The sequence below is a fragment of the Phacochoerus africanus genome, chromosome 3 (genome assembly GCF_016906955.1).
Source record: "Phacochoerus africanus isolate WHEZ1 chromosome 3, ROS_Pafr_v1, whole genome shotgun sequence".
Classification (NCBI taxonomy): domain Eukaryota; kingdom Metazoa; phylum Chordata; class Mammalia; order Artiodactyla; family Suidae; genus Phacochoerus; species Phacochoerus africanus.
This window is the reverse complement of record NC_062546.1, coordinates 66,896,718-66,968,806: the sequence shown is the minus strand read 5'-3', so window position 1 is coordinate 66,968,806 and position 72,089 is coordinate 66,896,718. Positions and strand designations below refer to the sequence as shown.

Below are 72,089 nucleotides of genomic sequence, written 5' to 3'. Positions count from 1 at the left end.
GTATTGTGGGGTTAGTTGCTAAATGAAATTATTCAGTCAAATGGTGATACTGATGTTGAGTAGAAGAGGACAGTATTCAAATGAGATGGCTTGTGAGCTGGGTCTTTCTTGTTCAAGAAAATGCATATAGGATATGCAGAGGAGGATGCTCCTGGAGAGAAACAGCATATCAAAAGCTAGAAAATTAACCCCAACATGTTGTTTGGGGATCTAGTAAGAAGATTGTCCAGCCTGCAGGTAGAGATTCATATAGACAAATGGCAGATTACAAAGTGGGATGGAAAGCATAGTCGGTGAATTCTGAGGGCTCTAGTTTGAATTATGAATGCCAGAGTTAAGGAATGTTGTTTTGTTCAATTTTTTGGGCCATGCCCACAGCATGTGGAAATTCCCAGGCTGGGGATAAAACCTGTGCCAGAGTAGTGACCCAAGCCGCTGCAGCGACAACACCAGATCCTTAACTCACTACACCGCAAGGGAACTCTTTGTTTTGTCAATTTTTGTAAAGATTTTCAATTTTTCTCTAGCAAAAGTAAAATGTGTTATTTTTATTGAGAAATTTCAGAAAGGTTCTTGGCTTTGATAAATCACACACACACATGCACAAACCACATAAAACTATACACTATTCAAAGAACAACCAAAGTAAAATTGTACATTATATGTATTTTTTAAGTACCTACAGAATTGAGAAATGAGAAGTAGGGATATATATATTATATAATTACCCTCTGAGATAGCTCCACCCTTGCCTCTTCAATTCATGGAATCAATAACTCTGGAGCCTTCCTTTGTATTGAGTGTTGTACTAATGGAAGGGGGATTGTTGGGTCAGGAAAAGTTATTTGGGGGTGATGATGATTTGTGAATGCAAAATATGCATAATGGACAAGGTAGGAGAAGCATTCCATCTAAAACGGAGCAGACAAGCCAAGGAAAAGCTTTGAGTTATAAATCATGGAATTTGTGATGCCAACATGAGGGTGCCTGAAGGCTATTAGAAGATTAAGCTGAAAAGGTAGGCAGGAGGCAGATGATAGGGGGGTTCTTTATGCCCTGCTGATAACTTTGGATGTTACCATTTGGGGCAGTTGTTTCTAAATGGGTTCTATGGAGCTCTGAAGTTCCTCTGCCAAGGGGGCACTGTGCGGGGTTATGAGGGGATAGAAGAGGCTTCTCTCATTGTTCAACCAAGGCTTAATATAAAAATTATATTTGATCTATTTATGCCTCTATGTAAGTATGCAAATGAAAATTCGCAAGGCTAAAACAATTAAATGCAAGTTACTAAATGCAAAAGGAAGCTACAGTAGGATTTTTTTTTGTTTTTGCTTTTTAGGGCCGCACCTGCTGCATATGGAAGTTCCCAGGCTAGGGGCCACAGCCACAGCAACTTGGGATCAGAGCTGTGTCTGTGACCTACACTACAGTTCATGGCGACATCAGATCCCTGACCCACTGAGTGAGGCCAGGGATTGAACCCGCATCCTCGTGGATACTAGGCAGATTTGTTTCCACTGCACCATGATGGGGACTCCTACAGCAGGATTTTGAGTAAGACAAAATCAGGTGCATTTTAGAAAAATCCCTCTGAATCCAGACTAGAGCATTAGTCTCCTAGTGACTGTATTCCAAGTATGCAAAGTTGGCTTGGTGGTTGTCAGTGGGCACCACACATCTGGTCTCTCCCAAAGCTTGGAAATGGGTTTCCCTTTAACTGCCTTTCCAGTAGTTATGCGTTAGTTTCTAATGAGGAGAACTTGTAGAGAATTAGCAGGCCAAGGTGAAGCACATCCCATTATACTCTAAAGCTGTGGGGGTAATGGGATGGTCTCACAGCAGTTTCCTGGGACCCCACAGGAAAACTGAGTTCCCATTTCTCAGTCCTCTTTTGTGATGAAAATTTTTTGCTTCTCAGACTTCTGCAAACTCCAGCTTTTCCCCTTCAAATTTAAGTGGTGACTATTTCTCCAATCTGCCAACTACCCCCTTTCCCCTGTTTGCAGACAGACCTTTGCCTCCTAGCTTCTCCCTCCTTCAGGTAAGTTGACATTCTTGTTTAACAAGAATGTAATTCTTGTAGCATCCCCTACCCTGACAGACCCAGACTGATATGTGATTATTCCTGAGTATCAAATAATCCATGGCATGGGGGAGACCATCTTAGAACTTCTATTTATATTCGTTGTTTCTTTTCATCCCATGCCCATTTTACAACATCCATAACGGTGAAAGAATGAGAATACATCTTATAAATGAATCAATGTGAATGTATTGAGGGGTATGCTCAAGTTTTTTGCTTATAGTGGTGTGATGTTTTAAAAGTTTGAGGATGTTGGTAAAGAAAATGGCCTTGGGAGAGAGACAAAACAGGAGGCTATTACAGAAGTGGGGGCAGGGGGGAGATTTAAGAGGATCTGTGGTGAGGCAGGAGCCGGGGTGGGGGTGGTCCTGGTTTAAGTGGTATTTAGGATGTAAAATAAATAGGAAGCATTTATGGATAGATCACCTTTGAGGAGGAAAGAGAAGGATGCTTCAAAGATGGCTCCCACTTTTGCAGCTTAAGTGCTTCCTTTCACAGAGCAAGAGCTGCTGGTTAGTTGGTCAGTTTGTGTTTGCTTTTTCTCTCACCCTGCTCAACAATTTTGGAAAAAGCAAAAACAAACAAACAAAAAAAACGCATGCCAACACCAAGTAGAATCCACCTCAAAAACATGAAGGATGACAGGAAAACTGTCTCCAAAATATATTGTATGAAAGCTCATAAGAAAGAACATGATTGTGGTAGATGTGTGAACGGTCCACCCACACTCATGTTTCTCATCTCTCTCTAAGTGCTGTTACCAGGAAGCAGGGCCCAGAGGGGGCCATGTGACTAGTTCTTGCCAAAGGAATGTGGGTGGTGGTGTGTGCCACCCCTGGGCCAAGGCTTTTTGCAAGGATGGCATGCTTCTGCCATACTCTCTTCCCCTTCCATCAATAGAATTTAGATAATGCCAAGGCCCTAGGAGCTGATGCAGCCACAGATGGAAGGAGTCTGTTTCCTGAATTACCTTATGGAGGAGAGCCACCTGCCTTAGTGTTTTATGACCAAGAAATAAGACTTTAATTGTGTTAAACCCAAAAATGTATGTTAGCTCACTTTTCCATAGCAGTTTAAGTCTACCTTAAATATTACAACGATTATTATAGGAACCCCAAAGCATGAAATAACAGTAAATGATAATTGCTGATATGAACAGATTAGTTATAGGCATTTTAATGTTGGGTCCACGTGTAGAATAAATTTGGTTGGAAAAAATTTTTATTTTCATTAATACTCAATGAATTTTATCATTTCTTTTCATTATGAATTAATTGTTATGAGCAGTTCCCCTGACTTGTTACCAATAGAAAACACAGATCTTTCACCAATGTTTAAAGTGATGGTGGTTGAAGATGGCGGAATAAAAGGACTGGAGCTCAACTTCTCTCCTAAAAACAACAAAATTCACAACTAAAGACTGAGCACTCTTCACCCAAATGGACCAGAAACCTTCAAAAAGATATCTTACTCCAGAAGAAAAAGAGGAGCACACATCAAGAGGTAGGAGGGGTGATTTCACGATATAAACAACCCCATACCTCCTGGGTGGGAAGCCCCACAGACTGAAAACTAACTGGTTCACAGAGACTCACCTACAGGAGTGAGAGTTCTGAGTCACACATCAAATTCTCACATGTGGGGATCTGGCATGGGGAGAAAGAGCCCCGGAGCATCTGGCACTGAAGGCCAGTGGGGCTTGTGTGCAGGAACTCTACAGGACTGGGGGAAACAGAGACCCCATTCTTAAAAGGTGCACACAGACTTTCACGTCAACTGAGTCCCAGAGCAAAGCAAAGCCTCCATGGGAATCTGGGTCAAACCTGACTGCAGTCCTTGGAGGACATCCTAAGAAAACAGGGGTCAATGTGGCTTGTTTTGAGGGAAGGACATTGAAAGCAAAGCTCTGGGGAATATTCAGCAGCAGTGCCTTTCTCTGGGGGTGGCCATTTTGGGAAAATCTGGCCCTACCTGTCAGTCAGCTGCTGAGAAGCCCCAGGGCAAACAACAATCCAGGTGGGATCACAGCCCCACCCCTCAGGCACACAGCTGCCTCTAATACCGGCCAGAGACTAAGCCCACCATCAGAGGGATTAGAATCAGCTCCACCTACAGTATGTAGGCATCAGCCCCTCCCATCAGGGAGCCTACATCAAGCCCCCCATACTGACTTCAGCCACAGGCGGGCAGACACCAGAAGTAAGAGAGGCTACAACTCTACTATCTATAAAAAGGTCACCACACCAAAAACCTATAAAAATGAAAAGACAGAGAAGTATAAGTCAGATGAGGGAGAAAGGAAAAATCCCAGAAAAACAGCTAAGTGATGAGGAGATTCTTAGCCTCCAGGAAAAAGACTTTAGAATGTGATGCTGAAGACGATGCAAGACATTGGAAATAAACTAGAGGCAAAGATGGATAACTTACAGGAAACACTGACCAAAGAGATACAAGATATACAACTTAAACAAGAAGAGATGAAAAATACAACAAGTGAAATAAAAAATTCTCTAGAAGGAGACAACAGCAGAATACAGGAGGCAGAAGAACGAATAAGTGAGGTGGAGGACAGATTAGTGGAAATTACGGATGTGGAACAGAAAAGAGAAAAAAGATTGAAAACAATTGAAGAGAGTCTCAGAGAACTCTGGGACAATGTTAAACGCACCAACATCCATATTATAGGGGTGCCAGAAAAAGAAGAGAGAGAGAAGGAGACAAAAAAAAATATTCCAAGAGATAATAGCTGAAAACTTCCCTAACATGGGGAAGGAACCACTCACTCAAATCCAGGAAGCATGATGAGTACCATATAAAATAAACCCAAGGAGGAACACCCTGAGTCATATTAATCAAACTGACCAAAATTAAAGACAAAGGGCAAATCCTGAAAGCAGCTAGGGAAAAGAAACAAATACCATACAAGGGAACCCCAATAAGGTTATAGGCAGATTTTTTTTTTTTTCAGATTTTTCAACAGAAACTCTGCAGGCCAGAAGGGAGTGGAATGATATACTTAACGTGATGAAAGGAAAAAAGCTCCAACCAAGATTACTCTACCCAACAAGGCTCTCATTCAGATTTGAAGGAGAAATCAAAACCTTCACAGATAAGCAAAAGTTGAGAGAATTCAGCAACACTAAACCAGCCTTACAACAAATACTAAAGCAACTTCTATAGGCAGAAAAGAACAAGAGAAGAAGGAAAGAAAAAAAGCAACAAAAAAAATCCAAAGCAATTAATAAAATGGCAATAAGAACATACATATCAATAATTACCTTAAATGTTAATGGAATAAATGCCCCAACCAAAAGACACAGACTGGCTGAATGGATACAAAAACAAGATCTATATATATGCTGTCTTCAAGAGACTCACTTCACTTCTAGGAACACAGACAAATTGAAAGTGAGAGGATGGAAGAAAATATTTCATGCAAATGGGGATCAAAAGAAAGCTGGAGTAGCAATACTCATATCAGACAAAATAGACTTTAAAATGAAGAATTTTTTAAGGGACAAAGAAGGACATTACATAATGATCAAAGGATCAACCCAAGAAGATGATATAAAAATTTAAAATATCTATGCACCCAACACAGGTTCACCACAATATATAAGGCAACTGCTAACAACCTTAAAAGGACAAATCAACAATAACACAATAACAGTGGGGGACTTTAACACCCCACTTACAGCAATGGACAGATCAACCAGACAGAAAATCAATAAGGAAACACAGGCCCTGAATGACGCATTAAACCAGATGGACATAATAGATATTTATAGGACATTTCATCCAAAAGCAACAGAATACACACTCTTCTCAACTGCACATGGAACATTCTCTAAGATTGATCATATCCTGGGCTACAAATCCAACCTTGGTAACGTTAAGAAAATTGAAATCATATCAAGCATCTTTTCTGACCACAATGCTATATGACTGGACATCAACAACAAGGAAAAAACTGTAAAAACACAAACACGTGGAGACTCAACAACATGCTACTAAACAACCAATGGATCACTGAAGAAGTCAAAGAGGAAATTAAAAAATACCTAGCAGCAAATGACAACAAAGATACAATACTCCAAAACCTATGGGATGCAGCAAAAGCCATTCTAAGAGGAAAGTTTATAGCAAGACAAGCCCACTTCAGGAAACAAGAAAAAGCTCAAATAAACAAGCTAACTTTACATCTAAAGCAGCTTGAGAGAGAAGAACAGACAAGGCCTGAAATTAGTAGAAGGAAAGAAATCATAAAGATGAGAGCAGAAATCAAGGAAATAGAAACAAAGAAAACCATAGAAAAGATCAATGAAACGAAAAGCTGGTTCTTTGAAAAGTTCAACAAAATGGACAAACCCTTAGCCAGACTAATCAAGAAAAAAAGAGAGAGAACTCAAATCAATAAAATTAGAAATGAAAAAGGAGAAGTAACAACGGACATCACAGAAATACAAAGGACCATAAGGGACTACTATATGTAACTATACGCCAATAAAATGAAAAACCTAGAGGAAATGGACAATTTCTTAGAAAAGTGCAATCTTCCAAGACTAAACCAAGATGAAATAGAAAAGATGAATGGACCAGTCACAAGTACTGAAGTTGAAACTGTGATTAAAAAACTTCCAACAAACAAAAGTCCAGGACCAGATGGCTTCAAAGGCAAATTCTATCCAACATTTAGAGAAGAGTTAACACCTATCCTTCTGAAACTATTTCAAAAAAATCACAGAGGAAGGGATACTCCCAAACTCATTTTATGAGGCCACCATCACCCTGATGCCAAAACCAGACAAAGATACCACAAAAAGAGGAAACTACAGGCCAATTTCACTGATGAACATCGATGCAAAAATCCTCAACAAAATACTAGCACACCACATCCAACAATACATTAAAAGGATTGTACATCATGAACAAGTGGGATTTATCCCAGGGATGCAACGGTTCTTCAACATCCACAAATCCATCAGTGTGACACACCACATTAACAAACTGAAAAATAAAAACCATATGATCCTCTCAATAGATGCAGAAAAAGCCTTTGACAAGATCCAATTCCCACTTATGATAAAAACCCTTCAGAAAGTGGGCATAACGGGAACCTACCTCAACATGATAAAGGCCATATGTGACAAACCCACAGTGAACATCATTCTCAATGGTGAAAAGCTGAAAGAATTCCCGCTGAGATCAGGAATAAGACAAGGATGTCCGCTCTTGCCACTACTCTTCAACATAGTTCTGGAAGTCCTAGCCACAGCAAGCAGAGAAGTAAAAAAAGAAATAAAAGGAATCCAAATTGGAAAGGAAGAAGTAAAACTATCCCTATTTGTAGATGACACGATATTATGCCTAGAGAATCCTAAAGACTCTACCAGAAAACTGTTAGAGCTCATCCATGAATTTGGCAAAGTCGCAGGATAAAAAATTAATACACAGAAATCAATGGCATTTCTATACACTAACAATGAAAGAGCAGAAAAAGAAATTAGGGAAGCCATCCTGTTTACCATCGCATCCAAAAGAATAAAATACCTAGGAGTAAACCTACCTAAAGAGACAATAGACTTGTACTCTGAAAATTATAAGACACTTATGAAAGAAATCAAAGATGATACAAATAGATGGAAAGATATACCATACTGGTGGATTGGAAGAGTCAATATTATCAAAATGACTATACTACCTAAGGCAATCTACAGATTCAATGCAATCCCTATCAAATTACCAAGGACATTTTTCACAGAACTTGAACAAAATATTTTAAAGTTTGTTTGGAAGCACAAAAGACCCAGAATAGCCAAAGACATCCTGAAAAGGAAAAATGGAACTGGAGGAATCAGGGTCCCTGACTTCAGACTATACTACAAAGCAACAGTCATCAAAATTATATGGTACTGGCACAATGACAGAAATATAGATCAGTGGAACAGGATAGAAAGCCCAGAATTCAACCCACGCACCTACAGCCAACTCATCTATGACAAAGGAGGCAAGAATATACAATGGAGAAAGGACAGCTTGTTCAATAATTGGTGCTGGGAAAACTGGACAGCCACGTGGAATAGAATGAAATTAGAACACTCCCTAACACCATACACAAAAATAAACTCAAAATGGATTAAAGACTTAGATATAAGACCAGACACTATAAAACTCCTAGAGGAAAACATAGGCCAAACACTCTCTGACATAAATGACAAAAACATCTTCTCAGATCCACCTCTCAGAGTATTGACAACAAAAATAAAAATAAACAAATGGGACCTACTCAAACTTCAAAGTTTCTGCACAGCAAAGGAAACCCTAAACAACACAAAAAGACAACTCACACATTGGGAGAAAATCTTTGCAAGTGTATCGACTGACAAGGGATTAATCTCCAATATTTATAAACACCTTCTGCAGCTCCATACCAAAAAAAGATACAACCCCATCAAAAAATGGGCAGAAGATCTAAACAGACAGTTCTCCAAAGAAGACATACAGATGGCCGAGAAAGACATGAAAAGATGTTCAACATCACTCATTATTAGAGAAATGCAAATCAAAACCTCTCTGAGGTACCACCTTACACCAGCCAGAATGGCCATCATCAAAAAGTCTGCAAACAATAAGTGCTGGAGAGGGTGTGGAGAAAAAGGAACACTAGTATACTGTTGGTGAGATTGTAAATTGGTGCAACCACTGTGGAAAGCAGTATGGAGATTCCTCAGAAAACTGAACATAGAACTACCATTTGACCCAGCAATCCCACTCCTGGGCATCTACCCAGAGAAAACCATGACTTGCAAAGACACATGTACTCCAATGTTCATTGCAGCACTGTTTACAATAGCCAAGACATGGAAACAACCTAAATGTCCATCGACAGAGCAGTGGATCAAGAAGATGTGGTACATATACACAATGGAATATTACTCAGCCATTAAAAAGAACGGAATACTGGCATTTTTAGCAACATGGATGGACCTAGAAACTATCATGCTAAGTGAAGTCAGCCATACAATGAGACACCAACATCAAATGCTTTCACTGACATGTGGAATCTGAAAAAAGGACAGACTGAACTTCTTTGCAGAACAGATGCTGACTCACAGACATTGAAAAACTTATGGTCTCTGGAGGAGACAGTTTGGGGGGTGGGGGGATGTGCTTGGGCTGTGGGATGGAAATCCTGTGAAATCAGATTGTTATAATCATTATACAACTACAGATGTGATAAATTCATGTGAGTAATAAAAAAAATTAAGAAAAAAATAAAGTGATGTAATTGTTAAAAAAAGGAAAAGATCTTTTCCTATCAGATAATAGTTGTTGCATATATCTCATAATTCTATTTATAGTTATCACTAATTCAAAATAACAGTAGCTGCTAGAGCTGCTGCTACATCTTTTAATTTAAAGCACTAATAAAAGGCACATGCAGTCCATCACAAATTAAAAAATATTTTGATAAGTGTATTTTAGAATAATTGATTTTTAATAACATATATTTGATGTATTTAAAAATATTATTTTGGGAAAGGGCCCATGGCATGAAAAGAGACTAAGAACCCCTAAAATTATATATCCTCAATATAGCAGCCAATATCTAATTTAAAACGAAAGGGCTACTGCTTCCAAACTTTATATTTCTAGTTTGAATACCAACTAAGATATTAAAAAATAGAATTATAATAGTTAAATCTTATAGTAACCTTAGGCATCAGAATATTATTAAGTAATGTGATTAAAACAGTTTCATGAATAAAACAAACCTGTGCACATTTGCACATGTGTGGACACATGCGTGTAAATGTCTGTCATCCTTTTTATTGAGGGTAACCATAGCCATTTATACATATTAAGGCTTCTTTTAGGATATTTGTTTCCTATTAATTCATGCAATCATTTTATAAATAGTAAAATTCTTGTTAAGGTATTTACAATAATCTTTTTTTTTTGTCTTTTTGTCTTATTAGGGCCACACCCGTGGCATGTGGAGGTTCCCAGGACAGGTGTCCAATGAGAGCTGTAGCTGCCAGCCTATGCCACAGCCATAGCCATGCCAGATCCGAGCCACATCTGTGACCTACAGCACAGCTCACGGCAATGCTGGATCCTTAACCCACTGAGCGAGGCCAGGGATTGAACCCGCAACCTCATGGTTCCTAGTCGGATTTGTTTCCACTGAGCCACGACGGGAACTCTGGTATTTACAATGTTCTTAATCTTCATTTAACCACATAAGCAGGTGTTTATATTGAATAATATGTGAATTATATATGAGTAAAAACATTCCGTTTTATTCACGAGTCATGCTGGGGATTGCAATCTTAAGAACTTTAATTTCATCTAAATTTTATTAATCAGTTTAAAAAATTGTTCCTTTTCCCCTCCTAATACCAGAACTCAAAGGCTTCTTGAACTTTATTTCCCAAAGGCAGCAGAATGTGCTCTGAACCCCTGCCATGTAATCTTGTATTATGAACCCTTTCCATTTATGACTTCTAGGCAGCTAAAAAAATCACTCCTCAAATCACTTTAAATCATATATAAATCACTCCCTTATAATCAAGAGCCCTTCCTTCTAGTAAGCTATTCAAAAGATATTTCCAAAAGTGAGAAGGCTGACCAATGATTTTCACAAAATAACGCAGTGTGAAAAATTGGGACATTCATCTGAGAAAGACCTGAGTTTGGGTTCCTGGTCCCTTACTTACAAGCTTTGTGACCTTAAATATTTTTTATTTTTTTAAGAGTTTCAATTTCCTTCTCATGAATTGGAGATGCCCACACTTACCCCATACTGTTTTTGTGAATATTAAATAAGATACTTATGTAAATTTCAACAGATTAATGTCTATACAGAAAAATTGTTAATTCTAATCCCTACTTATAAATAGAGTCATCACAATAGATGTGAACAAACAGTTTGACCTTTACAATAACTTTGCAAAATCTCTGAGTAGAAAACTTTTTTGTACCAGGGTAGAATGTTTAAAAACTTGGCTTTACAAACAAATAGCATCTGCCACTATAAATATTGATACTTTAAAATGTCTATGTTTCTCACAGTGTGTGTGTGTATGTGTCTTTCTAAATTTTTGAGATGGAGTTCTGTTGGATTCAGTTTTTTGTGTGTTGGGTTTTGAGGTGCTGCCCACTCAACTAAAGGGAAATTATTTAAAATGCCAAGTTTCTGAGCATATGACTGATTAAATCTAAAGCAGTGAATTCCATGATTACCTAAGTTTACACACTATCTATGTGTTAACAGCTAGTGGGAGTATCCCATTTGTTTGCTTTGGATGTTATGAATTGTTTGTGATGATATTATTTTTCCTTCTCCAAAGTTGTGGTTAGATTAAGTACTGAAGTATTTTGCCAAGCACACATCCTTTTGAAGTGGTTTGTATTACATTTTTAGGGAAATATATTTTGGGGTTAATTTTTATTGTTTAGATGATCATAAAATTTTTTACACAGAGATCAGATAATAATAGCAGCTAAAATTACCAACCTTTACCCTAGAAAATGATAACAAATGATTTGCACATGTCATTTCCCCTAAACCACACAGTCTGTCCATTAGATGGGTGTTATCAGTGAAAGTAAGTAACTTGTCCAGGGTTGGAAAACTTGTAAGTGGCAGAACTAAGATCCAAACCCAGGTGTCTTCCAAAGCCCATTTTTTTTTAAGAGCCATGATGCTATAAAGCTCTTTGTCTATGTATCTGAATTCAATGATAATTTATGGTATGTTGTAATGCTAAGAATTTCAGAAGCCTAAAACAGGTTGGAACTTTTAAAATGAGTGTGAAAATATAAGCCATCTGATTTCCTAGAAACAAATAGAAATGAATACAAGATCAAATATCAAATTATTAGACTACATGAGAGAATAAAAGATAAGCAAAGCATCACTCCCCAGAGCTCTGGTGAGGAAGTCTGTCAGCATTATTTTCCAATAGGGCTGAAAAATATTTGTTTTGATCTCACATACAGCTGCATCCCCTCCCCTGGACTATGGAAGGTCAGTGGGTTAAATTCTAATCTCATATTCAGTAATGGAATGTTTTGAATACTCAAGTTGAGTGAGGTACACATACTATTCATTTCTGTATCTTTAATACTGACTATTCTGTGAATTCTGGATTCCCACATTCAAGTACCTGCTAGATATTCCCATTTGGACATTTACCACAATTTCAGCTTCAATGTATCTAAATGTAAGAGGGCCAGCTATATGCACAAACAAGTATTTATTACCAAGACCATCAGGACAGGCATTAGACTCCAGGGCCTGACTTCTTGTGTTCCAATTAGATGTTATTCCTTATCTGTGTGAACAAATACATCATCTTTGCTTCACATTTCCCATCTATGCAGTGGAAATAATAACACTTATTTCGGATTGTTATGAAGATTAAAGGAATTATTGCATGTAAGGCTCTTAGTCAAGTGCTGGGCACAGAGCAAGTACCATGGCAATATTAGTGGTTATTAGTTTTCTTCTCAATCATCCAGGCTGAAAACTATAGTCTTTTGTTTGGATTACTAGATGTGGGCAGGATGTGGGAGCAAGGCTAAGGGAGCAGTTAGCTGCCAATTCCTGTTAGTCCTTCTTTTGGAATATTTATCCCATTTTCTATAGGCACCACCTTAATTTAGTCTTCTCCATCACAAAAGTAGTCTTTTTATTGCTGGTAATTTTGTGCCTACAGTTTACGCTCTATACCACCAAAAGATCTATCTTTTTAAACAATGATTTAACAGAATTATTCTCCTACTCAAAAACATTCAATGTTTAATGCTATAGCATATAGTGCAAATTCCTCATTCTGGGAAGAAAATCCCTTCAATCCAGCCCCAACCTATGTTTCTAGCCTCATCTCTCTCTCTTGTATGTCAAGGAAGCTTAGACAAACCAGTCCGCTCAATGCTCTGTGCTCTCCTTCACGCCACATTCCTAGGGCCTGAATATCCTCTTATCACTATTCAAATCCTACCTGCACTCTTGGGTCAGCTCCAATCTTGTGTCCCTCAAAAACTCTAGACATGACATAAGCTCTATAACTTGGAGCACACATGAAGGGCATCAGAATAAAAAGTCAAATTTTATTAATTCCAAGTGCACATATATAGGGGATGATTTTAAGCAAGGAAAAGGTAGGGGGTTTGAGAAATATTCAATGAATTATAAAATTTTAAAACTACTCAATTATTTCCATATTTATATAGTGATGCAAGCAATGACTGAGGTAACCAGCAAAGGGCTTTCTGTATCCTATTTCGATATATAGGTCTCTTGTATAACTTTATGCTTGAAATCACTGTTCAAGATCAAATTAACAGCCCTCTCCATTTCCCTTGTCCATTCTGCTATAACATGAGTTATAGAGTTATAGATTTCCTAAGAAATCTAAGAAATCCTAAGATTTCCTAAGAAATCTTGCAGCTCAAAAAAAGTCAATGGAAAAAACAGGAGTTTCAGATTCATAACATTGTTGAATAAGGAATTTCAATAAATGTGCTTTCTTATAGCTATAGATGTATGATTATAAAATGTAAACCTTACTGAGAAAACCCAGTATTTTATTATATCAAAGCTTTTTTCAACTACTGCTAGCACCACTGATAGCCAGAACTTCTTATCATTCCTCTCATCTCTAATATACTAAAGGAAGCAGAGCTGCTCAAATAAAGCAGGAGTGCTGTGAGCAAGTTATAGTTTCCTCTTTGAGAATGGGGAAGGTTCCTAATTAAGACTGCATTACAAACAGATGATCATGTCATGCAAATTGAAAGCTGACACTGTACTTGAATAATTTTTCCATAGAAAATGAAATATTAACTTCACAACTACCTGCCAAATTATTATGAATTGTCAATTACAGAAGTAATTGCAAAGACTAAAGAACCAGGTAATCTGGATTCTGATTTGACCTTGGGCAAATCATTTAAGACTAAAGATTTGAGTTGTCACACCTAAAAAAATAAAGGGTGGGATAGATGGTTTCAAATACCCCCAAACACATCAATATTTGTATGCCCTTTTCTTTTCTTACCTATAAGGCTATATATTATTTGTGCAAGGTTCTGTTACCCACTTACCATGACCTTAAAGTTCAATGAATATGTCTATTCTCACATACCTTACTTTTAAAATAACTAGATTATAAATTCTTAATACTGAAATAGTTATAAATTTTGAATTTTCTTTTATTTATTTATTTATTTAAAAACTTTTTTTTTGTCTTTTTGCTATTTCTTGGGCCGCTCCCGAGGCACATGGAGGTTCCCAGGCTAGGGGTTGAATCGGAGCTGTAGCCACCGGCCTACGCCAGAGCCACAGCAACGCAGGATCCGAGCCGCGTCTGCAACCTACACCACAGCTCACGGCAACGCCGGATCGTTAACCCACTGAGCAAGGGCAGGGACCGAACCCGCAACCTCATGGTTCCTAGTCGGATTCGTTAACCACTGCGCCACGACGGGAACTCCGTGAATTTTCTTTTATAATTCAAAAGACATTTTGGATTTTAAATGCCCTGTTCCAAATACCACATAATTACCTAAAAAATTCAGTAGATTCATTGTCTTCATACTTTTTCCTATACTTCACAGTATCATACATATATATATTTTTTGGCCTTGCTCATGTCATGCGGGAGTTGTGGGGCCAGGGATCAACCCAGTACCACAGCAGTGACCTGAGCCACTGCAGTGACAATGCCCGTCCTTAACCTGCTATGCCACAAGGGGAACTCCATGTATTTTTAATGACTCTAAAACCCTAACTACATTACTGCATTTCCAAGGCCTAATAGTTTAGTCTTGTTAATTTTTTGCTTTCATAATATTTCAGAAACATAGTCTCCTTTGTGGAGACAAGAAGCATCAAATAATTGCTTAACATGTTAATGTTAATGTTCTGGAATTATTTGAAATCTGAGACCATGTTAGATCTTTTGGTTTAACACAGCATTTAGTGACTACTTCAGGATTTCTTGGTTATCTTGCTGGTGAGGATAATGTGAACACCTCACACCAGGTCTCATTGCTTTCTTTACGTGTTGTGTTAGTGGTCAGGAGTTCTTCTCCCAGTCTTTCTTTTGTGATTCAAGCAACTGGAATGCACTGTGACAAACAGATACCTTTACAGGTTTCACAACCTGAAAAATGAAAAAAAAGATGTTTATAACTACTGAACAGTTTTTTTTTTTTTTTGTCTGTCATTTCTAGGGCTGCACCCGTGGCATATGGATGTTCCCAGGCTAGGGGTCTAATCAGAGCTGTAGCTGTCACCTATGCCAGAGCCACAGCAATGCCAGATCCGAGCAGTATCTGCAACCCACACCACAGCTCATGGCAATGCCAGATCCTCAACCCACTGAGCGAGGCCAGGGATCGAACCCGCAACCTCATGGTTCCTAGTCAGATTCGTTAACCACTGAGCCATGACAGGATTCGAGCAGTTTGACTTATGCTGAAGATTCGATTTATATTTTAAAGATAACACCTTAGTTTTGCAGACCAAATAATAGCATCTGGGTAATAGCATTAGGAAAAAAAAAAAAAAAAAAAGGCCAAGTAATGAAGTCATTAGCCAAGTAAGGAATCCATCTAAATAGAATAGTTTAAATTTTAAATTAGCATAGCTGATAAGGTAGGATATTCTTCTTTAAAAATCAGAAGCCCCAAATTCCTTGCAAAAATGGAAGTCCCAACTTCGAGGAATTCTATGTAATTGGATGGTGACACCTATTGGCCAGATTTATCACTGCAAGCCTGTTATTTCAAACATCTATAAGCATAGTTAAATAAAGGGTTAGTGAAGTCCCAGGGACAAAATTAGGGATTCTTATCCATTTAAGATATTCATATTGTGGATACATATTAATGTAATATTTAAAATTAGATAAACATACCTCACATATACCTATTTTGCTTTTAGAAGTTGTTTTGTTCACTAGATATATGCTCTATGAAATGGAGTGGTACAGTGGAAAGACCAACAGCTAAAGGCAATTCTGGGCTGCCAATCCTGGACTCCTCCTGCTGACTGGGACCGAACTATCCATATCAACTACAGGAGAGATCTGCTATCAGAAATGACTGTGAAGTAATGAGATTGATTTTTACATGTAATTTATGTAATTAATTAGTCTCAGTGCTTTTCAGATATCCTTCATAATACTCAATGTCAGAAAACTAGCTATGTTAAGCTTCTACAGAATCTTTAACTTGCCAGTGAAAATAAATTTAAAAATGAAAAACAGGATTAATTTGAGAAGCAGGCCAGTACATCATACCTTTTCTACTTTATCACCACACACACTTAATTTTCTTGGAGGGAATCCATGTTCACTGTTATAAACAAAACTTCCGAAACAAAATCCATAAAGCTTTCCGATAGGCCCAACTTTAATATCAATTGTATCTCCACTGTAGATGCCTTGATCAACTCTCAGGTTTTTTCCAATATACTAAAATGATTTTTTTAGTATCATTGGAGTAATCACTGGAGACATTATTGTCCTGAATCAATGTAGAGCTTGGAGCTTATTTGCATAAAAGTACACAGTATGTTGATCTACATTTGATTCTAAGGGAACTATAAATAGAGAGCAATCTAAAAGCCAAGTGTTCATCCATTTGAGATTAATTGCCTCTTCCAAGTCACTAATTCATACTCCAATGTCCCAGGAGAGTTAATTTATGTCCCATGAGTGACCACTTGACTTTGCAAAGGTATTTTAATGCACTTGGGCTTAATACGGGACAAATCTTATTACTATAACTTATTTACACTGCAATAAACATAGTTCCCCTTCTCTTTCCCAGCTTGTTTACTCAGTGCCAGAACAAAGTCTTCCTTTTGACCCTCCTGGTGATTTAACTCAGTTTGAACGGCTCCAAATCCAGGAATTTACAATTAAAATTGTGAGACAATAGAGATGGAATTCGTATTATTTAGAAGAATTTAATCAAGGGTAAATGAAGTCACATGCTCTGTAAGCAAATTACAAATGGATCTCATGTCTTTCTACTATCAAATTGGAATGTGGGGAGTTCCCGTCGTGGCGCAGTGGTTAACGAATCCGACTAGGAACCATGAGGTTGCGGCTTCGGTCCCTGCCCTTGCTCAGTGGGTTAACGATCCGGCGTTGCCGTGAGCTGTGGTGTAGGTTGCAGACGCGGCTCGGATCCTGCGTTGCTGTGGCTCTGGCGTAGGCTGGTGGCTACAGCTCTGATTCAACCCCTAGCCTGGGAACCTCCATATGCCGCGGGAGTGGCCCAAGAAATAGCAACAATAACAACAACAAAAGACAAAAAAAAATTGGAATATGGAGAATACATTTTCCCCAAATATTGATTCCAGTGTTAAGGATCTAACTTAGTCATAGCTTTTGAAGTAGGAGAAATAAATAGTAATCAATAAACAGTACCATGAACATTCACAGGTAAAAACCTGTCATTAAAAAATGATGATGAATCAGAGGTTTAGCCCTGCAAGTGCTGATTTTTTAGGAGCTCAAAGTTTGTATGCTTTTCAACTCTAGTAGGTATTTGTATGTTTAAAAAATGTAGTTAGTTTGCAATTCTCTTAGCGAATCTTACACAAAGTAAAATTAATGCCTCTTTTTTTACATAGAACAGTAAAATCAAAGCAGACTATAGCACTGCAACCATATCTGTTCGGTTTGTCTTCATTTTAAGGAAGCAAATTTAATGACTGGCATTTCATGTAAATATACTATAGTAAAATTACAAATGTGACAAAAATGAAATATTTCATGAAATAATCAAATATGATAAAACAATGTTTAGATCAATTAATAACTAAAGGAGAAAATCTACAAAGAAGACTGAATGTTATAAACTCTAAAAGAGAATGATTTAACTATCCAAAGATTAAGAGGTTCTTGCAAAACTTTTTTTCTCTTGTCTTTTTAGGGCCAAACCCGTGGCATGTGGAGGTTCCCAGGCTAGGGGTCCAATCAGAACTGTAGCTGCTTGCCTACGCCAGAGCCACAGCAACTCGCAACTCAGGATTAGAGCTGCGTCTTTGACCTATGCCACAGCTCACAGCAACACCAGATCCTTAACCCACTGGGCAAGGCCAGGGATCAAACCTGCAACCTCATGGTTCCTAGTCGGATTCGTTTCTGCTGCACCACGACAGGAACTCCGGTTCTTGGGAAACTCATTAAGCCCTTGGCAAAACTGATCATGTTATTAAAATGTCTAATACAATTATAAGGAAAGTGAAATGCTTTAAAAACTTGATTCTTGGTTTAACCTAAGAATTAATATACAGGTGAAATTATATCTAAGCATTTAAAAAGAAAAACCATAGTCTTGTTTCAAAATTTCTGAGTTAACTACAAATTTTAACTACGTTCTTTAAAAGTGAATTCAACTTTAAGGGGCTTTTTATGGTACCTGTTAGCTTTAAATAGCTTTTACCACTATTTTAAAAGTAGATTGTATTTTAAAAAATTTGTGCCCAAACTAAAAAAAAAGAACATGACTAACACCCCAGAAGCCCCCTTCTCCTTCTTTCCAGACACTACCCTTCCCCTCACAAGGGTAAGCACCACCCTGGCCTCTATAGCAGCAGTTTTGGTTTTGTACTTCATTGAGTGGAATTTATATGCAGTATGTACCCTTTGGTGTCTGTCTTATTTCACTTATTAGTAGAGTCTTCATTTTGTTGCAGCTATCATAAAACATTCATTTTCATTATTGTATATCTCACTATGTGAATATGCCACAATTGACATATCCTCTTTGTTGCTTTTGGGCATTTGAGCAGAGTCCTACTTTTGGCTCTTATAGTGCTGGTATAGACTTTCATGAGTGCATGTCTTTTGGTGAACAGATGTGTGTATTTCTGCTGGATCTATAGCTCAGAGTTGAAATGCTAGGTCCTAGGCAGGGTATACTAAGCTTTTGAACCACCAGTTCTCTGAAATGTTTATACTATTACATTTCCTGTCAACAATAGTTGGATTTGCTCTACATCGGTGCCACTTCATTTGAGCCATTCTGGGCACATGCAGTGGTGTGGTATTGTGGGTTTAATTTGCATTTCTGATGATTAATGAAGCAGAGCACCTTTTCATGTTTACTGGCCATTTGGACAGCTTTCTGCAAATGTTTATTTTTTGCTTACTGATTTTAGGAATTCTTTATATATTTTGAAAACAACTCTTTATATAATACATGTTACACATATATAATCTGGATTATTGTGTATATGTATGTATATACAGTTCTGTTGGTTGTCTTCTTCATGATGTTTTTTGATGATTACATTCTTAATTCTAATACGACATAATTTTCTCCTTGTATGATTAGTGTTGTGTCCTGTCTTTTTAAAAAAATCCTTGCCTACTCCAGGGTCACAAAGATCTCCCCCCCCCAAAGGCTTTGTTTAATCTTTCATTTAGATTTGCAACCCACTTGGAAGTGATTTTTGTATGTAGTGTAAGGTAGAAGCAAAAATACATTCTTTTCCTAAATGAATATCCAGTTGATACAGCAATATATATTCAAAAGATCATTCTTTTTCTCACTGCAGTGTCACCTTTGTCATAAACGAAGCCACCACTCATGTACATGGCTGCTTTGTTTCTTCTTATTGGTCTATTGTCAGTGCCATTTGTCTTATTAGTTTTATAACAGCAACATGGTTTTTAAATGATTATATAACTCCAATATGATTGGAAGGCAAATGCTTAAAGCCTGAATTTGAATATTCTGGACAATTAAGTTATAGCTTACACATATTCTATTGACACAAAGAAGGCAGGGCAAAGAAAACTTATGAAAAAGTTAAAATCTCCTGGCTAGTGATGAGATGAGAATGAAGGTTACTACTGCATGTTTAGTGCGGTGTTTAAATTTACTAGGGAATTGAATGGCTACTTTTCAGGTATGGAGGGAACCAAGACAACAAAAGATAGAAAATAATTATGTACAAGTATCAGGTACTAAATGATGTGGCATAAACCAAGTTCTACAAATGAAGGCAAAGGAAAGATCAGTGAAGAATGGAATAGCTAGCAAAGGCTTCATAGAGGAAGACTCCTTGAATTTATTTGAGCCTGATCAGGTCACTCTTAATGCAGAACATTAGGGACTTCATTTTTACTTCCTTTATCTCCTTATTAAATCCATGATCATATCCTGATATTATTTTTTGTCTTTTTGTCACCTGCTCTTATTTCTTCAGATGTGCCTTTAAATCTCTCCTACTGGGTTTCAAAACAGACTTAATGGTTTTAATCCTAACTGTACATCTGAATCATCTGGGAAACTTACCAAAAAAAAAAAAAAAAGATACCCAAGCCTCTTTAGAATAATAAAACAATCTGTGGATGTGGGGGCCAAATCATTAGTCTGCTTAATTCAACACTTGAATCAAATGTACAGATGAAGTAGAGAAATGACGAGTTAGAAGGTATGTTTAATCAGTGGTTCTCAATTGGGGATAGGATATTGTCAGATAAAATATAGGATACCTGGTCAAATTTCTTTTAGATAAACATCTTGCTCCCCAGAAGAAATATGGCACTTTTTGGAGATATTTTCTGTCATGACGAGGGGCTGCTATTGGCATCTGGAGAATGGAGGCCAAGGATGCTGCTAAACATCCTATACCCCACATGACATCTCCCAAAACAAAGAATTATCTGGTTCAAAATGCCAAGGCAGATAAATTCTGCTTTGGAGCAACAAGAGAACCAGTCATAAGAAGAGGAAACAGAATTGGAATTAAAGGCAGAATTTTGTCCAAATGTAAGGATTATATTGATGTTGCAAGAAAGAACTGAGTTTTGAACCTGAAGCCAGAGAACTGTGTGAAGTGTAGCATATATAATTGAATTTTTAGATACACTTTTCAGTACATTTTCAAAGAAATCCAGAGCATGTAGAGTTCAATGGAATGAACTCAGTTTATAAAATGGGGCAGCAGTATTAGTTAACCTAAAAGTTAGATTCTGTGACTCTTTGATATTTTTAATTGCTTAATAAATCTTCTTGATAATGACCATGAAGAGTCTCTTACATAAAAACCACAGCCAATTTTCAGGACAGTCTTAATACTAGCTGTGTGAGCTGATGTATGCTCCTATGTTTCCCCTTTTATCTACTATACAATAATTCCTAAGTTCTTGTTAAAATAGAGATTTTTACGATAAAAACATATTTTTCAGTGACAGATCTAAAATCAAATTCAATGGCTCAGCCTTTAAAAGGAAGCAAATTTATGCTTCAGCTATAATTTTACCAATTTTTTATGGGGTCCTAATCAAATGAATATAACAAAACTGATCTGTGTAATGTTTTCTTACTGCAATACATAATACTTAACTATTTTCTATTACTAAGAATCTCTTGGATTGTATTTCCCAAACCTAAATTTTGTCATAACATTTCAAGGAAAAAAAATTTAACCGGCAGTTACTGCTTTCTATGCTCTGTTTCTGTAAATCCTGTTGGAATACAACAGGATAAAATAAGCTCTCCACCCCATGTACCTACCGCTCATACAATACAATCCATAGCCAGAACCACCTAAAGGGAGGAAGTATCCTTTTCAACCAGTAGATGGTACTTTAGACTTAAAGCAAATGTTGAAATTTCATGGAAAAAGGCTCAAAGAAAGGTACAAGGTAGGAAAAGCCTGAATAAGCAATATGTATGCTTGTGAAACAACAACTGGTGCAAGGTGGTGGACCAAATAAAGGACAGCCTTTTTTTTTTTTGGGGGGGGGGGGGAAGCTGACCTTTGCACTGTAGCATGTTGAGTAACAAACATCTCTGGCCTGTAGCTACTGGATGCCTTAAACACTCCCCCACCCCAAGTTATAACAATCAAAAATATCTCCAGATACTGCCAAATTTCCCCTGAGGGGCAAAACTGTCCCAATTCAGAATCACTGAGAAGGCAGAGCTATACAAACAGGCAATCTATAATTAGGCACAGTAAGGGTGATTCTCACATTGCTGAGTGAAAGAAGCCAGAGTGAACATACTATATATGGTCTCATATATAAAAAGCATCAAAACAAGCAAAACCAATTTATACTGCATAAAATCAGAAGAGTGGCTACTCATGGAAGGGGGCAATTAAGGAGAAATGTCTGAAAGGGAGGGGGATGGGCTTGTGGGATGCCAGTAATATTCCATCTTGATATGGGTGCTCCTTACATAGGTGAAAATTTATTGAGCATATATACTTCAACAAATTTTTTTTCAAAATTCTATGGAAACCACTTTTTCATCATCTTCATAGTGAAGGAAAACATTGTAGCTCTTATTCCAATCATAAACAACACTTATTATTGAGCTACACATTAATTAAGCAGTTTAAATAAAGTTGTAAACTAAATTAAAAAGTTGGTCATCTCCATGTATTCATTTAAAAAACAGGCATTTAATCAAAAAATACAGAAAAGTCAATTTCAATTAATTCATTTGGTGGAAGTTACTTGTTCTTTTCAGATCTCTATTTCTATAGACAAAAGACACACAAATCAAAGATGATGCTAAGTTTAAAATGCTGTGAAAACAGCTCTGTCCCACATGAGGCAATTCTGTAAAGCACTGCAGTTTCCATCTATTGGTAAAATTGAGAAATATGACTTAGCAGCTGAGGTATAATTTTGCCTGAGAATAAACTACATTTATGTCTCAACCTAGGAGTTAAGAATTACTTTTAGTATGTTTAAAGATGAGATTCATGCTCTTTTACATGTAAAAATGTATTATTATCCTTATTCTTTCCCGCACAAACATTATTTCAAAGCAAAACTGAGACTGATACTAGGACATGTGACAGGTAATAAAGAAAAAAGTTAACAAAAGTTTAATCTATACAATTCAGACTTATCATTGCATTTATTTAAAAAAAACTTCAAAAAGATTAATACTGTAGTTTCTTAAGAATCTTAAAAGCTGTATTTTTAAAATATTGCAATGAAAAAGGCATATTATCAGAACCAAATGTATGATTTATTTTTGGAGAAAAATAATTAAAACTGAGGGTTTTTTTTCCAATAAAGGGGAGAAATAATAAGAGATGATACCCTGGTTACATGTTAATTACCACATTAGGTACAATGTGGATGTGCTTAGTATGTGCTTAATGAATGAACAATGTGAAATTTAAAAGATCACAAACCACCTGCCAAAAGTGTAAATTCATAAATGTTGAAATACCTACAAGTAAATTTTAAAAACTGAATGTTTTTGCCAATGTTTATAGATCATCCCAAATTGTTACATACAAATAGTAGAGCAAATAAGTTGACATTACTGCTAGTTTCCACTTAATTTCTTCATAATATGGCTGTCCGGTGTTGCATTAGTGAAGATACTTCCTACAACCACGTGGGTACCCCAGAGACTGTGACGAATCACTTTACAGCAGCCAAGATCATCAACGGAGAATCCTAAATGTCGATAGCGTTCATCTGTCTCAAAAAGAGTGTTGTTTGTATATGGTCCAAAAAACTGAAAGAAATAAAAAGTCATACTTTCATTAGAAAGGAAGATAATGAAGGAATAAGTTTTACGTAAACGTGAACGAAGATCTATTTTAACACACCAAAAGTTTAAAAAATCAAGTAAGAAATAAAAAGGTCACTAACTACCCTAATAGCTCCTCTCCCCTCAATACAGGTGCATTCTGGAAATGTGAAGTGAAGGATCTAGCAGACTGCCTGTTATCTAGAACCAAAGGTGTAACATCACATGATCTTTAAAGATGAAACAAACTTTAGGCAATCATCTATGGTTCGCCTTCATAATTTTTAAGATACTGAAACTGAAGTCCAGAGTAAGTTTTTCATTTTTAGTACTCAAATCTTTCTTTAAAAAACTTTATTATAGCTGATTTACAATGTTCTGCCAATTTCTGCTGTACAGCAAAGTGACCTCATTATACATACATGCACATATATATATATACACACACACACATTCTTTTTCTCATATTATCTTCTATCGTGTTCTATCACAAGTGATTGGATATAGCTCCCTGTGCCATATAGGACCTCATTGCCTACCCACTTAAATGTAACAGTTTGCATCTACAAAACCTCAACTCCCAGTCCATCCCATTCCCTTCCTCATCCCCTTGGCAACTACAAGTTTGCTCTCCATGTCTGAGTACTCACTAAATCTTGACTTTGAAAAAAAAAGTTTATACTCCTATCTTAAAGTTTAAAAAAATTATTATTATATGTAACTAAAATATACACATAGAATTTACTATGTGACCACAACAGTGGTTTTAGTTATTTTCTTTAAAGTATAACTTTATAAATGTTAATTTCCAAAAAGTTACTTTTCTAAATATTTCTTTACCATTTATATTTTCTTAATTTTAAAAATAACTATTTCTTCCTCAATAAAACTATTGATCTCTAATTTTTATCTAATGAAAAGTTAACACACTAATTCAATGTAATTCAAATAATACCTATTAGTGAGGATGGAAAATAATACATTTTAAAATTATTTTTAATAAAATACATTTAAAGTGATGGAGAAGCTTAGCTATGCTAGAGGTTCTCAAAGTTGTGAAGGCAACTGCCTCTTGGTAATTCTTTAAATAAAATTGTGAGGTTTTCGAAACGTCCTAAGTAATATATTTGTACCAAGGTTCTAATTGCAAACAATTTTATAATAAAAACCATTCCTACTTCACATTGTATTTCAAAATGTATTTATTTATTTATTTATTTTTGTCTTTTTAGGGCTGTGCCTGTGGCATACGGAAGTTCCCAGGCTAGGGGTAGAATCACAGCTGCAGCTGCCGGCCTACATCACTGTCACAGCAATGCCAGATCTGAGCCATGTCTGTGACCTACAGTGCAGCTCATGGCAATGCCGGATCCTTAACTCACTGAGTAAGGGCAAGGACTGAACCTGTATCCTCATGGATACTAGTTGGGTTCTTAATCCTCTGAGCCACAATGGGAACTCCAAAAATGTATTTACTAATTACTCACTGCCAAACCAGATGATGGGTCAATAAAGTCAGCCCAATAGCCTTCCGCTCGAAGAGCATAGCAGATTTCTTTAGCACCGTTGATGAACTGCATAGAAAAAGACAAAGGATATGCTCAAGATAGCATGACTATAGACTTTTATTTTTCAATAAATTTTTAAATAATTAACTTTTGCTCCAGATAACACAAGATTAATAAAAAATTGAAACTAATGTCAAATTAAGACTATTATAAAGTCCTAAGTTATTTTCATCATTCCAAAAGATTAATGGTTCACATAATACTTTCTTTTAAAAAGTCTAAATTGTAATTTTTTATTCTAGATTATTTCTTGTGCTACTAACTCCCATATTTGTCATGGATTATAAACCATACTTGCTATTTTGTATCATTATGGAGATACTAGAAATAAAGTAAGGAAAACAAAATGTTCATAATGAAAAGATCTGAACCATTAATTCGAATGAAAGTTTCTATACATGTACGTGTCTGTGTGTCCTTCAAAGACACATCTATCCCCTGATATAGTCATTAAATATTTCTGAGAAGGCACATAAAGATAGGCTAAATGGATAGATTAAGTGCAGGTCTGGACGGCATACTTACTTTTCACTATACATCCCTCTGTATCTTTTATACAGTAAATAAACATTACAGACCATGTGCATGTATAACCTATACAAAATCTTGGTCTTACTATCTTAATTCCTATGTCATCTTTATTAGCTTTATCAGAAGTCTATGCAATGAAAAAGGCTAGTAATGAATAGTAGAACCAGATTAGAATGTTTTTTTTTAAAAAAGACAGACCATAAATGTTTAAAAACTAGGGCATAGTTCCACTTCCAGCCACAACAGAGTAACAGGTATAAAACCCGCCACCTGCTGAAAACTGTAAAACTGACTTAAGTACATGAGGCGACTATTTTTAGACACAAAACAACAGTCAGACAAAAGTGTAATCTTGAGAGAAAGGAAACAAATAAGGTGATCTTTACATATGCTGCAGCCTTCTGGCTGGGGACACACTTTTCTGGTTGCATGACAAAGAAGTGGAGCCCAAGCAAAGTGATAGTGTTTGAGGAGTGACTGAGCTGAGGCAGAAAAAGAAGGCAAGAGTTCCGGTCTGTTGAATCACCTGGAATTTATGGGGTAGGGTACTGGCAAAGAGAGATGCACAAATGAGGTTCCCAAGTAGTCTGCAGAGCAACATGTCCTGGGTAAGTAGCCAAGGACTGAGCTGTGGACATACAAGGTATGATTCCTTGAGGTCTAGCAGAGAGTGTCAGCTAGAGGCTGAGAGCTGAATGAGATATCAGGGGTTATGCAGTGCTGGCTAACATGAGTTCTGGCCCATTCAGAGTGATGAGACCTCACTGACTACCTCTGGCCTTTAGCTGAGATCCTCAAAAGTCTAAGTCTCAGGCATAATCTAAATAAGGGGTTAGCAAGTGACAGCTTGCAGGCCAAATCTGTCTGTAGAAACACAGTTTTACTGGAATGCAGCCATGCCAGTTCATTTATACACTGTCTACAGTTTCCTTAATAATACAAAGGTAGAACTGAGTAGCTGAGACCTTATGACTTACAAAACTTAAAATTTTACCATCTAGCTCTTTACAGAAAAAGTTTGCTGATCCCTGCTATAGAAATATACAACACAAGCTAACCTATTTTCTCCAAATACAGGCATATCTCATTTTGTGGGGCTTTACTGCACTCTGCAGATAATGTGGTCTTAACATATTGAAGGATTCTGGTAACCATGTGGCCAACAAGTCTACTAGCACTATTTTTCCAATAGCATTTGCTCACTTTGTGTCTCTGGGTCACATTTTAGTAATTCTCTCAATATTTCAAACTTTTTCATTCATTATTATATTTGCTATGATGATCTGTAATCAGTGATCTTTACTGGTGTTTTACTACTATGACTCTTAATAGGCCATAGTATAGTATAAACATAACTTTTATATACACTGGGGAACCAAAAAATCCTCGCTGAGTCAAAAAGACTCACTTTATTGCAATATTTGTTTTATGTTAGTCTAAACCAAAATTGTAGTATCTCCAAGGTATGCCTTTCTTGTAAACAAACAAACCCCACATTTAGATAATACTGTATTCTTTAGGTTATCTTGATGTCTAATATTTACACTTATTGCTGTATGTCATTAATCCTCATAATTCTTTAAAATATGAAAACTGAATATGGTCCAGAAAAGTCATGAAAGGATGTGCCATTTACAAGAACTATTGGGTGAACAAACAATACATTTAAAGGTTTGTAAAAGTTATCTAAGAGAATCCCAAATAACCACAAAAAGAACCAGTGTAAGTTTCTCTCAAAGATTTCTGCTCAATAGCGAACACTGACATCTGCTGGAAAAAACTAAGACAGACTTAAACTGTAAAAGATAAAATATCTCCTTGGATAGTAAGCAATCTGTGGTTCTAAAAAAAACCCACTAATATATCTAAAATGGAAAAACATGTTTCTTCTTTCATAAAAAAGAAAATAGCTTTAGTCAATATAAAATTAAAAGTCACATGATAAAGTGTGTTGCCATTTCAAAACCCTGAAATTGGTTACAGAAAACTAACTTATAAGTATACTGAGATTAGTGTCAAATGAGGCTCAGAATCTTGAATAGATCAAAAAGTAGGACTACTGTTGTAATGCATATTTGAGAATGAGCTCTCTATTATTGAAATGATAGTGATAATAAATATATTTATTAATCATGTCTTAATATATAAATAGAAAATGCTCATTGGGTTATTGTATATTTAAATTTCACCTCTCCAAATTCAGATCTTTTAAAAAAATCAGAGATGGAGTTCCTGTCATGGCACAGGGGAAATGAATCTGACTAGGAACCATGAGGTTGTGGGTTCAATCCCTGGCCTCGCTCAGTGCATTAAGGATCTGGCATTGCTGTGAGCTGTGGTGTAGGTCGCAGATGCAGACCCGCAGCAACAGCTCCGATTAGACCCCTAGCCTGGGAACCTCCACATGCTGTGGGTGCGGCCCCAAAAAGACCAAAAAAAAAAAAAAAAAAGACAACAACAAAAAAAATCAGAGACAATGTCTTATGCCGCTCTGTAATTTCTGTTAACTAGCATATAACTTGCTCATGATTATTACTACATGGAATTTATTAGCAAAACTATATGAGAAGATTAAAGTGTGAAGTCTTTATCATAAAATACTCTGTTGAGTATGTAAATAATACTTTTATAAATGAAGAGAATCATAATCCAACCCTAAAGAAAATATAAAATATTTTCAAATATTATTCTGCATGTATATAAATAAAAAGAATTTCCGTAAAGAGAATTTTTTCAACTATAGTAGCTAAGTCAGCTAATCTTAACCTGTCATACAGACAAAACAGAAATATTCCTTTCTATCTTATAGACAAAGAAATTGATATAACTCAACATCAAACTCAGATAATTATATAAATTTTAAGTATAAGACTTTAATTTACCACTCATCATTTCTCTGACAATCTTTTCGTGGGCAAACTGACAGTGTCCATCATTAAAATGAATATACTCTTGATTCAGCAATTCCCTATTTAGGAATATGTAGATACAAGTATGTGCATAAAAAAGATATGTACAAATATAGTCACTGCCTGTAACAGTAAAAGTCTGATTTTCAACTCACCCATGACTAATAAAAATTTAAATAATTAAAAAAAATTATGGTTTGCCAATGTAATGTAATAATTTGAAGATTTTACAAAGAATGAAATATAATCTATGGATAACGCTATGGAAAGGTGTCAAAACATTATCTTCTAGTTAAAAGCAAAGCATGGGGAAAATGTGGGTCTTAGAATTATTACATTACTATTGCATTGTGCATTGTTAACTCTTTGAAGAAGGCTGAGGTAATTTTAACTTTTTACTTGATATGCTTGAGAGAGGGAGAAAGAGAGAGAGAGAGAGAAAGAGATATGGAGGGAGAGATCAGAGAGAAGGACAGAGATGGGTACAGAGAGTTAATTTTACTTTTTTGTTGTTTACTATATTTCCAAGTTTCCTAAAATAGAAATCAATTCTAAAAAAATCTGAGGAGGTACTTAGAATCTAAGCTTTACTTTTTAATTTTTTTTTTTTTGGCCACTCCCACAGCATGCAGAGTTCCTGGGCAAAGGATCAAACCCACACCACAGAAGTGACCTGAGCCATAGCAGTGACAACACTGGATCCTTAACCAACTAGCCTACTAGAGAACTCTTAAGTTTTTAAAAGATACTAAAACAAAAACATTTTTACTCTCAGAAAACATGTAAGTTCTTTAATACTGAAATACACTAGCAAAGAATTAATAAAGGCTAGAAAAGATAGCCATCATTTTAAAATACTGGTTCACTGATATTTAAATAAGACAACATTAAATTATCAGCAGTTGAAACAATTACCTTTTCTAAGAGCATTTCTCTTTCATTTTCTACCTCCTCACTCCAAACAGTCATATCATTCTTAGTTTTCTGAGTTACAGTCAGGATCATTAGTTTGTTGGTGGCTACCTCTGGAAACAGTGATTCAAAATCTAAAAATGAAATAAGAATATAACTCCAGAAAAAGTTAATTAAACAAAAAGTGCATACTATACTTCAGGAAAGTGATTATGTTAAATTATTATGGTACCAAATTAGGTTTATAAATGCATATTATTTTTGAAAAGGATGAAATGAATTTAGTTTTGGTTTACTTCTTGTTGGAAGAACTAAGACATACTGTCAATAATTCTGAAGAGTAAGTTGGGTTACATGTTGTTGGTCTTGTAATTAAAGAAATAAGTTTATTATTAACATTTTTCTTGTGTATTAGGTCATGAAGTTATACCTGTAGTAATAATCACCCAGGAGTGGGATAACCTCAGGGAAAGACTTAGGAAAAAAGTTATTAAAAAATCTACCTTTCCTATCTAATGGCAGAGGTCAGGGAACATTTGAAAGCCTTTATCTTGGCCATGCAGTCATCACTTTCAGCCAGACATGTTAAAACATTAAGTGAGAGTTCCTGTCGTGGCGCAGCGGAAATGAATCTTACTAGGAACCATGAGGTTGCGGGTTCAATCCCTGGCCTTGCTCAGTGGGTTAAGAATCTGGCATTGCTGTGGCTGTGGCATAGGTCGACGGCTACAACTCCAATTAGACCCCTAGCCTGGGAACCTCCATATGCCGCGGATGCGGCCCTAAGAAGACAAAAGATAAAAAAAATCAAGTGACAAGCCATTACAATTTCTATGGAGTATATTACTCAACACATTAAAAGATCAGTGACATTATCTAACATACACTATTGTTAAAACACATAAAGTGCAACATACCTTTTCGCAGCAATTCTGGACATGTCTGGATTGCACACTCTACTTTGGCACTTTCAAAGTAGGTTTCTGCACTGTTAATTTCTTGCTCAACAGGTGCATCATTATTCTAAGGGGAATATGATATATAAGTAAACAAAATCTGGAATTCAAAGAAAATATCCTGCCTGTTATGAACCTGTTTTTCCCTACAAAGTGTGTTTTTTTGTTTTTAAATAATCCTGATCTAACTGGTGATGGAGTAACAGTATTTGCTAACACACTCAAAATTTTTTCTGTGATGTCAGATTTGAAAATCCTAAAAAAATGCTGAATTAAAAAAGGAGCATATAAATATACTGATATTCTAAGACTTAATATGAATAAGTTTGCATCTTACAGTGTTACCTCTTCTGATATTTTGTCCTATATAATTATCCTTTCTTTTGTTCTGTAATTATAAAATGGGGATAAAGACACTAACTTACAAAGCAACACAATTAAATCTACAGCTTCTCCTACAGGAAGAGTTAGAAGCTTTTATTCAACTGAAATTTACTGGGTGCCTTTATACATCTGACATTATGACAGGGGCAGGCACTACAATGGTAAAAAAATCCAGTCTTCACTCTTAGTATATAAAAGTTAGTAGAAGAAAAATAAACCAATGCAATCAATATGAAAAGTGCTATAGAGTTATGAAGCAAGTTTTCTGGAGGTATAGATAGAGAAGAATCTTGCTTTGCTGGGAGAAGTCAGGAAAAGGTTGAAATCATATTTGAGCCACATATTAATTAATCTATTAATCTTAATAGATTAAGAATTCAGAAGAAAAAAAATTCAGCAAGAGATAATTACAGTGCAAAGGCTTGCAACAGTCAAAGAGAATGGTGTAATTAAAACAACTGTGATTAGAATGCAGAAAGAGAAGGAAGTAGTGGGAAATAAGGTGAGAAAGAAAGATAAGGGATCAAAACCGTGAAAAGCCATTTATGCCACATGAAGAAATTTTCGACATTAGTTTAAAAGCAATGAGGAATATCAAGGTATCTATAAAAAGCTAATGATAGTATTACTGTGGAGAATATATGGTAATGAGGAGGAGCAGGCAACGGACTAGTAACAACAAACATTTATTGATCAGTGAATTAAGTACATACATTTTCACATTTAATCTTCATAGAAACTTTGTGGGTCAGGATTATTATTATACTCATTTTACACATAAAGAAACAGAGGCTCTTTTCTGAAAGATTAAGTAACTTTCTTAAGGTCATGAAATTAAATAAACGGCAAAGGTAATCTTGACTAGAGATCTATCCTATCTCCCTAGTCTATCCTACTAAAATACCTCTAAGAACTAAGGTAAGATAAGGAGGACTTGAACTTTGGCAGCAATTGAGAATTGAAAGGACAATAATTTAAGAGCTATTTTCAAAGACGGAAGCAATGCAATTCTGTCTCTATTTATGGGAACATGATGAAGAAAGGAGTTGTAAATTTTTACTTTTGGGACAGTGGGAAGATGACTAAGTCATTCATAATACTGACAACATAGTAAGGACAAGTTTTGAGAGAAAAAGGACTAATTCAGTATTAGACATGTAAAATTTGGGAACTTCTGAGACATTCAGATAAAGATGTTTGGGAGGCAGATAGCGATATAGACTAGAAATGTCAGAAATAGAAATAATAAACTAGGAAATATGAAAATGTAGCCTGTGGAGAAAGCCAAGGACATAAGTGACCAGGAAGCAAATAAAATGATAAAATAAAGAACAGAGACATTTAAGAAACACATAATTGGTAGACAGAGGAAGAGCCAAGAAGACTGAGGAGGAATTATCTGAGGTTAAAAGTCAGGGGAGGTCAACTATGTCTCAGTGTTACATTATCTGATATAACCCATAATTATGAGGGGCTGTTGCTTTCAATAATATAGCTTTGATCAAAATCTCAGCCTGGGAGTTCCCTTCGTGGTTCAGTGGTTAACAAACCCGACAAGGATGCGGGTTTGATCTCTAGCCTTGCTCAGTGGGTTAAGGATCTGGCGTTGCTATGAGCTGTGGTGTAGGTTGCAGATGTGGCTCAGATCTGGCGTTGCTGTTGCTGTGGCATAGGCCAGCGGCTGCAGCTCTGATTCAACCCCTAGCCTGGGAACCTCCATATGTGGCAGGTGCGGCCCTAAAAAGCAAAAAAAAAAAAAAAAAAAAAACCAAAAAAACCCAAAAAAAAAACCCTCAGTCTGAAACTATGTAGAAATATGAAAAATGATAAGGATCAGCAGTTTGACAGAAACTCTGAGTTGCATGTAACTTTGTTTAAGCAATGATGCAATATTAGTCTTAAGACTCATTTAAAAAATTCATTATGCAGTACCAGTTTAAAAAACTTATTTTAAAAAAACCTCAGAAATTGTTTTTTAAAAAAGTTTTGGAGTTCCCATTGTAGCTCAGTGGGTTAAGAAACCAACTAGTACCTGTGAGGATGTGGGTTTGATGCCTGACCTCCCTCAGTGGGTTATGGATTCGGTGTTGCCCCAAGCTGTGGTGCAGAAACAGCTTGGATACCATGTTGCTGTGGCTATGACATAGGGAGGCAGCTGCAGCTCCAATTCCACCCCTAGCCTGAGAACGTCCATATATATGCCACAGGTGCGGCTCTAAAAAGATGAAAAAGAAAGTCTCTTTGGGAGTTCCTGTGGGGGATCAGGGGGTTAAGGACCCAACAGTCTCTGTAAGGATGTCGGCTGATTCCCAGGCATCGCTCAGTAGGTTAAAGATCCAGTGTTGCCACAAGCTGTAGTGTAGATTGCAGATGCGGTTCAGATCCAGTGTTGTCTTGGCTGTGGCATAAGCCTAGCTGCAGCTCTGATTTGACCCCGAGCCTGGGAATAGCCACAAAAAGCCATAAAAAGGAAAAAAAAAACTTTTCCTCTTTAGGTTACTGTATCTTTTTTTTTTTTTTTCCTTTTCTAGGGCCACTTTCACAGCATATGGAGATTCCCAGGCTAGGGGTCTAATCGGGAGCTGTAGCCATCGGCCTACACCAGAGCCACAGCAACAAGGGATCTGAGCCGAGTCTGCAACCCACACCACAGCTCACGGCAATGCCGGATCCTTAACCCACTGAGCAAGGCCAGGGATTGAACCCATAACCTCATGGTTCCTAGTTGGATTCATTAACCACTGTACCACGACGGGAACTCCTGTATCTGTTTTTAAATGGTTAGAGGAATATAAAACTAGTTGGAATTTGTTCCATATATAAATTATAATTTTGATTTATAAAAGTGAAAAGCAGAGAACCTAAACTTCCAGTAACATAAAATTAAATTATATATATTTGAAATAAAAGGTTATTTAAAAATGTATTTTTGAAAGAATTATTTAATTACCCAAGAGACTGCAATGTAAAGTTAAGTGAAAAAATTATATAGCAAAAGCTGTGTATAAGTCAATGCCAAGTTTTTAAAAGCTATATATGTTGTTTTTGAATATACTGGAATTAAATAGATTTTTTTTACTCTTTTAATGAAAGTAACTTGCTCACAGTTATCAGAAATTAATACAGCATTAATAATTAGAAAAACAGAATAAGTGATATCAACCACTTACCTGAAATTCATTCACATACTGTGCCATTACAAACTCATGTCTTTCACTTGATAAAGGTTCTGCTAGAATATCAGGTAAAGTTCTATGAACCTGGCTTTTCTTCTGTGATGTGGTCCCATTGAGGTGACAATCAAAACCTATGTTTCCAGGAAGCTGGAATCTCTGATCCTGAGGCCCAAATGGTCCCATAGTTTCATCCGGCCATACTGTTCGAGAGCCTGAAGAGGAAGAACAAAATGAATAATTTTTTATTTACTAGTTAAGTGCACTGTTGACTGAAATAATGCTCTTTTTCCAATCAGGTAATTTTTACCTAACCAAAAGATCTTCAAAGTTTGCTCTCCTGTCTTAACATAAATTAGTTTCATGTCATTTCCAAAATACTAATCAAAGTAACCAGCTGTCAGCTCATACGTAAGTCCATTATTAGGAAAAGAATTCAATAAAGTACTGTAATCCATGCTCTGTAATGCTTGAGAGTCATTAAAAAGAATACGGTAAATATTTACTGATAGTGAATGAAGTCTAGGACATGTTACATTAAAAGAAAAAGCTATGTCAAAGAATAGCATACATGACATTTATTGTACACCCTTATTTTTATGTTTTTAAATACAGAAAAAAAGATCTGAAAGGACATATACCAAACTTAATAGTGGATATCTTTGGGGAGGGATATTCAGCTAGTGTTACCTGGAAGCACAAAACCTTAATAGACTGGGAAAAAAATCTTGTATGAACCAATGTAACATAATACCTACTGTTTATTAGCCATATGAGTTAATATGAATGAAATACTTAGAGAAGAATATTACACATTACTTTATTCACTTAAACTTCTAATGTGAAAAATTCAAAAAGATCTGGAAAGAATAAATTAGAAAATCAAACAAATAAATACTCAGAGTAGGGGTTTTGTTTAGAGAAAGGAAGGGATGACTACTGGAGACCTCAGTTGGTAATAATATTTATAAATACTTGGCCAGAACTGAGTGACTGAAAATGGATGCCCCCAAGTACCACCATATCCCTCCTCCATACCTATGACAGATATCACCCATCATAGAAATTTTTCCCACTGAACCCAGATACAGTCACATAATTCTCAACCCCAACACTAGCCCAGTACATTTCAAACTTTTAAGCATTTAAAAATCATCTGAGATCTTCTCAAAAGGCAGGTTCTGATTTACTAAGTCTGGAGTGGAGCTCGAAATATATGGTTTCTAATAAGTCCCAGATGACGCTGATGCTATACCACGCTCTGCTACACTGAAGATCTTATTGAGTAACAATGCTCCAGAGAGTCACTAATGATTGACTAGAGTCAGTGCACGAGCTAAAGTTTATCAGCTATTTTTGAGTAACACAGCTTTTAAAGACTATGCAGATCTGTCTCTTTAAATAAATATCCCATGTTAATAGTGGATTCTTTTCTTTTCTTTTTGGCTGTGGCGTGCAGTTTTTTGATGTGGGATCTCAGTTCCCAGACCAGGGACTGAACCTGGGCCACAGCAGTGACAGTGCTGAGTCCTAACCACTAGACCACCAGGGAACTCCTAGATTTACAAAAATTCTTCATATAGCTGTCCCTAGGTATTCACAGGGGACTGGCTCCTATGCCCCCACAGATACCAAAATCTGCATATGCTCAAGACCTGTATGTAAGAGGGCACTGTTCAGTTGACTTTTGTACAACTCAGGGGTTAGGGACACCGACCCTATGTGCAGTAGAAATCTGAGTATAATTTACAGTCAGTTCTCTGTATAGTTAGCTATATATCCTCGGATTCAGTGAACTGAGAATTGTGTAGTACTGTAGTTATTTATTATTGTAAAAAACCTGCGTATGAGTGGCCCTGAGAAATTGAAACCCATATTGTTCAAGGGTCATATACGTAACCTACAGAAACCTATATACATCCTCCCATATACTTTAAATCATCTCCAGATTACCTACAATGTTGAATACAATGTAAATGACACTTAAGTAGCTGCTGGTGTTTGGCAAATTCAAGTTTTGCTTTTCGGCACTTCCTGGACTTTTTTCCCCCAAGGATTCAACCCCTGGTTGGCTGAATCTGAGGATTCAGAACCCATGGATAGGGAGGGCTGGCTGTATATTCACAATATAAACCCGTTACATATACTGAGTGAAAAATCTTTCATGTAAAGTACATATATGTTTAGCCTTCAAATTACAAAAACTGGAGCATAATCAGAGATGGAATTAGAAAATGGGGGCAAGAAAACCAGGGAAGGCTTTGCATACCCAAGTGAACTTACATTACTAAGTAATGCTTTACATGAAAAAAGGATTCCATGGCAAATCTCTTTAGATATATTAGGTAAGGTTTCCAAAAGCCCTCCCTTAATATTTTAGTGTACATTATAAACCTCCAAAACTCCACAGGATTGTATGATATAAAACATTTCTCAAACTTATCACAGAATTTTTTTTTTTTAGACTTTGAACAATGACTTATAGCTTGAGGATAGTTTAGTAACTGCTACCGAAAGCAGTGGGAGATAACAAAGCCTTATTAAGCAGGTGACATGATTAAAGTATTTCAGAATGATTAATATGATAGTGGTGTGCAAAATGAACTAAAAAAATCAGACTTGCAGTGAATATACATGTGCATAGTAAAAAGTGCCAGCTACATGTAAGTTATTCAGCAAAGAATGGCAAGAAGTAGTAACACAGTTTAATAGGATCAAAGGAAGATTTGTTTCAGGGAGGACAGTGTTTGAAGATAATTAGAAAGAAACTAAAGTTCAAGAAAATAAAGTTTTAAAAATATTCATTTTTTTCATATTGTAGCTTTCTGATACAAATATTTAGTTCTGATTTCATTTTGAACAGGATAAACTCAAAATTAGAAAATCAGTGAAAGCTCAAGAGGAAATATTACCAGAAACACAGCTCAAAATGTTATGAAACAGTTATAAGTTAAGTAATAGTAACTTTTACTTACATATATCTGGAGGTGCAGTGGCCACATGAGACTCATCAGAACCTGAAGATCCTGCAGTTGAAAAGGCTCTTGGATTGACAACCTTTTTAACTAAAGAGCAAAATCCTGGCAGATAGGAAACCAATCTGGCTCTGTTACAGAGCACCTAAGAATGACACAGAAAGCAAAATTATTCTGGATATAAATGTTATACTAACACAGACAATCTCTGGCAAATACTCATACTGCAGTGTATCTTTTAAAACTGACATTTATTCTACTATTATTGAGCACCTACCATATGATAAGCACCGTGTGTTTACAATTTTAAAAATAAACATGATTATTAAAAAAAAAAAAACATTAAGTTACTTTGGGTAAAAATATATGGCTTTTCCAACAAAGGCCAGAATGAAGAGTGACACACAGAATGAAAACCTGTAAAAGTTGCCCTATTTAGCAACTAGATTCTTTTATTCTCAAAATAACTTTCAAACCTCTACTAGGACCAAAACCTATTTACTTTCTAACTCTTCGCTTACTGCTATAAATGGTACTAATTATCTCCTATGCCATCTTTTCTCTTGGTTTTATGGCAATGTCCACTTTCCTCCATTTTAGCACCTTCATGTACCCCCTTGTGATACATTTTCTGCTTCTATGTTCATTCCCTAGATTCTGAGCTCAGTTACGATGGATGAATATGTAACCATCTTTCATGTGTAACCTTTAAATCAAAACATTTGGGTCAGAACAACTTAATGCAGAGGTTGGCAAACCACTGCCACACAAATAAATAATATTTATGTATTGCCTATGGCTGTTTTTATGTAGTAAGGGCAGTTAAGTAGTTGCGTAAAGACTCTATGGCCTACAGAGCCTAAAATATATGCTATCTGGTCCTTTACATTAAAAAAAAATTTGCTCTTAGTGGAAAAAATATAAGAACAAATATCACATCATTGTTGAAATGCTATTAAAAGATTTGAACAATTAAGAGATCTTTGAAGGAATATGAAAAACTTTTCATGTAGAATATACTTGTTTTGAAGAAATAACATAAATTTTCTGAGGAAAGGGGCATTTCAGTGACTGACTTCCAGGAACAAATGTATGGAGTCATAAAGAATGTATTCAGAAGAATGGAAAAAGTCCACTGAAGGTGGGTATAAGGTAGTGTGGTGAAAAACAGGCTCCAAAGTTAACTTGTGAGCAACTGTAAGAGGCAGTTTATACTTGACGCAGACAGTAAAGGGCCTGTTACGTCAAGGTAATAAATCAGAATTTTAATCTGTAGGCAAGGAGGAAGTTTTAAGGAATGTACCACTACAGGCCTTGTAGAGAATGGACTGGAGTGGGATCAGAGAAGTGGTATGAAAGTGATTTACCAGGATTTTGAAATAGTCTAGCCCTTGGAAACTTTAGAATCATTCTTTTTCCCTTTCACATAGTATCTTGAAATCCAACACACGAATTCTGATTGTATTTCTCATCTTAAACATAAGAAAACATCCTAACTGGGCTTTTTACCTCTCTAACTACTTATTTACTAATTTTATCTTCCTTTGTCTTACTCTACTCCTTAGTCACATAAAAACATCTACCCAACATTTCCCATATTTCTCTTTCTTTAATATTGCCATAAGATTTTTTCTGCTAAAATATTCTTTTTCCCTCTCCTCCTAGGCCTGAAAAATTCCAACTCTTTCTTCAAGATTTGGATAAACAGAACCTCCTTTTTAAGTCTCCAAAATGCAATGCCTATTTCCAGAGCATTCTGCCCACCTGAAAATTTAAGCATCCTCCCTTGGGTATGTTCCTAACCTGCTTGAAGAGACAAAAATGATAATTCTCAATGAGCAACTGTGATATTTCACACAAAAGACCCAGATTTTGGCTGTTCTTAAAAACTCTGAAGATCTGGCAGCACTGGACTCACATTCCCAAGTGACATTTAGTTGGCCACACATCACTAAGGAAAGGTTTCTCCCTTTATACTGGAAATGAGTATTTCAGTTTGTACAAGTCCCCACCAAAGTGTCTTAATTTACCTGTTTAGCCTCTAAAGCATGGACATTTCTGACCCTTGTTATGTATGCTAACTAAATTGTTGAGGACACACACATGTGCATATTTCATTACTAACATCCATTCAGCATTTACAATGCATATAAACTAACACAAATTTTTAAAAGTACATTTATTATTTTATGTAAACTTCTAACAATAAAGGATTTATAAAAGTATTTTTCAAAATGCCCTACTGAAGTAATTTATTCATTCAAATCAAAATAAAGCCAGGTTAAATATTAGCATCCTACCTTAATTAATACTCTCCTTTGAGAGTAGAACACCATTCTTTTACAACATTCCCTTCCTATGATTATGCCTAGGTAAAAATTCATCTTAAAACATGGGCCAGACTTGTGGTCTACTTTTATGATTTGGCCCTATAGTCTCATCCTTACACTATTACTTAATATATCATGTTCAATTACAGGAATACTATCCCTGTTAATTGTTGTCATATTAGTCTTCTTAACACGTAGCTCTAATTAAGTCACCAACATTTAAGGAATAAAGTCCAAATTACTGAGTTTGTTTGGATCCACAATCCAACCTCATTTCCCACTATCTCTTTATCTTTTATCTTACATTAAGGAAAACAGACCTGAGTTACCGATTTTTGGAAAGAGGGGAGGGTGTCACTGAATATTCCTGCTGTTCTGCCCACCCAAACCTCAGATTATCTAAATCTCACCCATCTTTCAAAACTCAAATTAAATGCTTCTCTGATTAAGTGAACCCAAACCCTACATAGATACTGTGTTCTGAATCTGCACTGTACCTTTGGGTAGCTTAAAAAAAAGTTTCTATTTTTATTGTAACTGTTTTCACATGTCTTATGTCCTCTACTATATGAACTCCTTATGGTAGGATGTGTCTGAGTAATCACTGGACAGTTAAAGTTAATAAATATATCTGGTCTATAGGAATAGTATCTCTTAGTCTCATTTTGTAGTATTTGTAACGTTATTTCCTGCACTGAAACTGCTACAAAACCTTCAGTTGACCTAACCAAAGAAACAGAAAACGTCTTAAAACAGATTCTAAATATTTACTGAAATGGCTTTTAAAAATGTTGAAAGGATGCTGGTACCGAATTTTTTTCTAAAAACGAATCTGTAGAATAAATACACCTGTATTGAGAAGTTTGTATTCAAACTACCTTCAAAGCATATGAACCTAACTGCACACCCTTTGCTTAACATTTTTGATACACTAAGCATGAGTAACATTATGCCACCAGTATCATTATAAGTAAACCCTTCCATTTCCTAGCAAGTTCCCAAACTATTTCATTACCATACTGGTGCTTAAGAGACTGATTTACTCACATTGGCCATTTCTGGCGGAAAGGGCAGACGCAAATTATCTTTCCTTTCGTAAAGTTATTCCTGGGAAAGGACAAAACAAAACAGGCCGGTGACGGATTCAGCTCTAACAGATGGCTCGGGTAACGTTCACCACTGCCTGTGTCCCTCCACCATCAAAAGCACCGAAGTGCAAGCTCTCCCCGTCCCCCAAGGAAGCCAGGATTCGTCCCCAGCCCCTATAGTGCACAGACCACGGTCCAGAGGAGGCCGTGCAATTCTCAGCCCGGTTTGTGTCCGCAGAACACAACTCCGACTAGATGGGATACAGAGTGAGAGACCGTCCACCAGTACGGAATCCTGAGGTTCCAAGTAGGTATTTTAACACAGGCCTGACCACAGCTCTAAGCAAGTGTGGGGAACGTGGAGCCGTCCACCGGGATAGGGTCCTGAGGCTCCAAGTAGGTTTTTTAACACAGGCCTGACCACAGCTCTAAGCGAAGGTTCGAGCAGCGCCGAGGGATGAGAAAGCAAAAGAAGTCCTAAAGACAGGACGACAGGATGACTGGGGACAGCGACAGGAGGCCTCTCGGAATAGGGGCAACACTGAAAGCTGTGGCACGAAGACTGGCGAATTTGGAGAGGATAACGCGGGTGGAAACAATCCGTACCAGTCACCACCACCGCTGCCTCCAGCTGTCCCAGAGCTCTACGCTTCCCGTCTTCAAAATGGCGGCGCGACGGCGGCGGGGTAAGCGTACGCAGGCAGCGAGCAGACTGAAGGAGTTGCTTCCGAGCGCATCGATGGGCAGGATCCTCGAACCAACGCTGCGCACGCGCACAGTAGGCTTCCGCAGCGCCCCTTCCATTGGATAGTCCCGCCTGGCTGTGGGAGGAGAAAAGGTGAGTTGAGGTGACTGGAACTTAGAAGACAGAGGGCTTGTGAGCTGAGTTTTGATGGGTCTTTCCTCTTTCCTTAACTCAGTGAAATGTTTGAAAGCCTTCACTCTCCCTAAGACTTTCTTTTTGCTTCTAGGAAGTATAGTCCTCTGTTCTTTGTAACGTGGTTTTTTTTTTTTATGTTTTTCTCTTAATAGGCTCAGTAAATATATATCAAATGATGGACCTAGAGATTATCATACTAAGTGAAGAAAGCCAGAGAAAGATAAATATAATATCAATTATATGTGGAATCTGAAATTTGACACAAACTTATTTACAAAACAGAAACAGACACACATAGAACACAAATTAATGGGTTCCAAAGGGGAAGAGGCTGGGAGGGATGAATTGGGAGTAGGGGAGTTAACAGAAAGGACATTACCATATATAAAATAGATAAACAAGGTTTATTGTACAGCACAAAGTACTTTATTCAATATCTTAGAATAAACAAGGAGTTGAAAGAATATATGTCAAATGACTTATTTATAAAGAGTATATATTTTCGTTTGTCACTTATACTTAAAAAAATTACCTAAGTCCATACTTTAATCATGCAGATATTTTTAGCTGGGTCATGGTGGGTAAGTTTCTTTTTTTCTTTATGCATTTAATTTCCTTACTTCTAAAACAGGAATAATAATAATGCTTAACTCATAGATTGTTTCTGAAGACTAAATCAGTTCATCTATAGCTAACACATTATAGCGAGCACGTGCGTGCACACACACACACCTCATAGTTTGAGAGTCATAGAGGGTTCTGAGAAAAACCACTGAACTAAGTCTTGAAGTTACTTACACCTCGTTATTTTTTCATGCCTCATAATTTCTTTCAACTTGGCTTACTTGTCCAGGTTATATAATAAGATTTCTGGTTGAATGATATTCGTAAGCTTTTTGAATCTGGGAACCATATATTACTCATTATTGCCAGGACAGAAAGTCCTCTGTCAGGTAGAGGTGGAAGTTAAGAGTCAGTGGTCAGTGGAATGGCAGGAGGGCGTCAGGAATAATTTCATAGTAGAAGTGATGCTTGATCTGTGTTTTGAAAGATGAGTAGGTTTTTTTTTTTTTTTTTCCCTGAATGCCAAGAAAAGACAGAGGGGTGAGGACATTTCAGTCAAAGGAAGCTGTGTGGTCAGAAATAAGGAATTCAGAACACTATGGGCAGTTGGGAGCTCCACAAGTAATCAAGAGGTTGAGTTGGAGGTTGACAGGGGCCAGATCATAGTTGGGCTTCAGTGCGTTACTAAGGTAGATTAATCCTGGAAGCAGATTTATGTAGAATTATGGCATTATCAGATTTGTGTCTTGTGGAGATCTTGGGCTTCAGTATAGCAGATAGGTTGGAAGGATGTGGAATTGGAACTGGATCGAGTGGTTAGGAAACTATTGCTGTGTCCATGAGAAAGAACATGAGAGCCTGATTTAAAGGTGAGGGGAAAGTTGAGGAATCAATACTGCATAGCTATCCATTAGTTGCAGATGAGGAAAAGGACAAGTTGAAGAGGACCTCCTAAATTTTTGACTTAAGATTTATGGTGAATGGAGTTGCTTTTGCTGAGATTGGGAATCCAGTGATAGTAATTTGTGAAATGTATGTTGTGTGGTGGCACTTGGGATTTTCCCATTATTTATTTTAATTCTCATAACAATCCAGAAAATGGGTGTGTTATTATCCTTATGTTAAATTTGAAGAAAATAAAGATTACATGTATCACCAAAGCTTCCAGGGCTGGATTTAAATCTAGTCTCTTTGGGAGTTCCCATCATGGCTCAATGGTTAATGAATCCAACTAGGATCCATGAGGTTGTGTGTTCAATCCCTAGCCTTGCTCAGTGGGTTAAGGATCTGGCATTTGCCATGAGCTGTAGTGCAGGTTGCAGATGTGCTCGGACCCTGTGTTGCTGTGGCTCTGGCGTAGGCCACCAGCTACAGCTCCAATTTGACCCCTAGCCTGGAACCTCCATATGCTGCAGGAGCAGCCCAAGAAATGGCAAAAAGACTAAATAAATAAATAAATAAATCTAGGTCTCTTTGGTTTAAAAATAGTGTTTTCTTTCCCATAGGTGTTGTCTCCTAGGAGGAAAACAGGTTTTAGGAGAAAAGTAATGAATTTGATTTGGAATATCTTGAGTTTTAAGATGCCTGAGGGGCATATATATTGGGTTGTCAGTAAGTCATTTGGAAGTAGGCTCGTAGTTCAGGAAAGTGGTTTATGTGGGAGACAAAGATTTGAGGGTCATTGACGTGTGTAACGGTTAAAACTGTGGGAACCCCTTACTCTGGAGGTCAACAATAGGCTTTAAGGAAGGAAGGTCTGTAAAATTCCAGAAAATGTGTGCAGATTTTTGTATATTTGTAAGTAGATCCACCTTCTCCCCTTCCATTGAGTGAGACCGGGAATCAAACCCTCATCCTCATGGATTCTAGTCAGGTTCGTTACTGCTGAGCCACGACAGGAGCTCTGCTTCTTCAGATTGTTAACGGAGTTCATGACCCTGGTAAGATCAAGAACCACTAATGTAGAATATAAAGGAAAAGGGCACAAATCAGAAGACTAGGAAATATTAATTAAAGGTGGTAACAGAAGAAGAAAAAATGAGCAATGGCGACTGAGAAATTTTCAGTCAGAGGGTAAAAGGACATCAGGAAAGTATTCTAGACATCAAGAGGATAATTGCTCAATTTTATTCGATGCTGCAAAAAGGTGTTATCAAGGACCCAAACCAATCCATTGGATTTGATAACTAGGGCAATGGTGACTTTGTCAGAGGTATTTCAGTGGAGTAGTAGGGAGATGGAATTTTGGTAACATGGAGTATTCAAGGGATGAAACACAGATTCTTGAGGGGAGAGACCTTCTTCACTGTAGTCCTTGGGCTTCATTGTATTCCTGCCACAGAGATGTGATTGGTAATATTTGTTGAAAGTTGAACAGGTGAAGAAGTGGTGACCATTAATAACCAGCTACCATTGCTAACAGCTGCTTTCTGTTCTGTTGTTTCCAGGCTCCATATTGAATAGTATTTATCTACCCAGTGACTGGGCTGGAGAGGCAGTGGTGTCTCTGTATATAAATGATGAAACTGTGACTTAGAGAGGCTTAGTAAACTGCCTGATGCACACAACTAGGTGCAGTGATGAATATGAGAGTCAAACTCGGATTTGCTCCAAAGTCTTTGTTCCTTCTGTGGCAGTAAAGCAAAGGAGAAGAGAGAGGTGTGAGTATTTGTCTCTCAACTGTCATTGCAGTTTTCCTTTCTCTGCCTTCTTCCTTTCACTCTCTCTTGGATTGTTCTTACTCTTCAGAGACAAAGCAGGGCCTTCATCAAACTGTAAAGATTCATCAAGTACCTGATTCTGAGATTATTCAGAGGCCAACATGTAAACCTCGGGGTTTTCTTTCTCATCTCACTCTCACAGCTGCCTGCATTCATGCTTTTTGATAAACGCATGGCTTCCTTTTTATTCTGAAAAACACTAATTCTCAACTCTGAGCACTCAACTTTGAAAAGCTACTGTATTACTGTAAAGACAATAGGGTTATAAAACCAAAAGAGACTAGAGGGAATATTTTCTACTCAACCAAGCATTTCTAAAGCATTTTAGAAGTTTGGAGACAATATTCTGTGCTTTTTTTTTTTTTTTTAAGTTGCATGGAACTATCACCTCGTTGCAAGAAAATAACGTGAAAAAGGATAATGATAGAAATTTTAAAAGGGTATAGATAAAAGAAAGAATATGTGAATGCTTGTTTTTTTTTTTGTTTGTTTGCTTTTTAGGGCCACACCTGCGTCATATGGAGATTTCTAGGCTAGGGGTAGAGTTGGAGCTACAGCTGCTGGCCTATACCACAGCCGCAAAATGTGGGATCCAAGCCGTGTCTTCAACCTACACCACAACTCACGGCAATGCCAGATCCCTGACCCACTGAGCAAGGCCAGAGATCGAACCTGAATCCTCATGGATACTAGTCACATTAGTCCACTGCACCACGATAGGAACTCCCCAAATCAACCGTTGAGAACACATTTTTTTTTTTTTTTGAAGTTACTTAATGGTGCAGTAGCTCTTAAGTGTTCGGTAGATTAAGACAGGTATATGTTTTGGCCATTTCAAGAAAACTCAAGATTTTCCTGTAATCCCCTTCTTGTTTTAGTCACCCATTGCTCTGTGGCAATACGTGGATGTTAGAGTAATGTTACAGGGTGAATGCTACATGTCTCTAGGACATAATGGAGGAGGAGCCTTTGGTTTAACATTTTGGTTTTTAGTTTGAATGTAATTCATCCAGTCTGTCACTGGATTTTGTGATATAAGATGATACTGCCTTGGTCTTCCTGTCTCTTTGGTATAAGGAAATGGTTTGGTCTAGAAGAGGCATGGGTTTAGGTGGGGTTTCTGGATGTTGGCCTGATTTATTTTGAGCTACTTCTCCTTGAGCTGATTATGGTTGTGTTGTAGAGCTCAAAGCATTAGACAGAGCAGAGAACAGGGGTGAGAAGATTTAAGCAAAATCGGATTAACAACTGAGTGAGAAGCATATACGTCACATCTTGTAAATTTAAGATTCAGGCTGTGGTGATCTGGCTACCAGAAGAAAGAAGTGGAAATACTGCAGTTTAAATGAGGGGTATAAAGCTACCTGAGAGCTTCTTGGAAATGCAGAATCTCTGTCTCTAACCCAAAACTCCTACCCCAGAATCTATATTTTAACAAGATCCATAGTGATTCATATGTGCAATGAAGTTCTCTTGAATGAGATTGACCAGAAGGGGGAATAGGGATGGTAGCATTGGGCCTTGCATGATGTACATCACTCATCCCAGATGTATATAATCAGAATTTAATAAGGGAATAAGGAAGCTGAATTTTCAGAAACCCTTCAGGAAATTTTTATGGAGCCTACAATTTGAGGACCACAAGTCCTACATTTTTATGAACACTGGAATTTGAGGACCTCCAGATGAAACTGTGGTGGGGAGGAGGGCAATACATACTATGAACACTAGCTGTCACTACTCTACAATTTTAAAATGATCCTGCTGGTTAACATCCATGAGAACTATTATAACATGTTCCAAATTTGAAATGTAAAGATCTAAGGAAAATGAACTCTAAATTAAACAAAGTTGGATTTTCCTGTGATTTTATTAAAGATCTCTAAGACATGTGAATGACTTAACAAAGAGTAGTGGTTGAAGATGTAGAAATCTTGGTACATGTGAATAAACCTATGTCCAGAGAATAATGTCTCACTGTACTTGGGGAAATAAAGTGAATGTTTTGTGATTTTTAAATAACCAAACTGGGCACTACAGTCTGAAAGTATATAAGGCAGTGTGACTCTTTATTAAAATATCTTTTCCTGACCTTCTGTCACAATGTTGGGTTTGTACTGGGTTTACCAGATGTTTAATTTTCATCATCGTGTCAGGGATTGAAAACCTTGTGTGGTGTCCATGTGAACACTGTCTTTATTTGTAGATGCTACACTGTACTGGGGGACTTGGATTCAAGTTCTGGCCTTTCTGTAAAGCTCCGTTTGGATCACCATGATGATTCCTTAATATCTGTGAGCCTTGAAACAGGCTGATAAAGATGCCCACATAGGGGTTGTCATGAGGAGGATCCAGATAATATAATAAATATGAAATACTTTATAAATTGTAAAGTATTAAATAAATGCAAAATATTCTTTGAGTGCTTACAGTATTGGGTCTTTGGTTCACTATTGGTCTTTGAAATCCTACCAGAACACCTTTTCTATAAAAATGAGTCTGGTTCTGCTAAGAGCCTAGGTATTTTCCCCAACCAGGTCTTTTGTTTCACCCCATACAGGGTTAACTGAAAACATGTATGATACTTGGTTACATTTTAGTTTCAGATAAATAGTGGATAATTTTTTAGTATGAGTAGATCTAGATATTGCATGGCAGTCTGGAAAATCTCACTCAAAGGCAAACTAAGGAAGTTGTTTCATGTTTATATTTGTATATTTCTACACCCAAAAGTCATCTAATTGTTCAAATCTTCTATTTTTCCAGGTATGGAAAAAGTCAGGCACAAAGATAATAATGTAGGGCCAAAAAATGCTTTCAGAGAGTTATTGTTAGCTGAAAGCTCACATCTTCAAAAATGTTTATACTTCCTGTCTAGAAATGGCTTGCTTGGGCTTATATTCAAAAGACTGCTTAGAGGGAAATAGGGCCTTTTAAGTAATTAATCCTTGGAATTATTTTCATTTTTGTTATAGTCTGTTATTCTTTTGGTTTTTGGTTATTCATTAACATTGCTTTCTCTCTCCCACTGTGTGATTGTGGGACTAGAAGGAGGGAAAGTGTGAAATCTCCAAAATGAAAGTCACTTAAATGTTGATGTTACAAACAATCCTGATGCACTTCTGGTACGGCCTTCTCTTCCCAATTATATTTCATGCAGAAAAATAATACTTTTAAAATGTGTAGACTATATAGAGAGAGTCCACAACCCAATAATGGAGAAAAGTGGGGAGAGGGCAAGGTGGGAGTCAAACATATGCTAAGTGTTGAGAAAGAGTTTTTCTAGGGAATAGTTTACAGTTTCAAAGTACACTTGAGAATCACAAAATGGGGTTTGACTACAATAAAATGAAACCAAAATTATGCTTTCATGGGTTTTCCCTGAAGTAAAATGAGGACTCACACTAGAAATCCTGATGTACTGACCAACCAAGTCTGAGGCCTTTGGAGGGTGACTGCGGAAAAATGGCACCTTTGAGTTCACCTAATGTTAATGTTAGCCTATGGACACTAGGTGGCAATACAGAGCAATGTGAGAATTTTAGAATTTGTGGGGGAAGAATTGTTAGAAGAGTTTTGGTTTCTTGTTAACACAGACCCTTTCAGTTTATGGTAGAATGTTCCTCTGGCTGTGATCTTAAGAAACTTCAGTAGGTGCAGGTTTCGGGTCAGATTCACCTTTGGTGATTTCCTTCTTTTTTTTTCTCTTCCATTCTAAGACTGATTACTTCACACCTCTGCAGAGTACTTAATTAGTCTCATCAGGCATCCAAACTTGATACCTATGTCTAAATTTAGATACAGAGATGGTGAAGCTGTTTAATTGGTGTTTGGGGCCATTAGAGGGAGCCCGCAGAGGAGGATGACATTGAGCTGAGGTGATTTGAGCCACCAGTGAGTGTAAGGCTGTGTTCCTGGGCTGTGTGTTCTTGTCACTAAGAACATTTGCTAATCTGCTGACAAATTGCAATGGGAATATCCCTTGGACATGCTGAAAGCCCAGTGCCCTGTCATTTGAGTAGAGCAGGCACTTCACCAGCACAGGAGAGTATTGATGATTATCCTACTCTTTGGCATAAGGTTTCTGTTTTCTTTATGATTTGATGATGTTTGCTGGCATCTGTGATGTGTATTTGTTAATTGCTTAAAGAAGCTTCTGTCTTTAAAAAAAACCAATAAAATCTTGGATCAGGTAAATTTTTCTCTATTTTAATTTTTATTGGTATTTCTGAGTTCCAAGGAAATTACATGCATATCAAATGATCACATTGAAAACTTTTTCCTCCATTGTTTTGGCAATTCCCTCTTGTATTTATGACCTTTCCCTTGCCTAAGTAAAACAGAGATTTAGTTAGAATTTGAGGATGAAATTTACTAAGCCTATATTTCCAATAAAAATTGGGGATTTAAGTTAATTTTCGTGCCCAAATTGTTATCCTTCTGGCCCCCTTTCCATGTTCAGTTTTATCTTCAGCTATCTTCTAATATTACCTACTGTTTGCTAAGCAGACTATATTTATTTCTATCCAAGTCTCTCTCATCCTGTTAACACCTGCTGGTGTGCCCCTTCTCCCTTCTTTTCAGTATTCAGCTCGAAGGCATCTTCTTTAAGAAGCTCTCTCTGGGTCATTCACAGTAATCTCTTGCTTTCCTGAACTCATGTAATGTTACTGAGGTTAGCTCATGATTATAATGTAGTCTCAGTGGCTTTTTGATTGGTTTACGCGCATGCACAGACACACACAGACACACAGACACACACAGAGGTACTAGATCACAGGCTTTTTGAAGGTGAGAACTGCACCTCAGGGACATCTAGCAGTGTGGTATATATTGAATATACATAGTAGATATCCATCTTTTGTCCCCTTCTGTGATTCCCAAAGCCTAAAACATAGTAGGTGTTCAATAAATGTTTGTTGAAACAAACCACTGAAGAATTTAAATACTCTGCTGAAGTACTAGATCTCTGATATTAGATTGTGACATCTACTATAAAAAATGTAGTAGTTAACAGCACAGACTTTGTGAGTAAGCTCCTCCATGAGCAGTTCCCAAGGCCGGTACAATCCTGGTTTCTTCTGATTCTGATGTACTGAATTATCTTATCTACTTTCATCATGTCTATATTGGGCAAGTACTTAAGGTTCATATGTGTAGTTGAGGGTTAATACTGGTGCCTATCTGTTAGGATTGTGATGATTAAATGACTTAATATATATAAAGCACGTAGAACTTTTCCTGGCGTATGGTAAGTGATTGCTATTGTTTATTATTATTGATATGAGTATAGGATTGTTCACTGTTTTTTGCATATAGAGCTTATCCTACCAAGGGATTGTAAATTTTCAGGGGAAGGCATCTTCATTTTAATATCTTAGAAACTGTAATTGTGTCTCTTTTTCAATCCAAGTATTGGAAATTTGTGTCTTTTTTCTTTTCCTGATTAGTATGATCAGAGGTTTATCAGTTTCATTGACTTTTCTCCTAGTTTTTGGTTTCATTGTTTTTGTACTGTTTTTCTCTTTTCAATACCACTGATTTCTGTTCTTTATTATTTTCTTTCACTTGCTAACTTTGGGTTTAATTTTCCATTCTTGAGGTAGAAGCTTAGATAAGTGATTTGAGACCTTTCTTCTTTTCTATTACAAGCATTTGCTATAACTCCCCTCTAAACTCTGCTTCAGCTGCATTCTATAAATTTTGATATATTATGTTTTTATTTTTAAAGTATTTCCTGTTTTTCCTTTTTTCTTCTTTACTCATGAATTATTTAGAAGTATGGTGTTTAATTTTGAAATACTTGGGGATTTCCCACATATCTCCTGTTGATTTCTAGTTTAACTCTTTGGTAGACCTAGAACATATTTTATATGATTTCAATTCTCCTAATTTTATTGAAACATTTTATAGCCCTGAATATGATCTGATTAGATGAATGTGCGCTGTGTTCTTGGAAAGTTTGTGCATTCTACTGTTGCTGAGTATAGTGTTTTATAAATGTTATTTAATTCAAGTTAGTTGATAGCCTAGTTCAAATATTCTGTGTCCTTCAGACTCTCGGAATCCTTATTGTATTAATTTCTGAAAGAGAGATGTTCGTCTCTAATTAAAACTAAGATTTGTCTATGTCTCCTTTCAATTTTACATATTTTGTTTTGGAATTTTGTTAGTTGGTATATACACATTTAGAACTGTTGTGTTCTTGATGAATTACCCCTTTATCATTAGGAAAAGTCCCTCATGATAATATTTCGTATTCTGAAGTATACTTTGTCTTTATTAATATTGCCACTCAGATTTTCTTTTGATTGTATATTTTTGTATAATTTTACTTTTAAGCTATGTGTGTCTATATATAAAGGGATTTTCCTGCAATCATTTTTTTTTGTTCCAAGTGGCTATCTCTGCTTTTTAATTGGAATGTTTAAACTATTTATATTTAATGTCATTATTCATATGGTTGGATTTAAATCTATCATTTCATTGTTTTCCAATTGTACCACATGTTCTTTGTTCCTTTTTGCTGTTGCCGTTCCTTTTATTGAGAGTAATTGACTATTTTTTATTAATTACTTTTTATTTACCTTGTTGGATTATACCTCCTTGTTTTTTTTTTTTTAATTAGTTTCTCTCAGGTTGAAATTATGTAATTTTAACTTAATCACATTCTGCCATCAAATAATATTTTACTTTTTCACATGGAGTATGAGAACCTTACAACAGTATAATTCCATCTATTTATCCTTTATGCTGTTGTTTTCATATATTTTACTTCCACAAATTCAGTAAATTCCAAATGATAATGTTACCAATTTTGTTTTAAATAGTCAATTATTTTGAAGAGAGTTTAAAAATGAGAAAATTGTTTTTTACATTCCCCCACATATTTGTCATTTCTAGCTTCCTTCCTTCTTTTGTGAAGGTTTAACTTTTATTTATTTATTTATTTTTGCTTTACATGGCTGCACCTGTGGCATATGGAGGTCCCCAGATCAGAGATATAGCTGCCGGCCTACGCCAGAGCCACAGCAACTTGGGATCTGAGCTGCATCTGCGACCTACCTGGCAATGCCAGATCCTTAACCCACTGAGCAAGGCCAGGGATCAAACCCACAACCTCATTGTTCCTAGTCAGATTCATTTCTGCTGCACCACGATGGGAACCCATAACTTTCAATCTTGTGTTGTTTTACTTATGTCTTCCTAAGAAACTCAAACATTTTTGGAGTGATGTTCAATTGGAGATGAATTTTCTTAGTTTTGTTCATCTGGAAATACATGTTTATTCATTATTTTTGAAAACTATTTTCCCTTGGTAAAGAGCTGTGGGTATATAGCGGGTTTTTTTTTTTTTATTAATATATTTGGCTCCCATAGTTTCTGATGAAGAGTGTGCCGTTATTCTTTTCATTATTGCCCTGTAGGTAATGTGTCATAGTGTATCTTATTTTTCCTGGATGATTTTAAGATTTTCTTTTTATCATTTATTTTCAGCATTTAATTATATTGTGCCTTGACATGCAATACACCTCTGGGGATTCTACTTGATGCTATGTGTGTGTGTATGTGTGTGTATGTGTGTGTGTGTGTGTGTCTATGTGTGTATTCCATTTTGGCTTGAGGGAAGACAAACTATTCCTAGTGCTCCGTGACTCACAGGGGCTTTTCTGACTCATTCCTTCTTATAGTTTTTTCTCTATCCTTGGGCCATTCCTCTCATGCAGACACAGATAAGTAGCCAAAGTCTCAGGTGGACTCCACTGGAATTCTTTCTTTATGCAGCTGCTTTCTCTATAGTACTATGTTCTACAAATTCTACCTTTCTTGGTTTTACCTCAATTCTTTTTTTTTTTAATCACTCAATGAATTTATTACATTTATAGTTGTGCAATGAACATTGCAATCTAATTTTATAGGATTTCCATCCCACAACCCCAGCGCTTCCCCCTGCCCCCCCGAACTGTCTCCTTTGGAAACCATAAGTTTTTCAAAGTTTTTGAGGCAGTATCTGTTCTGCAAAGAAGTTCATTGTGTCCTTTTTTCAGATTCCACATGTCAGTGAAAGCATTTGATGTTGGTATCTCATTATCTGACTGACTTCACTTAGCATGATAATTTCTAGGTCCATCCATGTTGCTAAAAATGCTGATATTTCGTTCCTTTTAATGGCTGAGTAATATTCCATTGTGTATATGTACCACATCTTCTTGATCCACTGCTCTGTTGATGGACATTTAGGTTGTTTCCATGTCTTGGCTGTTGAAAATAGTGCTGCAGTGAACATTGGAGAACATGTGTCTTTTTGAGTCATGGTTTTCTCTGGATAGAAGCCCAGGAGTGGGATTGCTGGATGAAATGGTAGTTCTATTTTTAGTTTGCTGATGAATCTCCATACTGCTTTCCACAGTGCTTGTACCAATTTACATTCCCAACAACAGTGTCATAGGGTTCCTTTTTCTCCACACCTTCTCTAGCACTTATTGTTTGTAGACTTTTTGATGATGGCCATTCTGGCTGGTATAAGATGGCACCTCATAGTGGTTTTGAATTTTGAGTTTATTTTTGTGTATGGTGTTTGGGAGTGTTCTAATTTCATTCTTTTACATGTGGCTGTCCAGTTTTCCCAGTACCACTTTTTGAACAGGCTGTCTTTTCTCCATTGAATATTCTTGCCTTCTTTGTCATAGATTAGTTGGCTGTATGTGCATGGGTTTAATTCTGGGCTTTCTGTCCTGTTCCTCTGATCTATATTTCTGTCTTTGTGCTGGTAGCATACAACAATTGATGATTGTTGCTTTGTAGTATACTCTGAAGTCAGGGAGCCTGATTCCTCCAACTCCGTATTTCTTTTTGAGGATGTCTTTGGCTATTCTGGGTCTTTTGTGCTTCCAAACAAACTTTAAAATACTTTGAGTTCTGTGAAAAATGTCCTTGGTAATTTGATAGGGATTGCTTTGAATCTGTGGATTGCCTTGGGTAGTATAGTCATTTTGATAATATTGACTCTTCCAATCCAAGAGCATGTATGTCTTTTCATCAGTTGTGTCATCTTTGATTTCATTCATCAGCATCTTATAGTTTTGAGAGAATAAGTCTTTTGACCCTTTAGGTAGGTTTACTCCTAGGTATTTTATTCTTTTGGATGTGATGGTAAATGGAATTGATTCCCTAATTTTTCTTTCTGATCTTTCGTTAGTAGTATATATAAATGCTGTTGATTTCTGTGTATTAATTTTATATCCTGCGACTTTGCCAAATTCCTGGATGAGCTCTAACAGTTTTCTGGTAGAGTCTTTAGGATTCTCTAGGTATAGTATCATGTCATCTGCAAATAGGGATAGTTTTACTTCTTCCTTTCCAATTTGGATTCCTTTTATTTCTTTTTTTACTTCTCTGCTTGCTGTGGCTAGGACTTCCAGAACTATGTTGAAGAGTAGTGGCAAGAGCGGACATCCTTGTCTTGTTCCAGATCTCAGCGGGAATTCTTTCAGCTTTTCACCATTGAGAATGATGTTCACTGTGGGTTTGTCACATATGGCCTTTATCATGTTGAGGTAGGTTCCCGTTATGCCCACTTTCTGAAGGGTTTTTATCATAAGTGGGAATTGGATCTTGTCAAAGGCTTTTTCTGCATCTATTGAGAGGATCATATGGTTTTTATTTTTCAGTTTGTTAATGTGGTGTATAACACTGATGGATTTGTGGATGTTGAAGAACCGTTGCATCCCTGGGATAAATCCCACTTGTTCATGATGTACAATCCTTTTAATGTATTGTTGGATGTGGTGTGCTAGTATTTTGTTGAGGATTTTTGCATCGATGTTCATCAGTGAAATTGGCCTGTAGTTTCCTCTTTTTGTGGTATCTTTGTCTGGTTTTGGCATCAGGGTGATGGTGGCCTCATAAAATGAGTTTGGGAGTATCCCTTCCTCTGTGATTTTTTGAAATAGTTTCAGAAGGATAGGTGTTAACTCTTCTCTAAATGTTGGATAGAATTTGCCTTTGAAGCCATCTGGTCCTGGACTTTTGTTTGTTGGAAGTTTTTTAATCACAGTTTCAACTTCAGTACTTGTGACTGGTCCATTCATCTTTTCTATTTCATCTTGGTTTAGTCTTGGAAGATTGCACTTTTCTAAGAAATTGTCCATTTCTTCTAGGTTTTTCATTTTATTGGCGTATAGTTACATATAGTAGTCCCTTATGGTCCTTTGTATTTCTGTGATGTCTGTTGTTACTTCTCCTTTTTCATTTATAATTTTATTGATTTGAGTCCTCTCTCTTTTCTTCTTGATAAGTTTGGCTAAGAGTTTATCAATTTTGTTGAACTTTTCAAAGAACCAGCTTTTCGTTTCATTGATCTTTTCTATGGTTTTCTTTGTTTCTATTTCCTTGATTTCTGCTCTCATCTTTATGATTTCTTTCCTTCTACTAACTTCAGGCCTTGTCTGTTCTTCTCTCTCAAGCTGCTTTAGATGTAAAGTTAGCTTGTTTATTTGAGCTTTTTCTTGTTTCCTGAAGTGGGCTTGTCTTGCTATAAACTTTCCTCTTAGAATGGCTTTCACTGCATCCCATAGGTTTTGGAGTATTGTATCTTTGTTGTCATTTGCTGCTAGGTATTTTTTAATTTCCTCTTTGATTTCTTCAGTGATCCATTGGTTGCTTAGTAGCATGTTGTTGAGTCTCCACGTGTTTGTGTTTTTACAGTTTTTTCCTTGTTGTTGATGTCCAGTCATATAGCATTGTGGTCAGAAAAGATGCTTGATATGATTTCAGTTTTCTTGAAGTTACTGAGGTTGGATTTGTAGCCCAGGATGTGATCAGTCTTAGAGAATGATCCCTGTTCAGTTGAGAAGAGTGTGTATTCTGTTGCTTTTGGATGAAATGTCCTGTAAATATCTATTGAGTCCTTCTGGTCTAATGCGTCATTCAGGGCCTGTGTTTCCTTATTGATTTTCTGTCTGGTTGATCTGTCCATTGCTGTAAGTGGGGTGTTAAAGTCCCCCACTGTTATTGTGTTATTGTTGATTTGTCCTTTTAAGGTTGTTAGCAGTTGCCTTATATATTGTGGTGAACCTATGTAGGGTGCATAGTTATTTTAAATTGTTATGTTTTCTTCTTGGATTGATCCTTTGATCATTAGGTAGTGACCTTCCTTGTCCCTTAAAATATTCTTCATTTTAAAGTCTATTTTGTCTGATATGAGTATTGCTACTCCAGCTTTATTTTGATTCCTGTTTGCATGGAATGTTTTCTTTCATCCTCTCATTTTCAATTTGTCTGTGTCCCTAGAAGTGAAGTGGGTCTCTTAAAAGAGAGCATATATGTGGATATATGGATCTTGTTTTTGTATCCATTCAGCCAGTCTATGTCTTTTGGTTGGGGCGTTTATTCCATTAACATTTAAGGTAATTATTGATATGTATGTTCTTATTGCCATTTTATTAATTGCTTTGGATTTGTTTTTGTTGCTCTTTTTTCTTTACTTCTTCTCTTGTTCTCTCCTCTTCCTGTTTGATGACTCTCTTTAGTGTTGTGTTTGAATTGATTTTTCTTATTTATTTATGTATCAATTGTAGATTTTTGGTTTTCAGTTATTCTGAAGTTTGGATATAAGAGTCTATATATATGAGATTGTTTTAAGTTGTTGGTCTCTTAATTGCAAGTTCATCTCCAGTGTCCTGCATTTGTACCCTCCTCTTCTCATGATTTCTGATTTTGATGGGATAATTGAGCGTGGATGATTTTGTATCTTTACTGTATATATATATCTTCTCTGGTGAACCTTGTCATTTGTGGTATTTTTGTTTCCTATTGTGGCCTTTTCTTTTCTGTCCAGAGAAGTTACTTTAGTATCTGTTGTAAAGCTGGTTTAGTGTTGCTGAATTCTCTCAGCTTTTGCTTATCTGTGAAGGTTTTGATTTCTCCTTCAATCTGAATGAGACCCTTGCTGGGTAAAGTAATCTTGGTTAGAGGTTTATTCCTTTCATCACGTTAAGTATATCATGCCACCCCCTTCTGGCTTGCAGAGTTTCTGCTGAAAAATCTGCCGCTAACTTATTGGGGTTCCCTTGTATGGTATTTGTTTCTTTTCCCTAGCCACTTTCAGTATTTTCTCTTTGTCTTTAATTTTGGTCATTTCGATTAATGCGTGTCCCAGGGTATTCCTCCTTGGGATTATTTTATATGGTACTCCTTGCGCTGATGGGTTGGGCTGTGATCCCACTTGGATTGTTGTTTGCCCTGGGGCTTCTCAGTGCTGATGGGTGGGGCCAGATTTTCCAAAAATGGCCACCTCCAGTGAAAGGCACACTGATGAATATTCCCAAGAGCTTTGCTTCCAATGTCCTCCCCCCACAACAAGCCACGTTCACCCCTGTTTTCCCAGAAGGTCCTCTAAGAACTACAGTCAGGTTTGACCCAGATTCCTATGGAGACTTTGCTTTGCCCTGGGACCAAGTACACGTGAAAGTCTGTGTGTGCCTTTTAAGAATGGGGTCTCTGTTTCCCCCAGTCCTGTGGAGCTCCTGCACACAAACCCCACTGGCCTTCAATGTCAGATGCTCTGGGGGTTCTTTCTCCCAGTGCCAGATCCCCATACATGGGAGTTTGAGAACTCTCACTCCTGTAGGTGAGTCTCTGTGAAACAGTTACTTTCCAGTCTGTGGGGCTTCCCACCTGGGAGGTATGGGGTTGCTTATATTGTGTAATCACCCCTCCTACCTCTTGATGTGGCCTCTTCTTTGTCTTTGGAGTAAGATATCTTTTTGAAGGTTTCTGGTCCATTTGGTTGAAGATTGCTCAGCATTTAATTGTAAATTTTGTTGTTTTTAGGAGAGAAGTTGAGTTCCAGTCCTTCTATTCCACCATCTTAACCCCATCTCAGGTTTACCTGAATTCTTATCCCTGCTTCTTCAACTCAGGAAGAGTGCTTGACTCTTTGTTGCATTAAAACTTCCTCCAGAAAGTGAACTGGTGAATGTTGAGGTTCTGTTGTCTCTTCTTTCTTTCAGGTCAGTCTCGTAGTGCCTCTTCTCTAAGTCCGTAAGCCATTGCTTCCTACATTTTGTCTGATTTTTTAAATGGTTTTTAACACAAAGGGTGATCGTGGTGCTAAATCACAATCCAAAACTTTGTTTTGGCTTGAAAGCAAAGTATCTGTGGAAATAGTAATGAAGCTTTAAGGTGATTCTCACTTCCTGACACTTTGTTATTAAAGACCAGATGAACATTCCAGAGATTATGATAGAAGAGTATATCTGGCAAATTAATGCTCAGACTAGAACATATATGAGTAGTCCAGTAACTCCCAAGCAATGATATATAAAAGAATCACAAAGATCTTCTGAATTAGATTGTACTTTAATCTGCAACAGTTATGGTGGAACAATATCATGAAATGTAGAGTCCTTTCCTTCTACAATCTCTGTAAAGTCTTAGATTTTTAGAAAGTATTGCTTTCCTTGTTTTAGATGGAGTAACTAAAGTCTAAGGAGGTCATTACCTTTTTCTCTGGCAGACAGTTGGCAGGAAGTAAAACTAATACACCAGCTGCCTTAATAACGTGTGTGCTGGTGTAGGTAAATGAAAAGCAAATTTAGTCTTCCTACTTCACATTAGAAGACTATATGTTTAACTTCCTAATAGATATAGACCTAATTGCCTTTCAGTTCATCTTGTTTAAACAATTCCTCCTAGAATTTTGCTTTGGTATGTTGCTTTAGCTTTGGCATAAATCCCTAAGTGTTCAATGCAAAACTAAATCTTCCTTAAAGAGAGTATAGCATTTTTAAGGGCATTGTAATATCATTCAAAATGATGTAAATGTACACAAATACACATATAAACACTATATAAATATATATATATATATCTTAAAATTCTATTAAGGATTATAATTCTAACATTTTCTTTTATTAGTCTTTTAAAGTGTCTTGAATTTTCAGATAAAACTCCTTTCTGTTATTGCTCACTAAGAGATTGTTTTCTAGGGAATAATATGTAAATTATTTGCTTCTTCAAGTTGTTATGGTTTCCCAATGTTACATAGAACAATATATTGGGAGGATTTTTCTTTTTTGTGGAAGCTTTTACCATCTTTAAAAACTGGTCAAAATCCATAGTTACAATATCTTCATGTTAAATAATTTAAAAAATATTCTGCAAAAAATATTCCTAGGATTAATGGAAAGATTTTTTTATATTGGCCAATTGTACATTTTAGCCATGAGTCTTAATAAATTTCTCTTTGACATGAATTTCTAAATACCAATTATAGTGAATCTGCCTCTGTAAATAAAAGGAGTTGTTAAAACCAAATGATCCAGGTTTGTTTTAAAAATGAATGAATAAAGAAAACTTTTTATCTGCTTAAGATGCTATTGCTTTTTTTACAGAATGTCAAAAAAGTAATCAGTCTTCCTTTGATTAGGCTTGTGCCTTATCTTTCTCTCAAATTTCTTGACTTTTTATTTGCAAAGGAAAAGAGATAGAAAGGTATGAGGGCAGTGAGAGATAACAGCTAAGGATTTCCAAAGGATTTGATGATAGAGAAACAGGAATGACTCAGGTAGACATTGCATCAGAATTCTAGTGTGTGGGCTGTGCTACTACAGTCTTTCCACAGTTCTGATGATTGAAGTGTTATATTCTGGGCTTGCACATAGGGTGGGTGAAGATAGGAGAGTATATGATAAATGCAAATGCTCATAAATGGAAAGGACAAGTGAGATTTTGAATAATTTTCTTACTAACTTGTTTCTCTTTATTTAAATTTGACCACCCCCCAGAAAACATGGTTAGATGATAAAATCCCTTAATTATATTTAAAGCTTATGTTTTCTTATGTGTTATAATTTTTCAATGAAGAGAATGCCACAAGCTGAATTGCAAAGAGTAGTTAAACATTTTAACATCTACTTTGAAAATATTTTCTTCACTCCAGAGCCACTTCTGGGGAAACTTTTACATAAAATTAAGGCCAAACATTTCCATATTGCCTGACTGTCAGTATATATATTCCTCTTCAAATGAACAATCAGCTAAGGATTTACTATATTTTCTTTAGTCTCTATTATATGCTGAAAATATTGCTGTAACTATAGAAACACAGAGAAAGTGTGAGTATTTACAATGTCAAGGAAAAGAGACATTTAAGTGGAAAATAATTTTAGCATTATATTTGACTTACCCTTCTGGAGGATGAAGATTTGATGCTTTTCAGCCACTTGCCTGACCATGCTTAGTGCATGCCTCGTCCTGCCTGCCTCCCAACATGGCCATTTTATTAGGACAGTAAGCAAGATTTCTATTTTTCTGAGTATGTTATTTATTACTTATGTATGAGCTGAGTTGTATGCCATAATCGCTTTTCTTTTCCTGAACAACATTTTGTTTTCCCTGAAATCTGGTTTTATTGCCTTTATTTTTTATTTTAATTTTTTTGTAAGATTTTAATTTTTTCTATTATAGTTGATTTAAAATGTTCTGTTAATTACTTTTATTCTTTCAGTTTTCTATGATTTTATCCCTCTCTTAGACCACACTCTCCCCCAGTTGTGGAAATGTGATCTTAGAACTTTCAGGCCCATTAGGGTTCTATCAGATTCATCTTCTTGACTAAATCTCTCCTGATACCTTTCACCTGCTCCAGTGTTAGACCAGTTGCTCTATAGCTCTATAGCAGAGCTGTCATCCTGGAATTTTCTTCACAGGCCTCCTCTTTCCTGTATTACATCCCTTGTTTCCTATCTTTCTCCTTAGCTCACTGTCTTGTATTGGGGGAACACATCTTCCATAAGCTTTTTGAGAAGGCTTACATGCCAAATTAAATTTTTGATATTTTTTTGCCTCTAAAACTGTCCTTATTTTGCCTTCACATATAATTGTTATCTTTACTACATATAGAATTCTAGGTTCCAAATAGTTTTCCCTCAAATTTTGGAAGACATAACGGTTGTGTGCTGTGATTTCAGTGTTGGAATTGAACAGATCTATGTAATGGTGAATCTCAAAACTTTGTATGCACGTCCTTTCTCCTTCCTTTCTGGACCCTTATGGGATTGTCTGTTTTTCACCTCCCATGTTATGAAATTTCACAGTGATGGTGTTTGGTGTGTGACCGGATCTCATTCATCATTCTTAGCACTCATTGGACCATTTCAGTATGGAAACTCATGTCTTTCAACTCTGGGAAAATTTCTTAAATTTTTTAATTGACTATTTTCTCCTCTCACTAAATAGCTTTTATTCCTTTTATTCTCACTAAATAGCTTTAATTAAATATTTAACACCTTGTATTGTTCTTCTACTTTTATGATTTTTCTTTCCTATTTTTTGTATTTATTTTTTCTCCTATTTTTGGAATATATCCTCAGTCTTTCTCCCAACTCTTAAGTTTTGTTGTAAATGAGTATTTATACAAGCTAAGAACTGCAAATTTAAAAAAGCTGCCAAATACTATAAATGCAGTATTTTTTTCATACTTTCAAATAATATATGTTAGTAGTGTGAAATAACAAACTAAAATCTGTTAAAGATCATTATGAGAAGTCAGCTGCATTCTTTTATTGACATTGCTTGTCAAATCCAGTAGTCACTCTGTTGCCATCTTTTTATTCAGTTTCCCAGCAGCATTTGACATAATTGACCACTTCCTAATTCTTGAAACACTTTCTTCTCTCAGCCTCAATGATCCCAATGTTCTTCTTTCTTCTACTTCACTGGTTGATCCTGCTCAGTATCTTTTGCTGGGCTGGCTTTTCCTTCTCCATTAAGCTTCTAGAAAATAGAGTAGAATGCCCCAGAAATTTAATCTTTGGCCTCCTTCTCTCATCTTACTAACTCCTTGGGGGACTTTTTAATTTAATAGCCATTTTACTGAGGTATAATCCATATACCATGAAGTTCACTGTCTTAAACTGTGAAATTCAGTTTTTATTGTGTGTGTAAAAAGTTGTGCAACCATCAGTATCTAACTTTTGAACATTTTCATCACTCCAAAAACAAACCACCTACCATTAGCAGTCACTCCTCATTACTCTTTCCATTGCAATTCATAGCAACCACTAATCTACTTTTTATCTGTATGAGTTTGCCTATTCTGGACATTTCAAGTAAATTAATCACATAATATGGTCTTTTGTGTCTGCCTTCTTTCACTTAGCTTAATATTTTCAAGGTTCATTCATGTAGCATGTATTAGTTATTTCTTTTATAGCTGAATAATATTCCATTGTATGGATATAACACATTTTATGTATCCATTCATCAGTTGATAGGCATTTGTGTTCTTTGTACATTTTAGTTATTATGAAGAGAGGTACTATAAGTACTCATGTAAAAGTTTTCATGTGGATGTATATTTTTATTTCTCTTGGGTATATACTTAGGAGTGGAATTGCTGGGTCATGTGATAACTCTATGTTTAATTTTTTGAGGAACTGCCAAACTGTTTTCCAAAGTCACTGCACTGTTTTATGTGCCTGTCAGCAATGTGTAAGGGTTCACATTTTCACCAACCCTTGTTGTTATTCATCTTTTTTATTATAGCCATCCTAGTGGCTGTGAAGTGGTATCTTGTTGTGGTTTTGATATACACTTCCCTAATCAATAATCCTGTCAAGCACCTTTTTATGTGTTTCTTAGCCATTTGTGTGCCTTTCCCTGACCTGGGACTGGACTATTGTCCTCAGTCTGACCGTACATCCTAAAATAACCCTGTAACTTGGCTCCAACTCCTCTCAATTGTAGGCTGGGAGCTGTCCTGTCTACCCAAGTAGCCATCTAGAGATGTGCTTGTCAATGCCCTGAAGTCAGGCCCACTAGCCTCACTCTTGACTGGAGATCTTGAAGGGACCCTGAAGTCTGGCTTCAGCCACTCCAAACTTTGATCTGAGAATGGTCCTGCTGGCTCCGGAACCCAGAGGAAACTTCCTCATCCATGCGCCTGGAGGCAGGCCTGCTGACATTGGTCTATGAATCCAGAGTCACCTTGCGACTCGACTCTAGTCCTATACAACTAATTTTAGGGAGATATTCCCACCCAGAGACCTGGAAGGAGACACACCCATCAGAGCCATTGACCTTGGAAGTTATGGAACCGGAAGTGGTTCTTTGACTCAGTTCAGAACCCCACCTCAGCAGCAATATGGGAATAGTCCTACCCTGCAAGGACCGGGTAGAAGGCACATTCCTTGTGTCCCTGAAAGAAGGCTTTTTACCTCTGTCAGATTTCAGATATTGAAGCAGCCCTGTAAACTGGCTTCAGCCCTGCTCTCTGGTCTGGCGTGTCCTGCTCACTCAGGAACCCAGCAAGAAGCATGCTCATTGATGCCCCAGGAGTCAGGCCTGCAGATTTTAGTTCCAGCTGTGGACTCTAAAGCAGTCCTGCATCTTGGTTTTAGCCTCTCTTAGCTGTAGTCCAAGGCCCATTCTGTCCACCTGGGAATTCTTTCAGAGATTCATAGAAGCCACACCTGTCTGTGTACCTGGTAACAAGCCTGATCTGTGGATCCAGCTGTAGACCCTGAGGTGGGCCCTTGTCCTAGCACCAGCCCTAATGTCCATGGCCCTGGAAGCAGTCTTCTCTACCCAGGGACCAAACAGGATCCATATCCACCTGAGTCCCTGGTAATAGGCCCAACAATGATGGATCTCATTGTGGACCCAGCAGCAGACATGTAACCCAGCTCCAACCTCAATGAACTGCAATTCTAGAGGCAATACAATCAAACCTGGAACCTAAGAGAAGGTCTTTACCTCCTAAAACCAGTCTGTAAAGACTAGAAGAGTGTTTGCTCCTTCAAATACATAGACACCAATACTAGACATGACACCACCAAAGGAAACTAATAAAACTCCAGTAACCAGTCCCAAAGAAATGGAACTCTATAAATTATCTGGCAAAAAGTAAAAAATAATCATAATAGGAGTTCCCGTTGTGGCTCAGTGGTTAACGAATCTGACTCAGAACCATGAGGTTGTGGGTTCGATCCCTGGCCTTGTGCAGTGGATTAAGGATCAGTGTCGCCATGAGCTGTGGTGTAGGTCACAGATGCGGCTCAGATCCCATGTTGCTGTGGCTATGGTGTAGGTTGGCGGCTACAGCTCCAATTCGACCCCTAGCTTGGGAACCCCCATATGCCACAGGTGCGGCCCTAGAAAAGACAAAAAAATGTAATAATCATAAGAAAAAAAACTTAGTGATGTGAAAGAACACAAATAGAGAAATAAAATCAGGGAAACAATATATGAAACAACAGATTTGAACAATAGAACTAACAAACATTTGTATTAACTCTTTAGCCAAAAGTGGCAGAATATTCATTCTCCTTAAGCATACATGGAACATTTCTCTGGAGTATTCCCCATGTTAGGTTACAAAACAAATCTTAACACATTTAATTTAAGAAGATTGAAATTGTATCAGGTACCTCTTATGACCACAGTGAGATAAAACTAGAAATCAATAGAGACAGAAAACTGGAAAATTGACAAATACATGGAAATAAAATAACATACTCTTTAACAACCAGTGGGTCAAAGAAAAAATCAAAAAAGAACTTAGAAAATACCCTAAGACAAATGAAAATATGGCATACCAACTCCTGTGGTATGCAGCAGAAGCAATACTAAGGGAAGTTATTAGTGATAAATATCTACATTTTAAAAAAGTCATAAACAGCATCTAAAGAAACATAGGAAAAAACTAATCTCAAAGTTAGCAGAAAGAAGGAAATAAGGTTCAAGCAGAAATAAAATGGAGAATAGAAAAATTAATGAAAATAAGTTTTTTTAAAGAGAAAGAAAATTGATAAAGTTTAGACTAAGAAAAAAAGAGATGACAAGTAAAATCAGACATTACAACTGATGTCACAGAAATGAAAACAATCTGAAGAGACTATGTGAACACCAACAAACTGGACAACCTAGAAAACATGGATAAATTCCTAGAAACATAGGAGCTTACCAAGACTGCGTCATGAAGAAGTAGAAAGTCTGAAGAGATCAATAACTATATACTACAGATTGAACAGGGCAGGGCAGGGCAAGGAAGAGCACAGACTGGCAGGAAATACGCCCATTTAATAAGGTTTTGATAATTGAGATTGTATGAAACAGTTTATTCTATTGGTCTGCCATGGTCTGTAACACACATGCTCACTCCCTAGCAGTTTCAGCCTATGCGTGTACATGTGTTTGTGTATGATTATCTTAGATCTTTGCTTGGTCTGTGTCCTAATCATGAGGAAAGTACAAGGTGGATCATTTTAAGATTGTATGTGAAATGACAGTTCACACTCCTGTTTTCAATTGGTGCTTAACATTTACATAATGCCAAAACATCTGGTCTTGTCCATCATCCCAGGCAAGAAGTTAGCCCAGTTGATTGCTTGGCATCATATACAGAAAGCAGCTGGCTGGTTCACTGGAGTTTTGATTATGGCTGGATTGGCTGGATGTTGGTGTCATGTAGACTGATGTTATGACTGGATACAGAGGTGGAACAGAGCCAGTTACAGGAAAAGCAATAAGTGAAATAAACATTTGTGTGTGATTTCTTTGGAAAAGATAATTATTTGTCTCTAAGACTGACTCAGAAACACTGAGACCTGATACAGTTTATCTCTAGTGTCCCTTCAGTCCCATTTTAGCTCCTTGTGCCCACATGTACCCTGCTGCATACCTGACATCCTCAGGCTACCCGGGGTCAGGCACCCCTAAGGAATCCCACTCCCGGGATTTTCCTCTTGTGTCCCTCTTCCCCTTTGCCCCCTCATCAAATATCATCTGTCCTGTTATTCAGAGACCTACTCTCTTTTGAAAGGTCAACTGGTCTTAGAATCTGGAGGACATTATGATTAATGAAAATAAGCCAGCGACAGAATGATAAATACTGTATAATTTCACTTACAAATGGAATGAAAAAAATCCAACTCGTAGAAGCAGAGAATAGAATGGTGGTTGCTGGGGGCTGGGGAGAGAGAGGAATGAGAAGATGTTAGCCAAATGGTCATATTATAACAAACTCTCAGTTACAAGATGAGCAAGTTCTGAGGATCTAATGTACAGCATAGTGACTGTAGTTAGTGATACTATATTGTATAATTGAAATTTGCATAGAGTGGATCCTGTGTTCTCACCACACACACACAGTATGTATGTGAGGTTGTTGATGTATTTATTAGCATGGTTGTGGTAGTCACTTCACAATGTTTATGTGTATGAAATAATCACATGGTGTATCTTAAATTATATAATTTTTATTTGTCAATTATACCTCAATAAAGCCACGGGAAAAGGAATTTAATTTTCATGAACATGCTTGTAGGTGATACTGTGTTAATATTTATTATTTCATTTTTCCATATGTGGATGTGGTCTCCAGTGAGACTGAAATTCAGGCATATCTGGCAGTTTTTATCTTGTGTTTGCCAGGAACATGTTTACATGAGCAGTGAGGAATGTCTTGGGGAAAGAATAAGACAGGCTGGATGGCTTTTAGAAAAGAGCCTTGAATTTCCGGGGGTGGGCTGGTCAGCGTGTGCCATGGGTTTAGTCACCTAGAACTGTCCCTCAGCGCTCCTGGAAGCATATGTGAGCTTTGTGGAGAGCACAGAGACTCTAAGATTTTAAGGGAAGTTAGGAAGGTGGTGTGTGTGTGAGAGAGAGACAGAATGAGAGAGAGCACGGAGGGGGAGGTGAGGGAGGGAGAGAGACAAAGACAGAGAGACAGAGATAGGGAGAGAGAGAGGGAGACAGAGAAGACAGAGACAGTGAGAGAGAGACAGAGAAGCACAGAGAAAAAAACTGTATGAGTGTTTAAGTCCTGGCATCAAAATGGAAGTGAGATGTTCTTTGCTTTACACAATTCCTGACATAGATTTGGTTTCTGGAGGGCTCTATTAGGGACGGGTATAATTGCAGGAATGGGGGTTGAACCCAACCAAGGTCATTGCAGGAGCCGGCAAGATTAGGATTATTTAAAAACAGGTCTGGAGTTCCCGTCGTGGCTCAGTGGTTAATGAATCCGACCAGGAACCATGAGGCTGCGGGTTCGATTCCTGGCCTCGCTCAGCAGGTTAAGGATCTGGCGTTGCCGTGAGCTGAGGTGTAGGTTGCAGACATGGCTCGGATCTGGCGTTGCTGTGGCTGTGGCATAGGCTTTCGGCTACGGCTCCGACTAGACCCCTAGCCTGGGAACCTCCATATGCCGTGGAAGCAGCCCTAGAAAAGGCAAAAAGACAAATAAAATAAAATAAATAAAAATAAAAAAAATAAAAACAGGTCTGAGGTAGCCTCTGAAGACCCCAAAACACTGGAAAGTTTTGGAAAGGAGTTTTCAAGGGATAGGTTGGAATAGTGGGGTGGGGAGTTGCGGAAGACATGAGGGCCTAATAACATAGGGGGACATACAATCCAGGAACATTGAAATTATTCTTTTAAATAAAACTTCATTTTCAAGTCATGTTGAGATGTGAAAAATTCAGGTTATGTCTCAATCATATTTGCCTTTTACCAGAGCCTTTGAATGCTTTGAGTATAATAAGTAGATTGATAGTGGCAATTTCAGATCACACCATTGGTAAATTGATGAAGGAAAATTACTTTTAGGCATTCCTCTAAGTATGCTTCAAATAGTATTTAATAAGTTTGCTTCTTATCCTGCTGGTTTTGTTAGCTTAAGACACGAGGACTTAAAATATCACTATGCAATTATTGACTGAGGCTTCGCTGCAGCTGGGGAAGAGAAAGGTGTGAAATCCTTAACACTTATGAAACTGAAGTTCTCTTTCTTTATTAGCTCAGAACTGTCAATGTTACAATGGGAATTATTTTAGTTTGTACAGATGATTAAGGTAAAATGTGAATTAAATAATGGGTTTGCTGATAACTATTAACAAAAGCATACCCAGTGTCTGCTCTGTATCATGCATTCTGTGGGGCTCAGGGTAAACTGGTGAATTCAGCAGATTTAAAATCTAGTGCAGGTAAATCGTGCCTAACTTCCCTTGTTGACTAGCTGATATATCAACTGAAAAAATATATTTTGGAAAGACTATGCCGTATTTATAAACCCCCCCAAAATTATCCTTAAGAAGAATTTTACTTTATATTATCAGGGAGTAAGTTCCTGTTCCCAAGATCTGTATGTGGGTCATGCATATCAATGTTTAATGTGTGTGTGTGTGTGTGTGTGTGTGTGTGTGTGTAGAATTATTTGTGCCTATACCCACTGGAGCCTTATATGGCTAAAGAAAGATGTCAGTAATGTAAACATCAAATATATAGGTTTCATCTGTGGAAAAAAATTTCCAACTTTCATTTAAACTACCAAAATCGTAGTCAGCTGCTGAGAGAAAAATAAAGGCAAAGATCCTGTTTTCAAGGCATGGAGAGTTCAGCCATCAGATAGCTTTGGTTAAGATGTACTTTCTCTTTATGCTGATATTTCTATTAGAAACATCATGAGTTGGTGGTTGCCTAACTGTCTAGTGCCTTCCTGGGTTTTTCTTTGTGTGTGTTTTTATAGTACCTTCATAGTGATACTGTTGATTTTTGACAGTCTTTACTGAAAAGTTATTCTTCCACAGCTTTTCTACCAATGTATAGAGTTGTATTCTATAATGGGCAAGATTCTGATTTTTTTGGGGGGACTATGGTTTTCCCATTACATCTCAGGGGTTCTTTCTGCCCTACTCTTACTTTCGCCAGTAAGGGGTTGGTATTAAATCTTTACCCCACCAAATTATTAGTATTTAACTTATAATGGGCTTGGCCTCTCTACCTTATCTATGCTTTAGAGTGCTTGTCTATGCAGGGATTACTTTAGAATGTTTACTCCCTGAAGCTACCCTGCCATACCTACAATAACTAAGTGATAAATCACCCCATACTGAGTTCATATTCTGCCCCATGGGATGTGTGCTGTTGGGTGAGTGGGCCCCACCACATCGAAAGTGGAGAGTCAAGCTGTCTGTTTGCAGAAAGGGTCACAGCATTCTCATAAGTGTGTGCCAGGACTTGTAGATAGGGAAGCTGATCTTGAACTGTAGTCATTCCCCATGCCTCTTGTGCTTGAGCACTAAGGGACAATCTTTTTGACTGACTCCACCCAAAGAGGCAGGTTGGTTTGTTTGCTTGCTTAGACACTGGATTTAAACCCGTTATCCTCATTGTCTAAAAATAAGAACCACTAGGCACCTATTGCTGTAAGGGACCCAGTAGACCCACCTAAGAGTTATTTTTTGCATTTCCCCTCTATTAAGGATGTATTTTCTACCTAGAGGCAAAGCCACTCAAAATATTCAGACTTACTCATGTTTTAGATGTAGAAAAAATTTCTCCATGTGGCTACCATTGTATGTCCTCTGTATATTTATTTGCTTTTCATTATCCTCTTTCAAGCTGACAGTGATCATTCTGGATCGGAGCTGAAGATGTACTTGCCCCCTTGTAAGCTGGAAAAAATATACATGAATTATGGGAGAATGAAAAACCTCCTAGTCACAATCCTTCTTGGCTTTTTTCCTTTGGTAGAGAGGTGGGGGAGAGGGGGGAAAAAAGATACCAGAAACATCATGGACTATTCCTCTAACTTTTTCCCTGGAGTCATTGAAATAAACCTGTTGGTTCATTAAAGAAAGTCAGGAGTTCCCACTGTGGCACAGCGGAAAAACAAATCCGACTAGGAACCATGAAGTTGTGGGTTTGATCCCTGGCCTCGCTCAGTGGGTTAAGGTTCTGGCATTGCCATGAGCCATGGTGTAGGTTGCAGACATGGCATGGCTCTGGCGTTGAAGTGACTGTGGCATAGGCTGGCAGGTGTAGCTCTGATTAGACCTGCCTGGGAACCTCCAGAAGCCGCAAGTGTGGCCCTGAAAAAAAGCCAAAAAAAAAAAAAAAAAAGGGAAGAAAGAAAATCATATTCATCTATTTTTAAAAACACCTGTTTATCCTATTTCTCTTATTTTTCTTTAATTCTGAAAGGTAATAGATGGAAAATATGCATATTCTTTTTCTTACCTGGTTTGTAATGAATTCAAATAAAACTGTGAAACATTATGTTCTAGCTTGTAACCTTGTGCAGAATTGTGTCATGTGTGCTTCAAAGTGTGTGGTGTGTAAATATTTACCTGCAATCACTACTTCTTTCTTTTGGCTTTTATCTCTCATGGCCGATATTTTTTGTTGGACTTGAATTTGGTTAACAAGTAGAATGCTAACTCTTAACAAGTATTTTTGCTACAAGTATTTTCTAGTATTTGTAATTAAATGCCTTATTTATATAGTGCTTTTTAAAACTTTATTATCTTTATGCTTTAGCTCCTTATAAGCTAAAGTAAGTGTTAAAACAGGTGCCATTGTATTCATTTTACAGGTGGCAAATTGGGGGCCAGATAATATTCATGACTTATTTTAGGTCACACATTAGGTTAGTGGCAGAGCCAAGATGAGAAGTCTTGCTTTCTATGAAAGTTGGCCACCTTGACCAAGTATGTCGGAGGGTAGGCCCTGGGCTTTGGCTCAAAGTTGCTCAAAGTACAACTGTCCTCTCTCTTCTTCCTCTTCATAAAGTCAGGAGTCTTGTCTCTCTTGTTCACAATTTCAGCGCTAGTAAGTTGCATAGTAAGTACCTGGAATGAAATAGTTGTTCAGTACATTTGTGAATGAATGAATGAATAATTCAATGGATGAAGTACAAAAAGATGCTGAAGGTCTACTTTGAGTACCAATATAATATGCCCCCTGTCCCCTTTCCCCATGTGTCTCTTATTATGCCTAGAAACAATATTGTAATTTGAAACAATAGAGTCTGGCAATGACTTACTGTTTAAGCACTTGATATGGTTTTGAGGCAAAAATAACTTCATTTAAAACCCTATTTCTTTCTCTGACTTACTTCATGTAGTATGATAATCTCTAGGTCCATTCATGTTGTTGCAAATGGCATTATTTCATTCCTTTTTATGGCTGAGTAATATTCCATTGTGCATATATATATATATATATATATATATATATATAAAACACATCTTCTTTATCCATTCATCTGTTGATGGACATTTAGACAAATATCATTTGATATCACTTCTATTTGGAATATAAAAAAATGATACAAATGAACTTATTTATAAAAGATAAATAGACTCACAGACATAGAAAACAAACCTATGGTTACCAAAGGAGGTAATGAGGGAGAGGACGAGATAAATTAGAAGTTTGGGATTAACATGTACACATTACTGTATATAAAAAAAGGTAAACAAAAAGGACCTATTGAATAGTACAGGGAATTATACTCAATGTTTTATATAACCTATAATGGAAAATAATCTAAAAAAGAATGTATGTATACATGTAACTGAATCACTTTGCTGTACACCTCAAACTAACACAAAATTGTAAATGAACTATACTTCAATTAAAAAACCCTGTTTTTGAGTTTGTCACCCTGGAAAATTAAATTAATCTTTCTGGGTCTTTATATCCATCTAGAACTTGGCTATAATCCTAGAATGATTTGCAATCTGATTCTCTGCATTTGAGGTCTGCTTTAGAGGGCTGGGAATATATCTTCATTATATTTTTTCCAGTTTAACACATTGTGAGTCTTCACAGGGTTGTAGTCTTCCCTTGAAAAATCTATCCCTGGGAAGATGTTGGTACTTTTGGATATTACTTTTTTTAGGGCCCCCAGGGAACTAGTTAGTGGCCACATACCATCACGCTCAAATCCCTGCTCAGCCATGATAAGTGCTGTGGCAGGACATCCTATTCACAAAAGCCACACTTTGTCATAAGGTTTTTGTGGAGAGTTTCCTCTATTCTAATCCCAATTTGGGATTTTTCAGGCAGGCAGGACATATATATATATTTTTTTTTTCTTTCAGGGTCGCACCTGTAGCATATGGATGTTCCCAGGCTAGGACTTGATTGCAGCTTCAGCTGCCAGCCTGCACCACAGCCACAGCAACACAGGATCTGAGCCATGTCTGTGATCTGCACCACAGGTTATAGAAATGCAGGATCCTTAATGCAGTGAGTGGGGCCAGGGATCAAGCCTGCATCCTTGTGGATACTAGTCAGGCTTGTTACTCCTGAACCATAGCAGGAACTCCCAGGAGATCTTCTTTTGGAGGTTTTACTTGAATGATTAGTATATGCTTGAAGGAGGGGAAGCAGCCAAGGACATGGTCTGCTGGCCCCCGAGATACTGTGGAGATAAGTAGATACTGGAGTATTATTTCCATCATTTCATTCTCCCACTCTGAATGTCTTAGATACTGTGACAAATAAGACCTCTCAAAGAAGGGAGGACAGTTATCCTCTTTTTCCCCACCTCCTCTTTCTGTCCTATAAAAGTTTCGCAGACTCAATCCAAACCTGTTCTCTGAGAGCCTGTAGGGATTCTTCATCATGTGGCAGGCTGTCATAGCATTTTAACGATAGAAAGTGTTTTTGTTTTT

At 36.9% G+C, this 72,089-nt stretch overlaps 1 protein-coding gene and 1 non-coding gene across 2 annotated transcripts; both read right to left on the bottom strand.

Annotated features, from left to right (window-relative positions):
- Window positions 1–23,094: 23,094 nt before the first annotated feature.
- On the bottom strand, window positions 23,095–41,167 carry MMADHC (metabolism of cobalamin associated D). Its single transcript, XM_047771958.1, has 8 exons — window positions 41,062–41,167; window positions 40,415–40,474; window positions 37,038–37,182; window positions 34,060–34,277; window positions 30,467–30,572; window positions 29,553–29,683; window positions 25,117–25,203; window positions 23,095–23,614 (listed from the first exon to the last, which is right to left on the bottom strand). The coding sequence occupies exons 2-8, from the start codon at window positions 40,421–40,423 to the stop codon at window positions 23,420–23,422; spliced, it is 891 nt and encodes a 296-aa protein (XP_047627914.1). The 5' UTR covers window positions 40,424–40,474; window positions 41,062–41,167; the 3' UTR covers window positions 23,095–23,419.
- Window positions 35,543–35,614, bottom strand: TRNAD-GUC (transfer RNA aspartic acid (anticodon GUC)). Its single transcript has one exon. It is a non-coding gene; the product is annotated as a tRNA-Asp (tRNA).
- Window positions 41,168–72,089: the final 30,922 nt, after the last annotated feature.

What these genes read in the sequence shown, in the direction of transcription:
- MMADHC (XM_047771958.1), bottom strand. An exon ending in TCCAGAATTGCTGCGAAAAG is followed by an intron (nt 29,684 to 30,466) that starts GTATGTTGCACT and finishes TTTCATTTTTAG; the next exon opens with ATTTTGAATCACTGTTTCCA. An exon ending in ACCCATCATCTGGTTTGGCA is followed by an intron (nt 23,615 to 25,116) that starts GTGAGTAATTAG and finishes TATTTCTTTCAG; the next exon opens with TTTTTTGGACCATATACAAA.